Source organism: Prunus mume, linkage group LG5, assembly GCF_029339155.1.
Source record: "Prunus mume cultivar Tortuosa linkage group LG5, ASM2933915v1, whole genome shotgun sequence".
NCBI classification, from domain to species: domain Eukaryota; kingdom Viridiplantae; phylum Streptophyta; class Magnoliopsida; order Rosales; family Rosaceae; genus Prunus; species Prunus mume.
Genome location: NC_142702.1, coordinates 8761796 through 8827571, shown reverse-complemented (window position 1 = coordinate 8827571; position 65776 = coordinate 8761796). Strand labels below are relative to the sequence as shown.

General features: G+C 37.0%; 2 protein-coding genes, 1 long non-coding RNA gene and 1 pseudogene across 3 annotated transcripts in view; 2 read left to right on the top strand and 2 right to left on the bottom strand.

Annotated features, from left to right (window-relative positions):
* LOC148916827 (uncharacterized) overlaps positions 1 to 1952 on the top strand; it is a 2158-nt gene extending 206 nt beyond the window's left edge. Inside the window, exons 1-5 of the mRNA XM_089053163.1 lie at positions 1 to 221; positions 355 to 621; positions 706 to 991; positions 1082 to 1188; positions 1664 to 1952. The exon at positions 1 to 221 is cut by the window's left edge and continues 206 nt beyond it. Of these exons, the coding sequence (XP_088909289.1) occupies positions 1 to 221; positions 355 to 621; positions 706 to 991; positions 1082 to 1188; positions 1664 to 1679 (897 nt within the window). The 3' untranslated portion in view covers positions 1680 to 1952. The remainder of the gene's footprint in view (positions 222 to 354; positions 622 to 705; positions 992 to 1081; positions 1189 to 1663) is intronic.
* Positions 1953 to 14188: 12236 nt separating this feature from the next.
* Positions 14189 to 16971, top strand: LOC148916826 (uncharacterized). Its single transcript, XM_089053027.1, has 5 exons — positions 14189 to 14552; positions 14710 to 14976; positions 15062 to 15347; positions 15438 to 15544; positions 16020 to 16971. The coding sequence occupies exons 1-5, from the start codon at positions 14317 to 14319 to the stop codon at positions 16033 to 16035; spliced, it is 912 nt and encodes a 303-aa protein (XP_088909153.1). The 5' UTR covers positions 14189 to 14316; the 3' UTR covers positions 16036 to 16971.
* Positions 16972 to 18608: 1637 nt separating this feature from the next.
* Positions 18609 to 20538, bottom strand: LOC148916825 (uncharacterized; annotated as a pseudogene).
* Positions 20539 to 48061: 27523 nt separating this feature from the next.
* On the bottom strand, positions 48062 to 50027 carry LOC148916824 (uncharacterized). Its single transcript, XR_016127344.1, has 2 exons — positions 48831 to 50027; positions 48062 to 48659 (listed from the first exon to the last, which is right to left on the bottom strand). It is a non-coding gene; the product is annotated as an uncharacterized LOC148916824 (long non-coding RNA).
* Positions 50028 to 65776: the final 15749 nt, after the last annotated feature.

Genomic DNA, 65776 nt, shown 5'->3' with positions numbered 1-65776 from the left:
CAAAGTACAGTTGATATTCCCGATTTCTTAAAAAAATACAAAAAAGTTTCTACTTCAGGAGTCTCTAGCAACCAGGATGATACAACCGCAGTAGTAACTGAGCCTGCTACTAGAGAACCGTCATATTCCGATTATACCTTAGCTATGATGCTAGAGAGTCCTCGTGCGGATTCACCATGGGATGGTAATTATGTTGCAGAAAAATACCGCAATATTATTCGGTGAGTTTCATACAGTTTAACTTCTTTTTTTCTTATATATGTTTCCGAGATATATATATATATATATCAGGAAGCTCCACTATATATATGTATACATATATTTCTTAACATTTTTATTATATCCTTTTCAAAGGGACGTCATTGAGAAGCTTCGTGAATTGATGAAAAAAGGTGAAAGTTGTCGTGACGAATTGACACTTGATCACATATGCATCGATCGTAACTCTTATCGAGTAGTACATATCAAAGACATTCCAAATTCATCCAATACAGAGAATTTGAGGAGCAAATTTATATCTTTGGTTAAGAGCATACTTGAGAGGGATGATAATACAGGCGTAGAGGGGGGAAATACAAGAGTGGAGCTGACACACTTTTATTTCATGGTTGAAGAAAGGAAGTAAGGGAACTATTTAATAAAAAAATTCTCTCTTTTCTTTCCATTTCTATACTTTTTTATGGAATCATTTAATTTTATTTGTAGTGTGGGTTTCGATGATTTATGGCATCATCCTCTACTCATGTCGCCTAATGAGAGATATTATTTCCCCATTGATGCCACCATGACACTTCAAAATAAGAAAATGGGTGCTTGGAGGGATAAATACCGCCAAAGCGAGAGCATTGACATTGAAGCAACGATTGAAAAGTCCAAATGTGATAAGGATATTAAGCTCTTTTATGAGAAAGCTAAATATCAGGATAATGCACTGGGAGTGCTTGATTACTCAAAAAATATTAGCCTTCATTTCCAACGACAAAATAGTTTGGTATGCACATCACACTAACTACTTTTCTAAACTTCTTCATACAAATATATAAGAACACATCTTAACATATCAATTTTTTTTTTTTTGTAGACAAAGGATTTGGAAGAGGAGCTTACTTCATTGTTCCCCGAACGACTCACATATTTATATAATTTCTTATATGGCCTTGGTATTAACATGCGGTTCTTACTAAAGAGGTAATACCTTAACTAATGATATCTAATCCTTGTATATTCTCCTTAGTTTCGAACTCTCTTTTGCTTCTAAATTATCTTTGTGGTTATCATACTATAACGAACTCGTAACTTCGGGTTGGCGTAATGTAAATATTTTGTTGTAATTTATACTACCAATAACATTCTTATCCAACCCATTTTAACTAAACAAAAGGGTTTAACGAACTTCAGCAATACTAGGAGTATGTTGATGTGGCGATCATGCATTGTATTCTCGGGATTCTCGAGGCAAGTACTGTTGTCATGTGACCAAAGTTTCAGGGCGTCACAGAAAAGATGGCATCCCAATCGCCATATGTGATGCAAACTCAAATATTTAGGGAATTACTGTTTCCTGCTAATGTCTTTGTTTTCCCAACTAATTCAAATATTTTTTTTTTATGTAAAATATTTAACCCATCTCATGTACCTTGTTGTTTATAATTATCACCAATAGGAAAGCAGAATCTTGATGATCATCAAGTGCATCTGATCCTAGCTTAACGAGGCAGCACCAAAAAGAAGTTTCAAGCTTGTTGCAACTAAATTTGTGTAATGTATCGTTTGTGGTAGTATTTATAAATTGGATTTTAGTCGATTGTACGTACAAGGGGCAATTGATATTTGATGCTTATTTACATGTAGTAAAATGATTGGTGTGCATTGGAGACACAAATTTGAATGCATCATGTAAACCTTGTATTTTGGATTGGTTTGATAAGTGTGATACATGAGAGATTTATACACAGTTAAAAACCCTGGTAAAGATGTGCAAGGAAATTGAATCTGACACGACCTGCACCAGACTCTCGAAATTCTGTACAAATCCCGTAATAGTTCCGGGATCATTCCGATGCCGGGCCCACTTACTAATGACCGAGACTTTCTGCCGAAATCTCGGTAAAGTCTCCCCTGAAAATTGGACAATTCCCAAATTCTCAACCTGTGAAAAACACATTTATATTCACCAACTGGCAGCATGCATAAGATAATTTCAAAACAATGTCCACTCACAAGTAGTACCACGCTGCTTGACCCTGAGAAGGTCCCGCCTGCTACGTACGCGTGGTTGGAGTACCTATTTCAGAATACGAGTACGAGATTAATATAAAACATTTGGAACGAGAACTTTAAATTAAAATCCTAGTTTCTCGGGTTTCAAGTATGTGTAGGAACAAGACGTTCCTAAAGTTCAACTACGTGTTTTGGATGATGGGATAGCCTCGGAAGATGCTTGGTCAACCAGACGGTCAAACTTTCCAAATTGGGTCAAGTTGGCCCACGGGGCCCACGACCTCTAATTTCCAATCCAGAAGTTCCTATAGGTTCCGCAAGGTTTAGAATACACGTTTTGCAAGTTTGGTCTGGATCTAACGGTGGGATTGCTCGCAATCATACGATCGGACTGTTATCATTTAACACGAAATTTAAGCTATTGAATCGGAACATCCAGGGCCCCAATTCATGATCCGTGAATTCCTATACGATCCTAGGGATGCCTAGATCAACATATATTAAATTGAAGTCGATCGAACGGCCCGAACATATTGAACCTAGATATGGGGATTATTTTAGAACTGAGGGGGACATGTCATGTCATGTTGTTAGTTTGTCAATAGCCGAGTTGCAATTGATCATTCCATGAATTTGCGTTGTATTTCTAAGTCTTTTTAAGTTTGCCTTCTAATCCCATTTGACTAGTGATAGGGGTAATCATATATCATTGTATTGTTTTGGTCTGAAGGTATTTAGTTCCTCTTGGTTTTGACCCTTTTTACTTTACATGACTTGGTTGTCTGTCAAACTCTCATGGTTTCAGTAAGTCATTTTTGTGTAGCTGAAGTTGATGTTGTTGTCGTCAACAACTTCAATGATGGTTGTTTTGGTTACCTTCTCTTGTTTTGGACTGGTATGAGATTGGTTGATGACATCATATATCAATTCTCTTGTTTAGGGGAAGCTTGTCTTTTACGTGCCCTTGGAACACTTCGCTTCAGCTCTGTTTTGGACTGTTTGAGATACGTTGCTGCACGTCTGTGTCATTTCTCTTATTTAGGGGGAGTATCGCATTGCTCTATTTTAGTTTTAATTAACATCACTTGTTGGATTTCGTGCGTGAAGGTTGTTGGTCTTTTAATTCCATCTCAAATTTATGCGTGCTTGACTAGTCTATTTCACTAGTCAACTGCCTTCTTCTTAGGATTGTGTCAAGCTATGTGGACTCATTTAGACACCACCCCAATTTTGAGTACAAATTGAAGGTCATCTTACTTAGTGCTTTGTCTAAATTTAAAATGATTGATGCCTCAAATTTTGAAGTCTTGTCATATATTTTGACTTGTGCGATCAGTGAGTAAAGAGATACGTTTGTGGGTAAAACAAGTGAGAAATGCCATGTTACCATTTAAACACTTATTTTACTCCGCAAATGCAAGGATGGTGTAATGCACGTTTAAATGGTAACTTACCAAATGAACGACTCGATTACCATATAAACGCCACCGTGCAATCAGTGAGTAAAGAGACATGTTTGGGGTAAAGGTAGTGAGAAATACCATGTTTACCATTTAGATACAATATATATACGGTTATATTTGGTTATGGGATGATGATTGATGTATATATATGTATATATATATATATAGTCCCTTTGTAGAGATGATCTTTGAATGAGTATCTACAAAATAGACAGTTTGGATTAGTGAAATATAATATGGAGTGGGCTCTACAAGAATGTCTCTCAAATAAGCTTATTTGAGGGATCCTCAACTGAAGCTCCCTGTATATATATATGTGTGTGTGTGTGTGTTTGATAATTAATTATACTATACTATATACAAGTCTTCATATAGTTGTCGAGAGCATGTACCACAGTGGTGGCCTCCCCCTTCCTCCCAAGGGGTTTCTTTCCTCCCAATATGTAACCAAATAAAAAATAAAAAATAAAAGACTTCATATATAGTTAACAAGTACTAAAAGACAAAATCTAGTCTTTATACCGAACATATTTGTATTTAACTTTCTCAAATTGAAACATTAAAACTTATAAATTTGATTATATGAAGGTAGACTACATTTTTTCAGTATTTTCATGTAAGATTATCTGAAGGTCATAGTTTAAGTTTTGCACAGGGCCCTTGAAATCTTAGCGCTAACCCTGAAATCAAATTTACTAGATTAGTGTTAAAAATTGACTTTTTTTTTAATACTCAGAACAAAGTCAATTAACTTTGATTTGTTCTATTAATTATTTTGTGATTTGCTTCATCATCGTTAATATATTTATCGTAATAAAAAAAATTCACAAAATAATCCTCTATTTTCATAATTAAAAAGGTGACTTTTTAATACTTAAAATAATGTGAATTTACCTAACGAACAAAAATTGCGTTATTCGGTGAGTAAAATACCCTGTTCGTTAAGTGAATATATATATACACATTCAATTAGCCAATAAATGGAATTTACTGGAATTTAACAATAACATTCGATGAAACGGACATGCTTCAATATGAATCGTCCATTCATATATAAAAGGATCAATTCATTGAACCCTTTGCTCACTTTACTCAGTTTATATTTGATACCTATTGGAGACACAAATGTGAATGCAAGTTTTTGAAACCTAAGAAGTGTAGATGTAAATTATTATTATTGATTTGCTCACACTGATTTCTTGAAATAATGAAAGTTGTTAATAAAGAAGAATGAAGAAACGTTTGATATAGAATACTTTTGTATAGTATATATAGTGTAGGAAGATTCATTATTATACCCAAATAAGGGCCCAAAGTATAAAAATACCCTATATGAAATGGACTTTAGAAACACACCCAAAACCCATTTACAACATAACAAAGAGGCTTTTAACTTCTTATGAATTACAAAACTACCATCAATTTCTTAAAACAGGCTCAACCCCAAAACTTCATAAAAAACCCAAAACACTCAATAGGATATTAAAGTAATTTAATAATCAAACTTAAATTCAATAGGGCTAATTGTCATTTTTTGGGTTTTTATTGGGTTTGTTTATAGAAATTCAATAGTGTAGAGTTTAACTATATTATTAGTACTAAGAATGGGTATATGACTAAATATCTTATTATTTGAGATTCAAGGTCTCGCTTCTAGAAGAGTTTGAATGATAATTACATCTTTCGGCATGTAATACTTTCGAAATGTTTAGCAAAGCATGTTTGTACTTTGTAATTAATGAATTAATTAATTTGACTAATTGGCCATTTTGATGCATTATCATGCAAATGTGAATGACAACGACCTAATTACATCTTTTGGCAGGTAAGCTACTCTTGAAATTTTTAGCAAAGCGTGTTTCTACTTTGTAATTAATTAATTTACTAATTTGACTAATTTGCATGGACGAGTCACGACGACCTTTCTAATTGGCCATTTTGATGCATTGTCATTCATAAAAAAAGTACTTGGTACGCGTCCAATTATTTTTTGTAAAATGCTACCTAGAATGCATGACATGGGCCAGCACCAGCCAGAGGTGGATTGAAGATTATAAAACAAGCAGCGACTTCTAAGATAAGTACGCACTCAAAGGAGCAACTCCATTGGTTGCTTTATGATACTAGTTATTTAACTACTTTATATATAAACCTACGACGAATATATGAATCGGCAGTCTCTATTGGAGTCCCAATGATGCGTTGTGCCAGTCTCTGTCGCATGTTCTTGGCTTATTAATTGACTTATTCTTTTAGGAATACCTTTTAAAATGTTTCGTTTGCATAGTGTGGATTTAGGCAGTTGGTTATGGGGGACACCCTTATAGCAGTGGCAGTCTTACATTTTGGAGGTCCTATGCGGACATTCTAAATGGGAAATTGGCTTGTAGGGCCCATTATACATTGTTTTTCAATGTTCCGAACTGTCTAATTTTTAGATATTTCCTCAAGATCATCACTTTATAAAATTATTTGAGGCAATAAAACGAGACTGCATATATATATATATATATATATATATATATATATATATACACACCTACGGCAACTATATGAATCAGCCTATTGGAGTTCCCATGATGTGTTGTGCACGTCTCCGTCGTATGTTCTTGACTTATTAATTGGCTTATTCTTTTAGGAATACTTTTTAAAACATTTTGTTTGCACAGTGTGGATTAAGGCAGTTGGTTATGGTAGTTTGACCACCCCCTTTACTCAAAATTTAATTCCCTATTTTATTAATTAGATTAATTTAAAACAATTTAGACCAGTGCTTATATAAAAAAAAAACTAAAACCATATTTCTTTCATTTTTTCCTTATTTTGAGACTCTGTGGAATCTTTCTTCTTCATTTGTTTCTTCTCCTATGATGTTGCAAGGAATATTACGATTATGGCTCCACTTGCACTTAGAAGTCTCTCTTTGATTTCTTGTATGCCGTACATCACAAGACTAGGTCTATATATGTTTCTTGATTTCTTGTATGCACAGTCACTTGATTTCTTGTATGATTCTCTTTGATTTCTTGTGCCTTTTCTTTTTATTTGATAGGTCTATTTTACTTTCTCTTTCGATCATCACTAATCAAATATCTCATAAGTTGATAATTAATCTATTAGATATGTTTTTCTCACCCAAACTCGTCCTAACTGAATGCACCATATGATTAATGTGGATCATGTAACTAGGGTTATGATTAATTAATTATGACAAGTTGAATCAACCTAGCTAGAAGCTAGAATACATGACGTGCCAGCTGCCACGCATTGAATATTATAAAACAACACATGGCTTTCACCTATCTAATATAAGTAGAGTAATGCACTAGTAAAAAAAAGGGAGTTTTACTAAAACACCCAAAATAAGAGTTGAAATTATAAAAAAACCCAAGCACTATTTAAACATATAAACACACCCAAAACCCATCATTACACACACTCAAAACCCATTTATAAACACACCCAAAAAGTTGACTTTGGGGTTGATTTTGGGTGTGTTTCTATGTTTAAATAGTACTTGAGTTTTTTTATAAATACATGTCTAGGATTGGGTTTATTTATAAATTTGTATAAAAAAAACCCCTTGCGCAACCAAATTTTGCTCGACGAAAAACTATTCGTCGCTCAAAGTTACTTTGTACAACGAAACTCAAAACTTCATCACTCAAAGTCTTGCGCGACCAAATTTTGCACGACGAAAAACAATTCGTCGCTCCAAGTCACTTCGCGCGACAAACTTTTGCGCGACGACAATAAGTCGTTGCTCAAAGTCTTGCGCGACGAAAAATACTTTGTCACGCAAAGTGACTTTACGCGACGACAATACATCGTTGCTCAAAGTGACTTTGCACGACGAAACAATAAACTTCGTCGCGCAAAGTCCTTATAAAAATAAATAAAATTATTTTTTTAAATCTTTGCATGACGTAATCCAAACATTTCGTCGCCTAAACCAATTTATTTTTGTTTTTTATTTTGTATGCATAACACTTAAGAAATTAAACGGTATATATATTTATTAAATAGCTTTAAATTTATTATTTTAGATCGAATCGCATTTTTGTTAGAAAAATATATCATTGTTGTTCGGATTGGGTTTTTGTTAGAAAATATATATTTTAAATTGACGATCGAATTAGTTCATTGTATTCATATAGGGTCAAGGAGTGTAGCTGTAAAAAATAATCAAAATCGGAGTTAAAATAACCGTTAAATCGTGATTTTTCATTATAATCGTCTAAAAGTTTTGTCCCATTACTTGATCTTTGAATGTTTATTTTTTTCGATTTTTGGCGTATATGATCTCGAAGTATAAACAAACAAGTTTGACGGTTGGATCATTGAAACTAGTTTTGTTGAATGCATATGCCATCAAAACAATATATTCACTAACAATTAAGAGTTTATTTATACTTTCGTTAAATATAACATAAGATTTTGTGGTATCTACTAGTGTAAATATTTTAAATTGAAGATCAAATTCAGTCATTGTATTCATATAGGGTCAAGGAGTGTAGCTGTAAAAAATCATCAAAATCGGAGTTAAAATAACCATTAAATCATGATTTTTCATTTATAACCGTCGAAAAGTTTTGTCCCATTACTTGATCTCTAAATGTTTATTTTTTTTTATTTTTGGCGTATATAATCTCGAAGTATAAACAAACAAGTTTGACAGTTGGATCGTTGAATCTAGTTTCGTAGAATGCGTATGCCATCAAAACAATATATTCAGTAACAATTAAGAGTTTATTTATACTTTCGTTAAATATAATATAAGATTTTGTAGTATCCATAGTGTAAATATTTTAAATTGAAGATCAAATTCAGTCATTGTATTCATATAGGGTCAAGGAGTGTAGCTGTAAAAAAAATCATCAAAATCGGAGTTAAAATAACCGTTAAATCGTGATTTTTCATTTATAACCATCAAAAAGTTTTGTCCCATTACTAGATCTCTGAATGTTTATTTTTGCGATTTTTAGGGTATACGATCTTGAAGTATATACAAATAAGTCTGACGATTGGATCGTTGAATGGTGTGTGTGTGTGTATATATATATATATATATATATTTATTTATTCAGTAGCTTTAAATTTATTTATTTTGTACGTATAACACTTAAGAAATTGAATAGTATATATATTTATCAAGTAGCTTTAACCTTATTTATATTTTAAATCATAAAATAAAATTATTTTATTTTTTATTATTCATAACAATTATTTTTATAAATATTGTGCTATGAACCAATTTTTCGTCTCTCAAAAATTTGCGCAACCAACAATTCGTCGAGCAAAACTCTAAAAAGTTAGGCGGGTACCAAAAATGGGACACGAGATTTAAAAAAATTATTTTTAGACTTTGCGCGACCAATATTTTTTGTCGCTCAAAACTTTGCACGACCAATATATATTTTTCACACAAAAATTTGGGTACCAAAAATGGGACGCGGAATTTTTTAGACTTTGCGCGAACAATTTTTTGTCGTGCAAAAATTTAAAAATTTTGGCTGGTACCAAAAATGGGACGCAAGAATTTTTTATTTTTTTAAATATTTTTTTTTAGACTTTGCGCGACCAATATTCCTATATTCGTTGTGCAAAACTTTGTGTGACCAATATGTTTCGTCGCTCAAAAGTTTGCACGACCAATATTCCAATATTTTTCATTGTGCAAAACTTTGCGCGACCAACAATATTTTTCATCACACAAAGTGATACGGTTTTTAAAACTAAAATAACTCCTCCACCATTTTCTCAATGTCTTTCTCTACTCTTACCTCTCCTCTCTCTTTCCCTCTCCCCAAATCCCACCCTTTCTCTCACACTCACTCCTCTCACATAATCTCTCATCTTTCTCTTCACTATCTCTCACTCTCACTCACTCTCTCATCTCTCTATTACTATCTTCTCTAATTCTCTCACACTCACTTCTCCCTCTCATTCTCACTCACTCTCAATCTTGCCAAATGGTATATTCTTTCTAAATTTTAAATTTTTTCATTAATATGTGTTTTTGGAGTTAGTTTTGAGTTTGTGTGGGGTTTGGGGTTGAGTAAAGGGGAGGGATTGGAGTTTGGGTCGGATTTGTGGTATGACAATTTTAGGGGAGATTATGCCGCCTTCTTTTTTGTTTTTTGTTTTTTTTGTTTTGTTATTTGACCATATTTGTTTTTTTTTTTTTTGTAGGGAATCATCGAGACTTTGATGGCTAAAGTTGAGGATTATGAAGCTATCAAAACGTATCCTCCGCTTTAGGATTTTATTATTGTACTTTGTTAATTTATGTGTACATTTTGAATATTATATATATATTGGATAATTTGATCACTATTTTTCATATGTAATTTTATTTTGAATATGTCAATCAAAATTAAAATAATTAAAAAAAATCATACAATTAAATTAAATATAAAAAGTAAAAATTTGAATAAATTAATATAATTAAATTAATATCAATTTCAAGTAAAGTAATTAAAAAAAATCATACAATAAAATTAAATTTAAAAATAAAATTTTGAATAAATTAATATAATTAAATTAATATTAAAGAAATAATAAAACAAAAAGTTGAAAACCTTGCGCGACAAAATATTTCGTCTCGAAAACTATTAAATTAGTTTATTTTAATTAAAAAAATTTAAAACAACACAAAAAATATTTCGTCGCGCAAATATTTGCGCGATGTTAGTATTCGTCGCTAAAAACTCTAAAAATTTGGGCGGGTACCAAAAATGGGATGCGAGAATTTTTTATTATTTTTTATTTTTTTAAGACTTTGCACCTTTGTCGCGCAAACCTTTGCCCGACCAATGTATTTCGTCGCGCAAAACTTTGCGCGACCAATGTTTTTCGTCGTGCAAAACTTGCGCGACCAATATTTTTTCATTGCGCAAAGTCACTTTGTGCGACCAATGAAAAAACTTGGTAGCACAAAGTCTTTCTTAACGATCTTTGCACGACGGATTCTGTGCAACGAAGTTTCTGTTGCGCTGAAATTTGTAAAATGTAGTAGTGATGCTATTTAGACACAAAAAATTGATTACATTAGCCGACCATCTTATGTGACGGTAGATGTGGTCATGCCATGTTAATTAATGAACTCTACCATGTGCATTATATTTTTATTTATTTCATAAATCAATAATTTTGAAAAATTAAAAAAAATTAAATTAAATTAAAATTAACCCTAGTGTCCCTCTGACTGTAGCCTCTTGTTCCTTTAGTACTTCCTCACGTCTCCAGCCCTCCATTCCTCCATCAAAAGGAGTTGACATTTCCAATTATCTTTTTATTTACAATGGGAAAATAGAAGCCTTGAAATTGCTAGTTGTGTTTGTGAGGCCACCAAGATTGGCTTCAGGTACTCCTACGATGGCGAATGACTCATTCAAATGGGGTTTGTCTGTTCCCCTTGGAGGAGGAGGGGTGGCCTTGAAATTGGGTACAAATGATTCTATCAAATGGGGTTGTTCCTCTAGAATTAATTGTCTATGTACCTCCTATATCAAATGTTTTCCCTTTTCAATAATTAATTTCTTATTTTTTACTTTAATGGAGGAGAAGAGGGAGGAGTAGATTTAATGGAGGAAGCGAGGGTTGGAGACGTGAGGAAGAGTTCAGACTCAGGACACTAAGGGTTAATTTTAATTTTATTGTTTTGCATTTTCCAGATTATTGATATGAGAAATAATAAATGAAGAATAATTCGAGTCCACATTCCAGTATTCATTAATTGACATGGCATGATCCCATCAACTGTCACATAATGTGGTCGATTAATGTGATCTATCTTGTATGTCTAAATAGCATTGCTCATATAAGTATGTACTCAAATAGTTATAGAGCAGGGTGATGGTGATTAGGTTGAGGTAGAAGGTACCTAATGTGGTTTAAAACGACGTCAAACTCTATTAATTGGGCAAAACAAAAAACTAAGTGAAGGAAGTGTTTGAGCAAAATTTTCACGAGAGAATATTTACAAGAGATTCTTCACTCTTCGAGCTTCCTTCTTTCTCTTCTTCCTCAATCCCTGCGAAAAAGGTTGGAATAAATAGACCACATTTGGGGGGATTGGCCAAAGGCCCTCTAATGCCTTAGTCAATTAGATAATCTTGAGAAAGACACGAAAATAACATAAAAGGTCAGAGTTTTCTCAGCGGTACAAGAGAACTGGGTGGGCGGAGCCATGTGTAAGGGTGGCCAGAGCCGTGAAGGAGAGAGGAAAGAGAGTGGCATGAGAGAGATGGGGAAATATTAATAACAGTATAGAATTTATAAATGTACAAATATTCAAAGAAACAAGCCCATTGTAATTGGAGATTGAAGATCACTTGTAATAACTTATTATTCTTGTTTTGTTTTGTACCTTAAGATTGTAAAGTGCAAGTGATCAATAAATATGTAAGTGCCAACCTAGGTGAGTTAAAAGTTTGATAGAATACTTTTGTCTAGTATATTTAATTATTTGAGATCCAAGACCTCGCATCTAGAATGGTTTGAATGATATATGTGAATCCAACTACATCTTTTGGCAGGTAAGCTACTTTTGAAATTTTTAGCAAAGCGTGTATCTTTTATACTATGTAATTAATCACTTCAGTGCGTTTCTACTAAGGATTAAAATATCGAGGATATTATCATTTTTTCGGGTCTAGGATATTTTGGAATAGGTTCATACACATATCGTATAAGTATCGATAATATTGGAAATATCGATGTCGATAATTTCTCTAACACTTCAGCAATATTTGGCCAAAATGTCGCTATAATATTAGTCTAATATCAATAATATCAAGATGAAGAAGACAATGAAAAATTTGAAGAGTTATTTAAACTAACACCCCCTGAGGTTTCTTGTGTTTTCACAAAACCGTTTGGGTCTCAAAAATTAAACGAACACCCCCTGAGGTTTCAGTTTGTTTTCACAAAACTCCTTTTCGTTGATTGTTTAATAAAAAATTGATGATTTCATTGAAGAAAAAAAAAATTATGCAAATGACAAAATTAACCTCAATGAAGTATATGCAATCTAATCTCAAAGGCCAACTTTTTCATTTGGAGATTTTTTTTAAATTTTTTTTATAAAATCATCAATCTTTGGATGAAAAATCAAAGAAAATGAGTTCTGTTAAAACACTTTAAAACCTCAGAGAGTGTTCTTGTTATTTCTAAAACATCAAGGAGTTTTGAAAAAAAGCCGAAAACCTCAGGAGGTGTTAGTGTAAATAATTCAAATTTGAACCTTATAGGAATTCTATGTGGTACTAAGTCACTCATATACCTTACCATGCAATGTATAAAGTGTAAAATATTGTAGTAAATCATTATAAATGATGGTATGTTTAATCTTCTTTCATTAATTACTATATATTTTCTACATTCGCAATGTTTGTCAGCTCGCTATATAATTAACTTAAATTAGTTAAACCCATTATGCAATGGGTTTCCTTCCAATTTTTTGTGATAAAGTAATAGATAATTAACTAAATAAACATCCTCCAAAGTTTCAAGAAATTTTTTCAAGTTTTTCTTACAATTTCTGTGGTTTTTATTCAATTTTTATCAATATTGATAATATCTCGATATTTCCGTGCTTTTTGACTACCTATATTTTCGAAACTATTGATATTTTAAACCTCAGTTTTTTACTTTGTAAATAATTAATTTATTAATTTGACTAATTTGCATGAATGACCTTTCTAATTGGCCATTGTGAGTGATGCATGCATTATCATTCATAAAAAAGTACTCTGTACGCGTCCAATTATTTTGTATAAAATATTAGCTATTGAATATGGTTTTGTCACCAAAACTCGGCTTAACTGAACGCAGCATAATTAAGGTCGAACATGTTAGGATTGATTATGACAAGTTTCTTACCTAGAATACATGGCATGGGTTTGGGATTTAAAAACGACGAACGACTTGTAACTATCTCAGATAAGTACGCACTCACATTGGTTGCTTTATGATACTAGTTATTTAACTGTATATATGTACCTACCACGACTATATGAATCGGCCTATTCTTTTAATGGAGTTCCCATGATGCGTTGTGAAAGTCTATGTTCTTTGCTTATTAATTGACTTATTCTTTTGGGAATTTACTAAAACATTTCGTTCCATCAAAAAAAGAATCTAAAATATTTTATTTGCATAATGTGGGTTAAGGTAGTTGGTTATGGTAGTTTGACCATCCCCTTGCACTCAAATTTGAATCTCTTTTTTTCCGTTAATTAAATCAATTTAAAATAATTTAGACGAAAAAAATTAACTAAAACCATCTTTCTTTCTTCTGCTTTTTTCCCTTATTTTGACAGTCTCTGAAATGTCTTTCTTCATTTTTTTTCTTCCCTTATGCTTTTGCAAGGAAGGATAAAGAATCACCACACTCATTGGACTCAGTCTTTTTGGAAATAAAATATTTTAACTTTTAGACAAGAAGACGTGTTTTCTCAATACCATCACAACTACGTAAGAGTGCTTAGAAAGAGGCCAAAGCAAGCTTGTGAGCATACAAGGAGTTCTTTATAAGTGGGTGATTGATTGTTCTTCTTAGTTGCTTGTTTTCAAACCTCGTCAAGTTCTTGGTATTCTTACTTTGTTCATCTACACAAAAGCATCGAAAATGAATAATGCCACCCAAAGTACAGTTGATATTCCCGATTTCTTAAAAAAATACAAAAAAGTGTCTACTTCAGGAGTCTCTAGCAACCAGGATGATACAACCGCAGCAGTAACTGAGCCTGCTACTAGAGAACCGTCATATTCCGATTATACCTTAGCTATGATGCTAGAGAGTCCTCGTGCGGCTTCACCATGGGATGGTAATTATGTTGCAGAAAAATACCGCAATATTATTCGGTGAGTTTCATACAGTTTAACTTCTTTTTTTCTTATATATGTTTCTGAGATATATATATATATATATATATATATATATATCAGGAAACTCCACTATATATATATATACACATATATACATATATTTCTTAACATTTTTATTATATCCTTTTCAAAGGGACGTCATTGAGAAGCTTCGTGAATTGATGAAAAAAGGTGAAAGTTGTCGTGACGAATTGACACTTGATCACATATGCATCGATCGTAACTCTTCTCGAGCAGTACATATCAAAGACATTCCAAATTCATCCAATACAGAGAATTTGAGGAGCAAATTTATATCTTTGGTTAAGAGCATGTTTGAGAGGGATGATAATACACGTGTAGAGGGAGGAAATACAAGAGTGGAGCTGACACACTTTTATTTCATGGTTGAAGAAAGGCAGTAAGGGAACTATTTAATAAAAAAAATTCTCTCTTTTCTTTCCATTTCTATACTTTTTTATGGAATCATTTAATTTTATTTGTAGTGTGGGTTTCGATGATTTATGGCATCATCCTCTACTCATGTCGCCTAATGAGAGATATTATTTCCCCATTGATGCCACCATGACACTTCAAAATAAGAAAATGGGTGCTTGGAGGGATAAATACCGCCAAAGCGAGAGCATTGACATTAAAGCAACGATTGAAAAGTCCAAATGTGATAAGGATATTAAGCTCTTTTATGAGAAAGCTAAATATCAGGATAATGCACTGGGAGTGCTTGATTACTCAAAAAATATTAGCCTTCATTTCCAACGACAAAATAGTTTGGTATGCACATCACACTAACTACTTTTCTAAACTTCTTCATACAAATATATAAGAACATATCTTAACATATCAATTTTTTTTTTTTTGTAGACAAAGGATTTGGAAGAGGAGCTTACTTCATTGTTCCCCGAACGACTCACATATTTATATAATTTCTTATATGGCCTTGGTATTAACATGCGGTTCTTACTAAAGAGGTAATACCTTAACTAATGATATCTAATCCTTGTATATTCTCCTTAGTTTCGAACTCTCTTTTGCTTCTAAATTATCTTTGTGGTTATCATACTATAACGAACTCGTAACTTCGGGTTTGTGTAATGTAAATATTTTGTTGTAATTTATACTACCAATAACATTCTTATCCAACCCATTTTAACTAAACAAAAGGGTTTAACGAACTTCGGCAATACTAGGAGTATGTTGATGTGGCGATTATGCATTGTATTCTCGGGATTCTCGAGGCAAGTACTGTTGTCATGTGACCAAAGTTTCAGGGCATCACAGAAAAGATGGCATCCCAATCGCCATATGTGATGCAAACTCAAATATTAAGGGAATTACTGTTTCCTGCTAATGTCTTTGTTTTCCCAACTAATTCAAATATTTTTTTTTTATGTAAAATATTTAACCCATCTCATGTACCTTGTTGTTTACAATTATCACCAATAGGAAAGCAGAATCTTGATGATCATCAAGTGCATCTGATCCTAGCTTAACGAGGCAGCACCAAAAAGAAGTTTCAAGCTTGTTGCAACTAAATTTGTGTAATGTATCGTTTGTGGTAGTATTTATAAATTGGATTTTAGTCGATTGTACGTACAAGGGGCAATTGATATTTGATGCTTATTTACATGTAAAATGATTGGTGTGCATTGGAGACACAAATTTGAATGCATCATGTAAACCTTGTATTTTGGATTTATTTGATAAGTGTGATACATGAGAGACATACACAGTTAAAAACCCTAGTAAAGATGTGCAAGGAAACTGAATCAACAATACAAGGAAGGTAAATGAATATTAACACGTATGTGAATATGGAAGGATGATTCCTGTAATGGAGGAAGGGCCTAACAACCATGAGTTGATTGCGTGATACTCCCGCTCAAACTGGACGGCGGGTGTCGAAGGACGAGTATGTCATAGAGCTGGAGATGACAACTTTTGTGAAGACCTTTTGTGAGGAGGTCAGCAACTTGATCAGTGGAGGGAACAAACTGAACACGATGACTGCCATGGGCAACTTTCTCGAGAACAAAATGATAGTCCAATTCAATATGGCGGGTCTAGTTAAGGTGAGGTACTGCAAGGAGCCAACTAGATGGCGGAATTCTGTTGGGTTGTTGAGAGGTGGACCATCATGTGCGGTGAGGTGGTGCTTGGCGGCAAGTGGAGTGGAGGAGGGCTTGCATTCAGTCATGGAGTTGCGGCGTGTATTTGACTTGAGAGATGTGGAGTCCAGAATCATGGAGAAGAACTTCAAGGCCAAGAAAGTAACGCATGGAGTCCAAGTCCTTGACATCAAAGGAAGAAATAAAATCAGCACGTGTGCTAGTAAGAATAATATCATCAACATATAATAATACATAATTAATAGTATGAGGAGCGATAAATAAAGACAGCTGAATCCGTTTTTCTTTGAGTGAACCCAAATTATAGTAGAAAGATGCTGAAGCGACTAAACCATGCACGGAGGGCTTGTTTTAGTCCAAATAAGGCCTTTTGACATTTGCAAATGAAGTGAGGGTGTTGCGAGTCAGTGAAGCAAAGCGGCTGAGAAATAAAAAGGTCTTCTTGAAGAACACCATTTAAGAAAGCATTCTTGATGTCCAATTGGCAACGTGTCCAAGAGTTGGTGATAGCAAGAAAGAGAATCACAACTACAAAAAATTGAAATAGACGACGAGAATCCACGTCGTCTAGAAGGTTTTTAAATCGTCGTGAAATCGACCGCTATTTTTTTGATACATAAAATAGTCGCCATTGTTAAGATATACAACGTCATACCAAATTACAAACCGACGTCTAATTACTATATAAACAGCAAAAAATGAAAACTGCGACAACCGTAGACGACGGTTTTAGGAAAATAGAGACGTCTAAAGAGTGTTACATGTGAAGAACTACATACATGTTGATGTTAAAAAAGTTACCCATGTCTCTATTAGATAAAATACTGTCATGTATAACGTCGAAACGGTCGTGGTTAATATATACTACATTTAATAAATAAATAAACTGACATCTAAAATCTATAAAAAAAGCAACCAAAAATAAATAAATAAATAAAAAACTTCAACAATCTTGGACGACGCTTATAGAAAAGAACAGACGTCTAAAGGATATCACATGACAAGAATCATATCGTAACCGACGTAAAATGTGTTAATCACATCACAGGTGTAGAATGACTGACACTTATAACATCTTCCACGTCGCCACCCAAGAAAACACTGCCTTGTTAAAGGTATTACACGGCTGATTCTTGCGAGAACTGACGTTTAAATGACAAAAAAAGGCCACTTGGACAATGTTAGACGACGCCTTTAAAAAAAAATACTGACATCTGAATACTTTAACATGGCACAATTTTATTACACACCGACGTAGCAATTCCTAACCACGACCCAAGTGTTTACCAACAGTCATTAAAAATGATTTTAACGGCGCGAACATGAAATAAAACGCCCTGGATCAAAGTTTGAACAGCGGTTAATGTAAATTAACGGTCGTGGTTAATCTCCTCACTATGTCAGAGAATACAATTTGTCGAAGTCGTTAGGTCACCTACCACGTCGATATGTGTATAGGACTCTACGTGGTTGGCCTTTTAAAATACGCTTTTATAACCCTCATTGACGTGTGTATTCTTTGAGACGTCAATTGTTTTTGTCTAATCGACGTTCAGAAGAGTTTTCACGACAGTTAATATAACTGAGTTTCCTTTATTGCGATCTTTAGGCGACGATAATTATTTATCGGTAGAAGCAGTGTTTTCCTAAAATTCGTCGGTTGGAGCATTGTTCCATCGTTTTATTTTTAAATCTATGACATGCATTATTCTCATGACCATCGTTGTTAATATCTATTAGTTGTTGTGTAATTTAATTTTAATTAACCGACGTATATTTTTTTTTTCAAATGGCGGTTTTTGTTTCTTTACGGTCTTTTGCATTGTCATTCCATGTCGTTTGCATTGGTTATGTTTTAGACGTCTGTTTTTGCGATTTGTTAACTGGACCATCATATTTTACACCTTTAACCCAGTATTTTTAATTTTGGATTTGTCATGCCCAAAGCCTGCATAATGAAAATATGATCAGAATAATGTCAAACAGTGAAATTTATTGCAAAATTAATGTCATACAATTAACTGCATAACTAATGTCATACATTATAACAATCAATCAATCCATATATCTTCACACCCATCTCTAATATTTTCACTCCCAAACTCACCTATTAGGTCATCAAATGTGTCAACATTGGGTATCCCTCTAGTAATGGCTCAACTCAATTCTAATATCACCTAGCACATCATCACCAATAACATCATTATATTCTCTATTAGGCATTGATAACACTACCGACCAACCACGATGCAAAAAAAAAAATTTAATAATAATAAACAAACAAAAAATACTTGTTTGATTTGAGAAGCCATAACAAATTGGTCATTCCTATGTCTCATTTTACTCAGATCTACAAGGGTAAATCCAAGTTCATCAACTACAAGGCCCGAAGTGTTATCTATCCAATCACACCTGAAGACTGGGATTCTAAACTTTTGGTAGTCAAGGTCCAAAATTTCTTGAATGACACCATAAAAAACCCATATTGGAGACAAAAGGGTTTTTATCCTTGGCACTAGCAACTTGCATAGTATGTGAAAGTAAATAAACTCCACTATTTTGGACAGTTTGCACATCATCTTGTGTCTTGGTGTTAAATTTAACACCATTAATAAGATAGCTCCTATATGATGGTATTGACATGCTTGGACTAGCTGCTAGCCACCTCAAATTTTCTGATACGCCATTATTGTCTTCTCCATTCAGTTCACTTTGAACTTGCAAATTAATCATATATCTTAATTCAATCTAAGCTAGAAAAAAGAAAATTAAAAGTCCAATATGTTATTCAATAACATATACCTTAAAGTGTAGCCATTGAATGAAAGTGCTATTGTGCTTATCTTGTAGCCATTTTGTTGTCTTTCTAAATTTTGGATAAGTGGTCTTGATGTGGATCATTTGTTCCCTACATTGACACGAAAAAATCAAGCATTACAGTCCCTTGTATATAAGATAAACATGAGGAATAATTTAAAATGGCTACTTAAAGAATAAAACTTATACTCGATATAAGGTAGGACTTCCTCCGTATTATGCAAGACATATAGATGTACCTAGTTCAACACGTCTCAATCAACTAAGCTCACTGTGCATCCTGATAATGACTTTGAAACTCCCATATTCTGGCTTGATGGCACTCCAATTGTACTAACATCAGATAAATGCTCAGTGCAAAACTCTACAGCTTCTTCAACTATATACCGCTCAGCAATGCAACCTTCGGGATGAATATGGTTCTGAACATACCCCTTTAGCACTTTCATATATCTGTTAAATGGATACATCCATCAAAAACAAACTGGCCCACATAGACGAATTTCTTTGACAAGATGTACTACTAGATGAACCATGATATCAAAGAATGAAGGGGGAAAGTATTTCTCAAGCAAACACAAAGTAAGTACTACATCTTCTTCCAACTTATCTAACTTGGAAACATCTACCATCTTTGCACATATAGCATTGAAAAAGAAGCACAATCGAGTTATTGCATACCTTGTAAGCTTCTCCAAAACTGAACGAATTACCACAGGGAGCAATTGTTGCATCAAGATATGACAATCATGAGATTTAAGGTCAAGAAGTCTTGAATATTTTAAAGATACAAGATTTTTTATATTTGAAGAATAACCTTCAGGGACCTTCATACCATAGAAAGAATTGCAAGGCCTTGGAAGCAAGCGAGTACGTCTTTCTCCATACTCGAGTTGCAAATTAGTTTTGACTCCCATGTTCAATAAATCTAACCGAGCAGCAATCCCATCTTTATTTTTTCCAGGGATCTCCAGCAATGTACTAATTATACTATCGCAAACATTCTTCTCAATGCGCATAACATCTAGGACTTGCCTCACAAGAAGATATTTCCAATAATCGAGATCAAAGAATTTTGATTTCTTCTTCCAACAAACTTTGTTACCATCATTCTCACCAACACTTTCCCTATTTTTCGAGTCTCATTTACAATTAATTCCTTCAACCATTTGCAGCACTTCTTCTCTGGTTAATGGCTCGGGAGGCGTGTCATATTCAGGTTTCCCATTAAAAGCTACATGCTGCCTCTGATATGGATGATATGTTAGTAACCATTTTCTATGCCTGATGAAACAAATTTTGTGGCCATTTTCAACCTGTGACTAGGTATATCATCACCGCATATTGAACAAGCTTTATATCCTTTAACGACACAACCAGATAAGTTTCCATAGGCAGGAAAGTCATTAATCGTTCACAGTAATACACCTATGAGTGTAAAGTATTCTCATATGTGTGCATCATACACTCTTCTAATCTCATCCCACAGTAATTTTAAATCATCAATCAAAGGCTCTAAGTAGACGTCTATATACTTCCGAGTTATTTAGGACTGAAAATTAATAAGGTCAACATCATGAACTTCCATTTCATGCATAGCCATAGTGGGAGATTATATGTAACTAAGATAACTGGCCAACAACTGTACATGCTATATAAAAAACTGTGGGGATTGAATCCATCAGATGAGAGAGCCAATCTCAAGTTTCTCAGCTCTTTACCAAACTCGGGCCATTTATCATCAACAAGTTTCCAAGACGGGGAATCTGCTGGATGAGACATATGACCATCAACTAATTTTCTATCAGCATGTCAAGTCAAATTCTTAGTTGTCTTACATGATTGAAACATCTTTTTAAACCTTGGAATTGGCGAAAAATATCATACCACCTTCGCTGGCGCACCCTCTTTCAAGATTAAATCTTTGCCTTCTTTCCACCTTGAGATACCACAAGTAGGACAATTAGTTGAATCTTCATAATCTTTCCTATACAAGATGCAGCCATTGGGACATACGTGAATTTTCCCATAACTCATCCCCAAAGCAAACAAAGTCTTTTTTGCCTCCAACCTAGGTATTGTATTTCCTTTTGAGAGCAAATCTCCTTGAAGTGTCAATAATTATGTAAAACATATATCACTCATCCCATGTTTTGCTTCGAAATTATATAACTTCACCAAAGCCGACAACTTCGTGTACTTACTGTAACCAGGGTAAAAGGGTTGATCTCCATCCCCAATCACATCGGCAAACTCATTAGGATCAGATCCAATATTGCCTAAATCATTATCATCCATCCTTAATTACGCAGAAACAAAATTAAACCTACTTTGCTCATTTTCTTCCACATTTCTACTAGCATTATTAGTCCATTCCCAGGGATTTTCGTGCCATGTCCAAATCTTATAGCTTTGGTCAATTCCATTAAAGTATAAGTGGTCCCTTATAATTCCAACCCAAAACAATCGAATATTCCTACATCAATGAATATGAGTTGTATTTTCAAGATTTTCTACAGCAAAATTCAAAAATTCTTCAACCCCTAACTCATATGCCTTCAATCTTGTATTCGCATGCATCCATGGCTTATCCATCTCCCACACTATACAATCACATATATAATAAAGTGAAAAGACCAACAATAAAAGACCACTATATTCACATAGCAGAGAATAATTTGAAAAAACAAACAAAACAAGAATCAGACGGCGGTATTTACAAAATAATCGTCGTGTTATAGAAATTCGGATGATGGTATCTCAAATTACCATCGTCTTTAGGCTACCCAAACCCAAAAATTTGTATTGCTTTTTGAAGAACAATGTTCTGGGTTCATGTAGCCTAAAGACGACGGTTATTGGAGATACCGTCGTCTTTAGGCTACCTAAACCCAGAAATTTGTATTGCTTTTGATGAACAAGTTCTGGTTTAGGTAGCCTAAAGACAACGGTTAGTGTAGAAACAGTCATCCTAGGCTACCAAATACAAAAACATTTCAGATGACGGAAGTAATTGAACAACCGACATATAACGAAAATTTAGACGACGGTTTGGTCCATCTACCGTTGTTGTAGGTTACAACATAAATCTCCCATTCCCAATAATTTTTCAAGAACCTATGGCCAACCAAACATATAAGAACCCATAATAGAGAGTTATTATGACAAGCATGCAAATACCAAAACATATATTAAGAACCCATAGCTCCCAAAACATATATTAAGAATCCATAGATCCCAAAATAAATATTAAGAACCCATAGTTCGCAAAACATATATTAAGAACCCATAGCTACCAAAACCAACGAAATCATTTATTGATTTAAGAAGCCATAACAAAATATCATTAAATGAAGAGATTAGGGTTTGTACTTACATGTAGAAGAGCTCAAAGAATATAATCAATGCTTTGAGAGAGAGCTCAGAGAATATAATCAATGCTTTGAGAGAGAGCGAAAACTTTAAGATTAGAATTTGAGTTGAAGAGAGAGAGCGAAATATTTTGGGGTTAAGGGGAATTCTGAAAATTTTAGATCGCGGGCAAAAATTTCAAAGGACCACGTTTTTCAAATATGACGGAAAGTACATATATGACGTCGTTTAATATTGCTCTACGACGACGGTTTATTAAATATAACGACGTTGTAAATATATACTACATCGGTATCCTAAAGGAAACGCCGTAGTAAATGATTTTCACGTCGCTTCTTGACTAAACCGACATCTTAAATATTAAATAATTATGTGGGCTTTGGGTTTCCTGGAATTCGAACGTGCGTAATTGACCAAAAACAGTCGAGAGAAAACCGGCATCGTTTCAATATACCCTAAACCTTAAACCCTAAATTTTACAATAATTAAAAAAAAAAATACACAAGTATGAGAAAAATAAACCAAAAATTGCTACTGACTCCTTACAACAATGCCTTTTGTATTAGTAGGCTAAAATAAGGATTTCATATATTTGTATTTATGGCCACCCATGGATCACATAAACCTTAGGGTTATGTTATGAAAGTATAAGGACTATTATGCTTTGTCTATAAACAATTTTGACTTTTGTTATCACATGTAATTTTAAAATCTAAAATTACAATTTTCAAAGCTTTAGGGGAAAACAATCTGTCAATGAGTGCATATTTGTCGGTTTACTTTTCAGATTTTTTTTAAATTTATTATGAATATTAGGAATTAAATATAATAATAATTTTTTTTAAAAATTACATTTTTAAAAGCTTTAAGGGGAAGAGAATCTTTCAATGAGTGCATGATAGTTGTCGGTTTATTTTTCGGAATTTTTTTTGAATTTATTATGAATACTAGGAATTAAATACAATATAAAAGTCATATTAATATGAAATGACACGTGTATATGACCAACGTTGTATGCATTTACAACGACGTGAAACAAACACAAACGTCGCCCTACTTCCTTTAGATGTCGACAATTTAAGCACCGAAGTTTTTTAGATTTACAACTTTGCTTTTTATGAATCCACCGTCGTCTTTAATACTTAAAATGTCCATATGTTTTAATAACCGATGTGGATTAGTTTTACAACATCTATTTCCACGTAATTACTGACGTTGTTTATATCTAACAATGTCATTTTTTGTAAATTTACGGCCGTTGTAGTGATTTAAAACGTCCTTTTGTTGGTATTTACAGTTGTGGTTGTTAGGTGCAACATATTTTAGAATTTTTAAACTTGATTATTGCTTTCCTTTTGTTGGTACTTACGGTCCTTTTGTTGGTATATAAACCGTTATGTTTTTTTAAGTACATGTCATTTTTAAAATTTGTCATCAATGTTTTATTTCCATGTAGCATATGACGATGGTGGTTTATACTATTGAGACGTATTAACAAGAATGAGACGTCGGTTTTGGGAATTACAATCGTGTTCAAATAATAGTCATTCATATAAACTCACAAATATCCTTAATTGTTGATTGTTCAATAATAACAAAAAAAATTATGTACATTGTAAAAAAAAATTATGTCACTGATTATTCTGTATTTGCTTGGTGACAAATTCTACCCATTTCAGCCTGACTTCGTCAATATCTTCTTGTGCATACTTAATTGGTTTTTTATCTTGTCAAACTGAAAAATAAATGACAAAAACCGACGTGTTATTCAAATAGACCAATTAAAACCATCGTTATATAGATATACAAACGACGGTTTTTCAAAAACAGTCGTAGTAGTTAAAAAACAGAAATTAAATCTTAAATTTAATTTTTTTACCTTCTTCTCAAATGTTAGGTCTGGATCATGGATTATATCTCTCATGAAACGCATCACGTAGTAGCCAATTTACATTTGTTGGTTGTCGAGGAGTGCGTGTAGAGTTTTCTATATAGCTAATTTACGTGATTTTTTGTTTATGTGAGAGTTATAGATTTTGATTGCACTGTTTCAAGACAACAAAAAGTGTTAATGACAAATATTTTAGCCTACTAACACACATTAGAATGTAGTAAATCAACTTACGTATTCACTATATTTCTCATGTCCTCGTCAACTGAGCGGTTTGGCAATGAATCCATATAATATACCGTCTCCTTATCTGGTCTCACAATCTTCAACACCCAATGACCCCTACACAAAATGAGGATATGTAGGTTAAATAGTTAGGTTCCAAGAAAAATTACAAAGAAAATCTTGTTAAGGGGACTAACCCTAGATTATAAGGCACCTAGAAAAATTGGTCCCCATCTGCCTTGTACATGCGGTCTCGTTCAAAGCCTTCAACTTGGTCTCGCAAATTGGCATAGGGCTAACGAAGGAGGTGGCAAGTCTAGCTTTGAGAAATCCTGTTTCAAGAATTAAAGAAAGAAATATAAGATAGCTTGTAAAAAAGTAAAATAAATGACTCTAACTAAACCATCCCAACTGTTGTGGTATTAAAATATAAACGACGGTGCTTTGAAAAAACTGACGTAGTAAAGAAAGTAGACGACGGTAAACAGAAACCGTTGTTGAGTACTAGTTCTAACGTCGCAAAACTATAAAAAGTTCTTCTAAATAAAATGAAAAATGCAGGGAAGATGGCTTGTAAAACAGGTAAACCAAACGACGTAGTAAATAATGGAGACGACGACGTAGTAAATGACTGAGACGACATTCAACAAAAACCGTCGTTATTTACAAGTTCTAAATAAAATGCAAAATATTGTGAAGATAAAACAAGTAAAAGCGTCGTGGTATTTAACTCACAACGACGATTCTTTGACAAAACAGATGTATTATGGGATTTGAAATGGCGGTAAATATATACCGTCGTTGTTTGAAAATTCTAACGTCGAAGATGAAAAATAGTGACGTCTATTTAAAATTTAAAAAGCAGAAAATAAAAAAAATCAGAGATTTTACCGTTTCATCTCACTGTTTTTCAGCTGCATCAGCATCAAGCTTCGGATTTTCTTCCTCCAAAACAAGGGGTGTCACATTAATGGCTCCCAAGCAGCTTGCTTTGTCAGATATTAGATTTTTTGGGCTTTGCTCTTGAGGCAGTAAAGGAATTGGGGTAATTGGAATTTTGAGCATGTTGGGATCAAAATTGGGAATTAGTTGACTGAATTGTTTCAACATAATTTCCCTCTCTGCTCTGACTTCCTCCAAAACAGTTTCCTTTGCCCTAGCCTCAATCCTTAAGGTCTCTTCTCTGACTGCCTCCATAACACTTTCCTTCAATTTGTCAGCAAATTTTACTCTCTGATGTCTCAGCAAATTGAAGAATTGACTTGGGGAAATCCCAGCTCCAACACCTCTGACTCTCCCACCATGCTCGGAGGCTCCCAAAGCCAAAGTCAAAACATCATTGCTCCTAGAGACAATCAGAGTACCCTCGTAGGCTTGTTTTTTTAAATCATCCTGAGAGAGAGAGAGAGAGAGAGAGAGAGAGAGAGAGAGAATGTTAGTGAGTGAATAGATAAGATAAAACATCTAACTCAAAAATATAAATCGTCGTGGTAATTCAGTGCAGACGACTGTTTATTTATAAAACTTACGTCGCATGATATTTCAAATGGCGGTGAATTAATAACGTCGTTGTATAGAACTTATAACGTCGGTAGGAGAAAAAACAGTCGTATAATTCAAATACACAATTGAAAAAACTTTACAAATAAAATAAGACGACCCTAAATGAAAAATCTAAACCGTCGTGGTATTTAATGAAGATGAAGGATTCTTGAAAAAACTGATGTAGTATTTCATTTCTAACGTTGGCACGAAAGAAAACCGTCATATAATGAAAAGTTGTGTGTAAATGAAAGTTGTAAAATAGAAACAATAAAAGCGACCCAAAATCAAAAACCTATACCGTCGTGGTAGTACAACGTTTCAAACAGCGGTAAAAATTTTTCGTCAATGTGTATGCATTCGAACGTAGATATGAGAAAAACCAATCATATAATTCAAATGCAGAGAAATAAAAAAACTTAACAAAAATAAGCGTTCTTTACCAAAAATAGTGTAGAAACCAATTGCAGAGAAATAGAGAGAGAGAGAGAGAGAGAGAGAGAGAGAGTGTGTGTGTGTGTGTGAGTAAATGAAGATAGTTGTAAAACCTTTAAAATAAAACGTCTAACTCATAAATATAAACTATTGTGGTAATTCAATCCATACGTCTATTTCCTAAAAAAACCAACGTCCTATACATTTTGAAACGGCGGTAAATAAACATCGTCGTGGTGTTTCTTTTCTAATGATGGCTATTGAAACAAACAACGTCTAAATAAAATTAAAAATCTATATTTTTCAAATTTAGAACAGAATGAGTGAGACTTTCGATTAATTTTGCCTTCTCTGTAACCTTTGGATCGGGGACGTTTCTTTGTTTATCTTCTCTTGCCTTCTTCCATAACAAAGAACGATCAATTTCTACACCAGGCATGGTTTCTTCTAATTTGTCCTCCAAACCAACATACCCTTTTCGAGACAATCTATGGTTATACTCGCATTTTTCGCTTCTTTGTAACTACTTAGAATGCACAGCCTCAAATTCTGGGGATAACCTTGAAGCTACAAAGGCATCCAATTACGATTCCTCTATGAAGTTATATAGCTGAGAGGGTTCTTTTAACTTCTCCTTGTCATTTGTGAATGGAATGATAAACTGCCTTGTTAAGGTAGACTTGAAATCCTTCCATTTTCTGGCAGCAGATGATAGCACCATCTTCTTGCCCCCTTGCGCAACAACATAAGCCATTTCAATAGCTTCCTAAATATGCTCCTTCAGGTCCTTGGGGCAATTGAGTCCATTTCTTGTCCACAAGAGGGACTTTGGTGCGTGTCAAAACACTAATGTAAGATTGCATCTCAATAGCAACCTTTCCATGTGGTCTGCTCCTTTTATTGTGCTCAACAACAAGTTTAATCTTCTGGATTTTCCTCTTCACAACACAGCACATTGTGTTGATACTGCGAGTCGATTTTGGCTCCTCATCAAATGTCGTTGAGCTAGGGTCTTTCTCTGAGGTTGAAGTAAATCCCATATTCTTCCCGGGATTGCTTTGAACTGATTTGGTTTCATTCATTTGAGCCTTTGAAACTGCAAGGTCTTTGCTTTGACCTTTTGATACTTGAGCCTCCTTACTTTGAGATTTCAAAACCAAGTTTGGAGAGAAATAAAACCTGCAAGTCAAAAAACGCCGGTTAATTAAAAACATGACGTAATATTGTGTAGATGACGTCGGTAGAAAAACACAATTGTGGTAATATTTCTTATAGAATGACGATTGTAAACCACCGTCGTGGTACGAAAAATAAAATGACGTCACAAAGAAAAAACTGTCGTCTTATTATGAATGGATACAGAAAAAACTGCTCAGATTTCTCTCTCCCACAATCGTTTCTGTAACAAGACGACAATTGTATCTTGTTTACGTCGTATTAATTTTACACCACGGCGGTTATTAACTACAGTCATGCTATTTGCAATAGTATTAATTTAATTACCATCGTGGTGTGTCAATTAAAAAGTCGTAAACAAGACAAAACCATCGTCCTCACACGTCGTGAGAGTGAGGGACTAGTGAATTTATTCACACCAATGAAAGATTTCGTCATTTTGAAAACGGAGTCTTGTTTCTAGACTCGTTCTTTAAAAAAAAAAAAAACTTCAAATTACTTTGAAAAAAAAAAGAGTGAGAAAAACCTTTGGCGTGCAAAAAATCAGCAGTCTCTCAGTAAAACGAACATTTCCCAAGAACTTTCCACCTGTAAATATACAATTAATATTGAAAACCGAATCCCAAACATTCTGAAACGACTGACCCAAATTCCACTTTGGAATGCGGGTTGAAACTGCTTAAAATCGACACTGTAACCGTGGGTCGTAAAAGACCAAAATGTCTCAAAACAAGAATACAAACTCTAGGGGCCTAACTCGTGGCTGCGCCCGACAATCGAGGCTGCCTACGCATACCCTTCTTGAGGATCAAGCCACACGTAGTTCTTTCTCTGTTCTTGACACCGCAATCGTTCGTTATTTTGTAATGGTTTAATTATCCGTAAAACATACTCTAGGGCTGACATTTCTGGAGTATTCGGGACTCCGTTTTACGATCCGTCAAATCCTATGCGATCCTGGAAATACCTAGATCAACATACTTGAAATTGTCTACGATCCAACGGTTCAAACGTACAGAATCCGGAAATCGCATAGTAGGCGAGATCTGTTCGGGATTCAAACGTTATCCGAAATAAGATCCGCGAAATCCTACGCACTAGTGAGGACTAGGAGATTATTCTAGGACTGACTGTGGTCTCCACCCTCGCTCACGTGCGCCCACACGCGGCAGCGTGGTGCCTAAAGCGATAACGTTTCGCCGGAAAATCTCAACATCTCTGTTCAAGACTCCTATCCTAGGTAAAACACCCTATTTGGAACCACTTTTGTTCTTGGACCTACCCCGAAAAGTGGCAGGAAGTGGCTGAAACCGTGATCTCGAAACTGGCCGAACCCTAGGTTCGAAATTAACCCTCTCACGCTAGAAATTCCTCAAATCCTACTCAACCATCAGCTAGATCATGAAAAATAGCTAGAAATTCATACCTCACACGACTGGATTGGTGACTGAAGGAGGGAGAAACCGCCCAAAGTTCTGTCAAAACCGGTGAAACCATGGTTTTCCGACGATTCGAGGCGGCGGCGGCGTGGAAGATGATCCGGGCTAGGTCGGCGAGTGACGCCGGTGGTTCTGGGTCCGGTCCGGTGGGTCGGGGTGGTCTGTGGCGGTGGTGGGAGGAGAGGGCGGATCGGATCGAAACAGGGGGAATCGCGACGGGAGAGAGAGAAGCCGAGGGTTTTTAAAAAATCCTGATTTTCAAAATTACCATTTTGCCGTTGAGCGTATTTTCTTCGTTATAATTCCGATTTGAGCCTAATACGTGTCTACGGACTCGTTTCGTCGCGCTCTACGCAACGGTATAAGTGAAACAGTCAAATTCTTTCTCGGTCAAAAGGTCAACCTTTTCCTCAATAAATATTATAAGGGCATTTTAGTCTTTTCCCCCAATAAATTAATAATTAAATATTAATTTTAGGTTTGGGTTGTTACACATTCAGCAAGCATCAGACCAATAACTTTGAATGGCATCAGGCCTCTTTATACCAAATAAAACATTCTGCCATCGGAAACTAGTCTCAACTCTTAGAGCAACAAGAATACGTTACCAAGTTCTAATATAACTTAACTGAACAAATTTCAACACTTGATCTTGTGGCTGCGCCTAGTAACTCTAGGTTGCCTACGCACTTACTAAGGGATCAAGTCATACGTAGTTCTATCTACATAAATTGTAGGCTTATTTACTGTAGTACCATCCAAACTTCGGTGAAATCTCACTTTACCCCATCAAAGTTAAAATGACCCAGTTAACCCCCCTGACCATGGTTTTGTGTTCCACTTTTCCCCCCACTGTTAACTCTATTAAAAAGTTATGTTAAGACGCTGATGTGGCACAAATAGGACCCACTCTTGTATGCCATGTGTAAAAAATAATAAAATATTTTATTTTAATAAATATAATAAATAGAAAAAAAAAAGTTTAGAAAATTATTACTTATTTCTCCTCCCCTTCTCTCTTCTCTCCCTCTCTTTCTCTGTACCCGACCCCTCCCCAACAATTCCTCCCTATCTCTCTTTATCTCTCCCTTTTTCTTTCTCTGTTCCGAGCTTCACCACCTTCACGGCGGAGACCTTGAGATAGTACTTGATCCTAGAAACCATCCGCCTATGCTCCTCCACCACCTCCAAGGACTGAATCTCTTCGCCGACATTGCTCTGGTGTCTCTTTCGCTGGCTCTGAGTCTCTTGCTCCATCGAAAACCTCCCCAACTCCTGAACCTCCTTGTTCGTCTTCACGTCTTCAATCCGTCGCCTGCCTCCGACCTTGGTTCCTCCATACCCATTTGACAAAGCAAACAAGAGGCATATAAAAGGACCAAAATCAGATATTTCAGTACTTTTGGGTGCTGTTTATGGGGGAAATTGGTGAATTGAGTTTATGGGTTTTTGGGTTTGGGTGTGAAGAACTGAAAGATTTTGTTATTGTTGAGGATGGGGATTGAATTTGATGAGTTGTGATTTGAGTCGGTTATTATAGGGTGCTTGTTGAGAGAAGGGGAGTGTTTGGACACCCAAAGATAAGCCTTCAACTTTGAAAACATAATTTTGTGATTTCATATTCAATTTGGAAATTCACATATCCAAATTTTTTTTTCCATAGATTCTGTAGGATAGATATAAAAGGAAATAGAGGTAGAGAAATCGTTGAAGGGGAGAGGGAAAATGAAAGAGAACCAGATAGGGAGGGAGAAAGAAAGGAAGAAAGGGAAACAAAAAAATTACATTATTTTATTCTACTTTTTCGAATTTTTTTTTTATATATTCCACTTAAGGAAAAAAAAAAAAGGGGCTCTTTACATGACACATCAGCATTTATTGCAAAAAGACTAAAAGAGCCATGCCACATTATCAAACTAACAGAGTTATTAATAAAGATAACGGCGGGAGGTAAAGTGGAACACGAAACCATGGTCAAGGGGATTAAGTGAGTCATTTTAACTTTTTATTGGGGAGGGGGGATAAAGTGAGATTTGACTAATGTTTCAGGGAGTACTACAGTAAATAAGCCTAAATTGTAAGTAAACACAGGTTACTTAATCAAATAAAAGTGAGAAACCTTCATAAATAATTCAGATCAATCCACTGAGACTTAATCAAGGGCTATTGAGGTTAGAACAATCTGCTACTCATCCCACATGTGCATATATATATATATATGTATATATAAAATTAACTTATTACTTAAAAGTAGGAAAAGGAGAAAATTATTAAAATAGCATTGACCACGTGAAACCTTAATGTCAATATCAACAATTTAAATAAAATATGTTTCCCTCTTTCACATGTAAAAACAAATTCATCACTTAAGAAAATAATTATGAATTATATAAAATCCTTAAAACATAGAAAACTATCAATCCTTGTCCCATAAGTTGGAAAACATATATTAAAACCTTCACTAGTAAATACCAAAATAAAATCATCAATTTTAGTATAAACATCTCAAAACTCAAATACTCTCCACCTAAGCGTACCCCCATTCATGATTTGTCAATTCCACTACTATTTCATCAATTCCAATAACATTCCGTCAATTCCAAGTGTCACATAAGCGACACATCCTCCCAGGCCTCGGAAACACAAAGTCAACGTGAGCAGCATTCCTCGCAAGACTCAGGGGACACTTATTCAACTTGAGTCGCATTCCTTGCAAGACTTAGGGGACACTTAGTCAACCTGAGTCGTATTCCTTGAAAGACTCAGGGGACCCTTAGTTAACCAGAGCAGCATTCCTTGCAAAACTTGGGGGCCACGTAGTCAATCCGAGAACGCACATCCTTGCTGAACTCGGGGGACCTATTACTAGCCCGAAAATGCATATCCTCGCACCACACGGTTCAGGCATCCCCGAAACTCGTGGGGCACTGTCATAATTGACAAAACTATTTCAAAGGCAACTAGGGGGGGTACTCTTGTGGTGGTTTTGAAAACTATATTCCGAAACTTATCATAAACTTTCCCTTATTCCACAAATCCATGTTCCAAATCTTTTATCAACTTTCCAAAAATCAGTTCTCAACTACATTTAAATAATCCAATATCATTCAGTCATATACTTTAATAATAATAATAATAAATAATGTAAAATATTAACCCTTAGTGATCCCATACCCTTATTAACCCAATTTAAATAAATTTTTAATGAAAACTCACTTATGCAAGAAATTCCATAATAAAAGAGCGAAGTACACTTAAAAACAAACGTCCACTCATTCCCTAATAAATATGGCCGAAACCCACGGCTTACCATCACAACCCACCAATCAAGTATTCTATGCTCATCTATTCCATAACTTCAAATATCAAAGTAATATCCAAGAATTTCATTAGATGCTACAAAACAATCTGATAGTTCCAACATAAACAAAATAATTGAAATAACAGTCAAGACTTGTTTATGAGGTCGTTCTAGTACTTCCCGAAAGGTGGACATACCTCAGAAGACTCACAATCAACCAAGGGGTCAAACTGCCCAAACTTGGTCAACCAGGCCATGGGGCCCACAACGTTCGATTTCCAATCCGAGAGTTCCTACATGTTCAACAAGGTCTACAAAACATGTCCTTCAAGATTGGTTCGAAACGAACAGTCAAATTCTCACAATCGCACGATCAGACGGTTATCATTTAACATAAACTTAAGTCATTGAATCGGAGCATCTGGCACTCCGATTCATGAGGATCATTTTAGGACCAAGAGGGACACCTAAATAGTGCCCATGCGCTGCCACACACGCCGACAGCGTGTGGGTGTATTGAGAAATTCTGGTGACCGGAAAATCTCCAAACAGTCGGTCAAGACTTATACCTACATGATCAGGACAATGAGTGGAACAACTTTTGTTCTTAGACCATGGCTAAAAAGTGGTCAGAGATGGCCAGAATTATGAGCCGAAATCGGCCAAAATTTTAAGCTATAATTTTAGTTTCAAAACGTAAAAATCGATCCTAAACAACCCAACATTAGTTAGAACACATTGAGAGGATGAAAATGCATACATTGATCGAAGAAATTATTGGCCGGAATCGCCAGAATGAGCGTCGGAAATCTCACATAAAATCGGTCTGATTTTTCAATTTTTCTGCGGCTAGAACTCACTGCGGAGGAGGCAGAGGGGTGGGGTAGGGCGGGGAGACTGGCAGGTAATTTTGGGACCGATCCGGGCTCGAATGGTGGCTGCAGGTGGCAGGGACAGCCCAAAACCCGTGTGGATGGAGGAGATGGACGAAGGGAGGGAGGCTCGAGGAGAGAGAGCGAGAAAAGTCTATTTGGATTTGGATAAGTGTAATTTCCTAATCCACTTAGAAATAGGAATTCAATCAGCCTTGGGACATGTAAGCCAACTCTATATCTATAAATAGGGTGCGGCAAGGCTTATTTTAGGAGAGGAAAAACAGCCAGAGAAAGTTGAGAGTTTTGAGATTAGTTCTAGGGTTGCAAAAAGTTCTGTAATCTCTATTATTAATCAAAGGAGCAGTGATTTCTCTACCTAGAGAAATCACAACTGGACGTAGGCAAAAGTTATGCCGAACCAGTATAATTCTTGTGTGTTTCTATGTTTTTCTAATATTTGCTACTTTAGTCTATTGTCGTTGGTTACATTAAAGAACAAGATCTAGTGTACAGGTTATTTAACATTTTCTCACTTCTCCATGTTCTCTATCTCGTTGGTTTGATTGACATGCTTTTCTTCCTTACTGCTTCCAGCAGGCGAGAAAATTGACTAATATTGACATTCTCCAGATAGACTCTGTAGTCTGCTGCAATGTTACTTATGCAGATCTCTATAAGCACTTCTTCATCCTTCTCATCATAGCAGTCTAGAGCCAGATCCCAGAATCGGCACACGAAGTCCACAGGGTCCTCTCCATGCTTTTGGCGGGTGTTATTGAGCTGAGTCGTAGTGACTCTTTCCTCGTGCTAGAAGTACTTCTTACAAAACTTTCTTGCCAAATCCTGAGCAAATAGAGCCTGGTGTTAGTGTTGTGTACCATGTATAAGCAAGGTCAATAAACCGGTTGAGATGCTTTTTTGGGCTTCCTTTCCTTCCGTTAAAAAGGCTTGAGTAGGCATTGGGATACAGCTGCTAAAGTTGGTTTGATGGATATGGTGGTTGAGGGACATACTTCCAATCTTCTTGGCTTCAACTTAGTTTTTTTTCCAGCATGGCAATAACATCCTCTTGGGAGACAAAAGATGGCCCTTTTTGTTCAGAACCCTTTCCAGCAATAGCAGACTCTTCATGGGGGGTTCTCCCGTTTTCTTCGCTTGGCTTGGAGAGTGAACTTTTCAATTCTTTGATTGTGTCAACAATCTCCCTCTGGGTTTCCCTCATAGCATGGATGGCCACAACAAGGTCTGTGAGAGTGAAAGTTCCCTCACTTGCAAGTCTTTCCTCTCTTGGGGAGGCATTTTGCCTTTATTCCGAGTCACCATGGTCCGGCCCGTTTTGGGAAGCCATGGTAGTGCTTCTGGTCTTCTTTCTTGGAGGCATTGGTGAAGATAGCTGCCTGCTCCCCAGTGAAGTCGCCAATTTATGTAGGGGTCTTTTTGTTCCAGCAGCCTGAAGCATGTTCTTGAATTGATTTTGATGCCTTTGTTGCATGCTTGTTTTCTATGCTTGAATGCTTGAGTTCTTCTGTATTTGCCATAATTTGTGAACTAGAAATAGAATTCTCAAGTTGAGCTTCTGGTTTAGGATTCTAGCTTGGTGATAAACAGATAGGAGTCATACAAGCTCACTTGGGTAATGCATGCCAAGTGTCTGTCAAAATATCTCAAAGTAGCTTGTGGGCTGTTCTTTGAACTTTAGAAATGTTTCTCTTGGAATATGAGTTGGACATGAAAACAGACTTCTCAATGGCTATGTTGGAACTGGTCTTGTGCCATTTGAAGGAAAAATGAATTTTTGGTGCAATTTCAAAGGGCTAAGCCACTGGATTTGTGCAATTTCTGCTGCATAGCATGTTTTGAGATTCTGTTTGACATGCTTCCTTATCTTTAAATGCAACGAAATTTTGGAAAAATGAAGCTTGATATGTCTAGTTCTAATCTGGAAAGTTTGGGATTTGTTGGTTGTAAGCTTGATTTCTAGTGATTTTCCAAATGTGGGATGTTCCAGCTAGGATGGTTCGAAAGCTTGTGTATAAGTTTTGTTTGGCATGTCGCTTTTGTTTGAGATTTAGCATGTCCTTTATCTTGGTATTGAGTGCTGATCTGGGCATTGCTAGAGCATGATCTCGAGCAATATTGTCGTGAGAGCGTGATGTTGTATGGTATTGTTGCAAAAGCATGGGTTCTTCAATTAGCTTGAAAAGCCTGAATTGCTTGGAATACTTGAATGAAATGAAATTTCTTGGCATGTGGATTGGTTTTATGCCATGTGAATTTATCAAATGCTTAGTTGATGAGTTTGCTTGCTGCTTATGCATCATCTTCCTACTTTGTAGGAGTTTTTTTTTTTTTTTTTGGGAAGAAAATGAGCGCAATGATGCAAGTCCAGGTGCTCAGGCAATCATCTTCATAAAAACAAGCATCACAAGTTTGCCTAAGAAGAATGATGACGATGAGGAGGTTATATTTTACAAGGGAAGTGATAGATTTCAAAGATGAGAAAATATGAGGAATTGCATGAGGAGCGATAGTTGTTGGATGTTGCAGGTGGAGAATAGATGAATGTAGGAAAATTTGCTTCCAGCATCTCTTTTGTTTTGTTTTTTTTTTTTTTCACAAGTACCTTTCCAGCTCAGATCTTTTTAGACATGAAGCACAGTATAATCGGCAGGATGTTTGAAATCGGGCATGTGCTGAAAGGATGTTTGAAATCGGGCATGTGCTGAAAGGATGTTTGAAATCGGGCTTGTGCTGGAAGGATGTTTGAAACCGGGAATGTGCTAGAAGGATGTTTGAAATAGGGCGTGTGCTGGAAGGATGTTTGCAATAGGGCAGGTGTTGGAAATTCTTTGCTTGCGGAGTAGGTGCTGGAAGAATGTAACTTGGCTTGGAATGATATAGCTTAGACTTGCTCTCAGGATGTAGATAATGTAATCAAGATTTAGCTTTGTTTGGCATGAGAATGGAATAAAGTTGAGTCATACAATTCCTTGGAATCAAGGTATGGCCTGGCATGACATGAGAAAATTTGAAGTTTCCTGAAATTTATGTGCTAGATGCTTGACTTGTGCTTGAGTTGGTTTTTTTCTTTTCTTTTCATGTAAATTTGGCTTGATTGATTTGCTTGGCATTTTGTAATTTCCTTCTTGGCATGTTGCAGAGGTCCTGTTTGATCACTTACAGCACTAGGTTGCATGAGTCTGAGTGGTAGCATGTTTTAACATGGGTAAGCCCCCAAGAGGTTGAGGTCTCGAAAAGGCATAATGTTTGGCAGTGAATTGCAAAATTGATTTTTGACAAAGGTTAGGTGTGCTAATTACTAGTGGAAACTCAGAGGTACATGGCTTGTTGTGTTAGCAGTACTTGTCTTATTTCAAAAAGGGGAAGTAGAAAATTGTTTGGATGGCATGGTGTCCTTTGAATTTTCTTGGAATGAAGCCCCCAAGTTAGCTTGTTGGGGTCAGCAATTGGTTACAGAGTTGGGTTATGTTCTCTTTGGCTTACTCGGGGTCGAGAAACAGAGTAAAAGCTTGCTATTTTTTTTTTTGTTCTCCTGCAACTTGCATCAAAGAAGAAATTTGGAAGAAGCAAACTAAAGATGAGAAGGAAGAGGCGAAGCGAGTGGCTAGAAGAAATACATACAGCTTGTCTTCCTCTAGATAAGTAACAAACAGTTTGCTTTCCTCCAGGAGGAAAACTGAAATTTATAGCAGCTTTTGGATTCTTGTCTCTCTCTTTTGCTTGCACAAAGCCCCCAAGTCATTTGGAGTTTGCATGTGCAGTTTGCTATGATGGATTCGTCTAAGCCCCCATAGGCCGTTCGCAAGATGTTTTGTCTGAGAAGGTATATCTACAACATAAGAGAAAATATTAGAAATGTTTTTGCATCCTTTTTTTAAAAAAAAAAAAAAGAACCACAGAACAAAGCAAAATCAAAGTGAATGCTCTTATCTTTAAATTTTGTTGTAGTGCAGTTGCATGAATACTAATTTTAAAGTTTATGATTCTTCAGGAGCCACTGCAAGACTAATGGCCTAGTCTCCAGCAGAGTCACCATTTATGTTGTGGTCTTTTTCCGTTGGAAAGCCGTCCGGGCTTATTGATTCTTGGACCGCCATAGAGTGATGAATCAAGCCTTTGTTGGCCCTTTTTCTGAGTTAGCGAGAACTAGACCCAGAGCATCCCGAGGGAGAACAAGTCCCAGGGGAGTACTTTGTTCTTCTTCCAGTGGTTGCGTGTTTTGTGCTGATGTTTCCTGTAGCTTGACGAAGAGTTGGAGATGGTGCATTGATGTTGCACAGGCTTGGCATGAGAGTTTTCTTTGGTGAATTAAGATACTACTAGGCTTGGCATGAGAGGCTTGTAGCGTGGGAGCTAAGAGAAAATGAATGTAAAGAAAAGTTTAATGCCTGAGATTTTGGGTGTTTTCGGCAGCTAGACAAAGATCTTGCGATGTCTGTGTTTTCTTACCAAAAAGGTAATGACTGTGGTTTCAACTTAGCTTGAGAGTATAGGTGTTCCAAATCTGGGATGGAGCTTTTGAGAGAGAGAGAGAGAGAGAGAGAGAGAGAGAGAGAGAGAGAGAGAGAGAGAGAGAGAGAGAGATGGGTATGAATGGATAATTGGCTTGAATATATTTTCCAATAGCTTGACGAATGTTTGGTCGTGCTTTTGGAATAGTTGAAGATGACTTGCTGATGTTGAACTGAGATTGTATGAGCTCGGCATGAGAGCTTGGAGTGTGGGAGCTAAAGACCCACAAGTTTAGGAAATGAGAATGCATGTCCTTGGCTTGGTGTTGGATATGCTTGAGTTTGGGTATTGGTAATTTGTTGTTTGTGGCTATGGCTATGGGGATTTTAAGAGTTTTAAGAGAATGAGGATGGGGGGAAAAGCTTGAGGTTTGAAGGGTATGGTGTTTATAGCTTGGAAGAAAGGAAAAGCTTGGAGTTATGCTTGGTGAGACTTTATGGATTTAGGAGTTTCAAGAGAAGGAGGATGGGAGGAAAAGCTTGAGGAATGGCTGGGATGGCTGCTGGAATGCTTGCGGCAGCCGAAGGGAGGAAGGAAAGTGGTCTGACGGTTGCTGGGGTGCTTGAGCAACCAAGAGATGTTGGTCGATGGTTGCTGGGATGCTTGCAGCAACCAAAGGATGGAGGGGATGGCTCAGGAATGACTATGATGGTTGCTGAAATGCTTGCAGCAGCTGAAGAAAGGTGAGTTCTCATGGTTGCTGAGAGGCTTGCAGTAACCAAGAGGGGTTGGTTTTGGCTGAGCAATGCCTCCCAATTTATAGAAGGTGAAGGCTCTCTTTGGTTTCCAATAGGTAAAAGGAAGTGTTGGAGCTAGTCTATTTCCAACAGGTGAAAGGGGGCATTGGGACATTCTTATTTCCAACAGGTAAAGCTAGGTATTGGAAAATGACTATTTCCTACGGGTTCAGGGAAGTGTTGGAATTGGCTTGTTTCCATCGGGTGAAAGGGAGCATTAGGACATTCTTATTTCTAGCAGGTAAAGCTAGGCATTGGAAAATGACTATTTCCTATGGGTAAAAAGAAGTGCTTGAAAAATATCTCATTTGCTCACCCACATTGGAGAACTCCAAGTAATGGGCTTGGACTTTGGTGTTCCCAAGTAACTAGCCCAAAGTCTCCATTATCCAAGAGCTTCCATGGGCCTTGTAGACCTCTGTAACCTTCCACACCACAATCCCTCGTGCAAGCCTCGTAAACCACATGACTTGGGTTCATGTGAGCTTGGTAGGTGATTGACGTATGAAAAATGTATTATTGGCTTTGCATGCATGCATACTATTTCTATATTTATTTAATGAATTAATTCACAAAATACATCTAGGATTAACACATGACCAACATTATATGTTATATTGGGTTTTAAATGTCTTTGGGTTTCTCGTGACTTTTTTGGGCCTCAACACTTTTTTTGTTTTATTTTGAGTGGGTGAAAACATACACTACAAATTTTTTTGGTTGATTGGAGAAAGCTTGTATATATTGTTTTCCTCTTCTTAGGCGTGTTTCTTTTTTTTTTTTGCTTTTTAACGTTTTTCGTTTTTTTTCTTATGTTGTTAACAAAAAGAGAAGAAATGTAAATACAACTACTGAATGATACAATACTAACTCAAATCCAACTTCCCTACTAAAATCAATGCGCTGAATTCCAACTCAACCAAATACTCGCTTGTGTTATTGTCTTGCACAATCAAGTATATATATATATATATATATATATATATATATATATAATATACACGTAAAAAAATTTTGGGGCCCTGTGTGGTGGCATCACTTGCAAACATCCTCAGGGCCGCCCCTGCATTCAATGCATTTCCTTCCAATTTTTTATGGTAAAGTAATAGATAATTGACTTAGGGTATTCAATTAAGAGTTTAAAATAGTTTAAAAGAGTTTAAAAGTTTGGGTGTATTCAATTTAGATTTTAAAAGAGTTTGTAAAAGTTTGGGTGCATTCAATTCAGATTTCAATTGATATTAAAAAAATACATCGAAATCTAGGTGTATTCAATTATGACTTTTTAAAAGTCAAACAAAATTTAGGTGTATTCAAAAAGTAATTTATTTTGAAGGAATTAATAAGTTGCCCGATTTCGTTAGAAATTAAAGTGGTAAGTATAAATACAAAAGGCCCTGACAAATCTTATGTCAACCATAGAAACTTTGAACGTGCTCTATGCTTTCCAGTCCTCGAACATGTGTGCTTGTGAAGTGAAGGCAAAAAATCTCCTCTTTTTCACATTGTCATATATGTATGGTCCTTCATCGTGTGTTTAAATATTTGTTGTTGCTGTACATCACCATATATCAATGAACAGTAGCATATATATATCATATAACGTGTGTGCTTGTCAATCTGTTAGACCAAAGCCCTCTTCATCAATCTATAGTCATCGAACAGTAGCATATATCATATAATGTGTGTGTTTGTCAAGGGTTGCTGTTATTATTATTATTTTTGGTTGCTATTATTGTTAATTCTTTTTTTTTAGTTGCTGTTATTTTTTTATTTTTTTGTTTCTATGCATCATATCATATATAGATGACAGCCCTCTTCATCGATCTATAGTCATATATATATATATATATATATATATATATATTTGTACAATATCTATGTATATCTAGTCCATGCCAAAACAAAAAGGAAAAAATTATCTTCATATATTATTATTTTTTTCTTATGAACTAATTAAAGATTGCATGTATTATCTAGTAACATTATAAATGGGAGATTCACAACAAGGAAAATGAAAAACACCTTATAACCCATGGACCTCGAAAGATAGCAATATGATGTTAGAACTAATGGTTGATGCTGTCATTATAGATTATGTTGAAACTTTGGTTTAAACTATTTTTATCATGTTGGCTTAAAATATTTTTAAGACTTTGGTTTGGAAGTATTTACAATTTGGAGAAGTGTTAAGACTTTATTAGTTTGGAATTTGTTGAACTTTGGTTTAGAATTAATTATGTGGGTAATGTTTATGTGTGTTACTTATGAGCGTTGCTTGTGTTTTATGCGCCTTTATGCTTTTTCAGTTTTGTCTTTTCATTAATGGTATTTTATTTTAATCTATATAGTTATTTACAATTTTATATGTGCACTTCTGATTTTTTTTGTTATTAATGGAGATGGAAGAAGTAGATGCAGTACTATGGAATGAAGAAATCGATGAAGAAAAAGAAGAAGAGGAAATGGACGACGAAGAATTAGAGAGATACGATTCTGAAACCATTAAGATATTGTTGATAGCAACAGAAGCAATAGCTCAAGTGCTCAGTGCTTTAATGGCTCTCATACATGATGGTAATATTGAACGTTCGTTAGCTCGACGCCCAATTTCTACAATTGGGTACAATTATATAAATAAGGTACTGAATGAGGATCCTCAACACTTTCGACAGTTATATAGGATGTACCCTGATGTGTTTCTGAAGCTATGTGGTATCATCAGAAAGAAAACGCATTTGCATGATACAAGATTTATTTGTATTGAAGAAATGCTTGCAACATTTTTACTCAGTGTTTGTCAAAATTCTTGATATTGTCAAACTCGTGACACATTTGAGCAATCAAATTTCACAAGAAGCAAAAATTTCAACAAAGTTTTGAAGGCCTTAAACACAATAGCCCCAGAGATGATGGTCAAACCTGGATCCACAGTGCCAGCTAAAATAAGAGAAAGTACAAGGTTTTACCCTTATTTTAAGGTAAGTAATGACTACTTCATTCGTTATAGTAAATATTATTATTATTTTGTAGTTTTTGTATTAGTCTTAGTACTATCATTATTCAAAATACATAATATGTAATGCCTTATAATTTATTTTAGGGTTGCATTGGACCTATTGATAGGACACATATACTAGCAATGGTGACAAAGCACGAAGTAAGTAGTTATCGTGATCGTCACTTGTCTTACATGATTGTGGTCTTCTAATCCTATAAGGATTTGGCAATTCACACTGATCTAGGAGTGCAGACTCAAACATTATATGCGGTTCTTTTTTCTAAACAGTGTTTTAATAGGAAACAAGAACTTAGAGAATTCCTAATTCCATATGGATTGAAACACACTATCCTAATGCAAACTGGATTACTTATGTATTTCTTAATGGGTAGAAAGCTTAAGTAAATGCATATAAATAGAGGTCCCTTCTCTAGCAGTTAATCACTCACTCATACAGAAATCTCACCCCATAAGAGAAAGAGCTTAAGGACTGCATAAAAGAAGAAGATCTCTATCTTACCTATTGAAGCTATGTCTGATCAAGGTTAGTATTATTTGAATAAAGACATGAAATAACTTACATGTGGTATCAGAGCACTAGGTCTTGTTCTATAATCTAATCTTTCGAATTTTATCAAGTCTGCATACAAGTTTACAGTTTCTAGTTGATCATTAGTCATGAAGCATGTATTTTTAAAACAAATTGCATATCTTATTGTGATCTAGAGCATCAAGTTTTCTACTTGATTATGCTTATAAGACTTTTGATCAAAGACTCAAAATTACAGATGCAACAGTTAAACGAGCCACATCAGTTTAACTGTTACAGCAGCAGTTTTCAATTAATAGATTAAGTTGCAGGAATTGAAACCAGTAGCCTGTCAGCATGAATTGAAAATGAATGTGGATCGACATAGGGACTAAGTTGCAGGAATTGAAAATGAATGTGGATGAGGATATGATGGTGCACTTTCCTTTGAATTCATTGCCTAAGGAGTTTAAGTCTCTCAAAGATACATATATAGCTCAGAAGGAAAATTGGACACTGAATGACCTCATAACCATAAGTGTTCAGCAGGAAATCAATATAATAAAAGAAAGAGGTGCTAAGATGGTGAATCTGGTTCAATACAAACAAAATCTGGAATTTAAGAACAAAGGAACTACTGTTGAAAGAGAAAAGGAAAAGGAGAATAACAGTTTAAAGGCCTTGAAACTAGGGGGACTAAAGTGCTTTTTCTGCAAGAAAAATGGACATATGAAGAAGGAATGCAAGAAATACAAGAAATGGTGGGACAAGCAAAAGGCTAAAGGTAAGAATGATCAAGTTCTAGTTTGCTTTAAATCTAATCTAGTTAATATCCCAGATAATTCATGGTGGTTAGACAGTGGGGCAAGCATTCATGTGACTAATTCTTTGCAGGGGTTGATAAGAAGGAGGCTGCCAAGCAATGATGAAGTGAAGGCGTTCGTAGGCAATGGAGTCAGAGTTAAAGTAGATTTCATTGGAGTAGTTAGGCTTGAATTAGATTTTGGTTTTATTTTGGAATTGGAAGATGTGGTTTACATTCCTACTATAAGGAAAAACTTGATCTCTGTTACTAGGCTTGTAAAGTCAAAGTTCACTTCGAACTTTGATGATTTTGGTTGTTCTATTTTCAGAAATAAAGAGATAGTTGGAAAAGCAAGCATTGTTGATAACTTGTTTCAATTGAATTGCAAAACAGCAAAAATGGAAATCAATGTCATCCAATCCAATCCAATCAAAACAGAAACTTTTAAAACATGGCATAAAAGGCTTCGACATATATCGAAGGAAAGAATGAAAACCTTGTGCAAAGAATTAGTTCTACCACCATTGAATTTTGACACAGATGAAGTCTGCATTGAATGTGTAAAAGGGAAATTAACTAACTTGAGAAAGAAAGGAGCTGTGAGAAGTCAAAGTGTTCTAGAATTAATCCATATAGACATATGTGGTCCATTCCCAACTCCAACTCATGAAGGGTTCAACTATTTCATCACCTTTACAGATGATTACTCAAGGTATGGACATGTTTTTCTTATCAAAGAAAAATCCAGCTCTTTGGACATGTTCAAAATCTATAAGGCTGAAGTAGAAAACCAACTAGACCTAAAAATTAAGGTTGTAAGGTCTAATAGTGGAAGGGAGTTGTATGGGAAATTCAATGAGAGTTGGAGAAATCTTGGACCATTTGCAAGATTTCTGCAACAAGAATGGATAATTGCTCAGTATACAAATCCAGAAACTCCACAGCACAATGGCATTGCAGAGAGAAGAAACAAAACATTGAAGGATATGATTAGGAGTATGATGTGCTGCACAAATCTACCTATGTTTATGTGGAGAAGCACTGAAAACAGCTAATTATATACATAATCGGGTTCCAACCAAAAGTGTGAACAAAATGTCCTATGAAGTCTGGAACAAAAGGAAACCAAGCCTAAGCCATTTGAAAGTATGGGGATGCAAAGCAGAAGCCAAGCTTTATAACCCTATGGAAAAGAAGTTGGACTCAAGAACCACAAGTGGTTATTTTATTGGATATCCAGATAAAACAAAGGGATACAGATTTTACTGTCCCAAAAACACAACCAGGTTTGTTGAAACACAAAGAGCAGTGTTCATAGAATCTGTTGATGAAAGAATTGAAGATAACAGTTTCGAGTTTGATGAAGTGATAATAGAAGTTGAGAATTCTGTTGAAATAAACACACAAAGTGAAATTGTGATCCTACCAAGTTTAAACCTGAGTGACAACCAAAATAATGCAGAAGAACAGATAGCAGCAAATCAAGTTCAAGAACAGCAAATCCTGCAACCAGAAACTGGAACTGCAGAGAAGGAGACAATGCACAGTTGAATTTGGAACTGAGAAGATCACAAAGACAAACGAAAAGAGCCTTGCATGATGACTATCATGTCTATCTCCAAGAATCTGGAAATGATGTGAATGGCATAGAAGATCCCATTAATTTTAAGCAAGCAATGATGAGTGAAAAATGTGAAAACTGGTGGGCTGCTATGAAGTCAGAATTAAGCTCTATGGAAAAGAATAAAGTTTGGGAATTAGTGCCTTTACCAAAGGGATGCAAACCAATAGGTTGCAAGTGGGTTTTGAAAACCAAAAGAGACTCAAAGGGACAGATTGATAGATTTAAGGCAAGACTAGTTGCCAAAGGATTCACACAACAAGAGGGAATCGACTACAATGAGACGTACTCACCAGTCTCAACCAAAGACTCATTTCGAGTCATAATGGCACTTGTAGCTGACTTTGATACACTTACACCAGATGGATGTAAAGACTTTCTTGAATGGAAACCTAGAGGAGGAAATCTACATGCAACAGCCAGAAGGTTTTATTCAAGAGAAGGGAGAAAATTTGGTTTGCAGGCTGTGTAAATCGATTTATGGCCTAAAACAAGCATCAAGACAGTGGTATATAAGGTTCAATGAAGTTGTTAAGCAATATGGTTTCATAGAAAATATCTTGGATGAATGCATTTACATGAAGAGGAGTAAGAGTCATTTCATAATCCTAGTTCTCTATGTTGATGACATATTATTAGCCTGCACTAATATGTCAATGTTGCATGATTGCAAAGCATTCCTCGCTAAGCATTTTGACATGACTGACTTGGGAGAAGCCTCTTATGTATTGGGAATTGAGATAAGTAGAGATAGAAGCAAGGGCCTACTTGGTCTTTCATAGAAAGCTTACATAGAAACAGGTTTAATATGCAAGACTGTGCAGGCACAGATGTGCCTATTTCGAAGGGAGACAAGTTCAGTAGAGACCAGGCACCTAAAATTGACCAAGAAAAATTGGAAATGGCTGACAAACCTTATGCCTCTCTGGAGTTTAATGTATGCACAGGTCTGCACAAGACCAGACATAGCATTTCCTATCAGTGTATTGGGAGATTCCAGTCGAATCCTGGACAAGCTCACTGGATTGCAGGTAAGAGAGTGATACGATATCTGCAGTGGACAAAGGGTTATAAGTTGGATTTTAGAAGAAGTGACAGACTGGAATTGGAAGGTTTTGCAGATGCAAATTTTGCAGGATGCAAAGATGATCTAAAATCAACATCAGGTTTTGTTTTTCGATTTGCAGGAGCTGCAGTATCATGGAGAAGCATTAAACAACCTCTTATAGTTGCATCAACTATGCTGGCTGAATTTCTAGCCTGTTATGAAGCAACCTCTCAAGCTATGTGGTTAAAGAATTTTATCTCTAGCCTAAATGCGGTTGAATCAATTGACAGACCTATACAATTATGGAATGTTAACAGTGCAACAGTCCTTTTTGCAAAAGGGAACAAGAGAACCAAAGCGTCAAGAATCCTAGAAGTCAAGTTCTTTACTGTCAAGGAGAAAATCAGAGATGGATACACTACATTGGATCATATCAGCACAAACGACGTGATTGCTGATCCACTCACTAAAGGATTGCCTAATAGTGTGTTCCACAGACATGTGATTAGTATGGGATTAACAACTGAAATGAGTGGCTAAAACAGTGGGAGCATCAATGGGAGTTTGGTTTTTCATTCAGCATTTTGTCAATTAGCTTTTGATTCTGTTTTAATTTGCTTAACTAGTAGATTTTCATTGGATGATTTCATACTTGAGGTTAATAAAGTTTTATATTTAGTTTAATTACTGGAATTGTTTTGTGATTGCTTGAACACATATTTATGGCAGCATTGCTAGCATAAAGAGAAGCTGTACAGGTTTTTGTGTTCATGACAATTGTGTCTTTGCTTGTTCAAAGATAAGACCTTGGTAGTCATTTACAGGGACAAAAGAATAGTCATGATATAAATAAGCACTTCCAGGTTTTGTCACGATTATTCTGAAGTTTTAATCTTGATCGAAGCTTCATATAGTTTTGGAAAATTTTAAGTGTGATTATAAAGGTTTAGATGATTGTATGTTCTATAAGCCTCGATTATTGCTTATAGTTTTCCAAAATTGACAGTTGCATAGTGGGAATTTTGTTTAGTTAAAACTCCACAAGGCCTTAAAGTGATCAGTGGAATTTGCTTTGTGATTATTGACCAAGTGGGAGACTGTAAGACAATAACTTGTCTTACATGATTGTGGTCTTCTAATCCTATAAGGATTTGGCAATTCACACTGATCTAGGAGTGCAGACTCAAACATTATCTGCGGTTCTTTTTTCTAAACAGTGTTTTAATAGGAAACAAGAACTTAGAGAATTCCTAATTCCATATGGATTGAAACACACTATCCTAATGCAAACTGGATTACTTAAGTATTTCTTAATGGGAAGAAAGCTTAAGTAAATGCATATAAATAGAGGTCCCTTCTCTAGCAGCTAATCACTCACTCATACAGAAATCTCACCCCATAAGAGAAAGAGCTTAAGGACTGCATAGAAGAAGAAGATCTCTATCTTACCTACTGAAGCTATGTCTGATCAAGGTTAGTATTATTTGAATAAAGACAAGAAATAACTTACAATCAATTGAAATATTTTCAACTCTATAAACTTTATAACTCCAGTTAACTCTTTTAAAATCTTAGTTGAATACAACACCACCCCCGCGCCCCCCCAAATAAACATCCTCCCAAGTTTCAAGTAATTTTTTCAAGTTTTTCTTACAATTTCCGTGATTTTTATTCAATTTTTACTGATATCAATAATTTCTCGATATTTCCATAAAAATTAAACATAATATTTCCGAAACCATCGATATATTAGACCTTGGGGAAAACTCATCATAAAGGAAAAACAGTTGTGTTTTTGGTCTCAGGAAAAACAGTAATTTGTTAATTATGTTTAAGATTTCCCTACGTCCCAAAAATTGAAGAGGAAAAACATCATCGTCTTGTCTTTTTCTACGACTATCTTGCAAACCAAATTTTTTATACCAACATTGTTCCTCTACTGGACTTCCACCAAAGTCGGCAGGACAGATATGTTAGGTACCAAAAGCCAGAAAGAGAAATAAACAGAGAGAGAACTAAAAGAGACAATTCTTCGTTCATATCCAAAATGGCCAAAGGCATGAGACTAGAATACAATCAGAGTGAGAAGGAACATCTAAGGAGATCGTTACACGTGTCTATGGGCTACTATCAATAGGCCAATAGCAAGAGATCCAAAGGCCCAGTAGCAAGGGATCGTAACAAGATACCTCAACATCTTTCTGAACCAACTTTTCCAAGAATGGAGCACTTTTCGCATTTTTCAGACTCTCTGCTGCCAAGTGAGATTGCCTAATGGTTCTCAGGCATGGTCTCGACATAATCATCTAAGCTTATCAGTTCTTCCTCACTTTTAGAACAGTAGAACCGCAACAAAGGTGTTATGCTTTTCTGATTTCCAGAGTCCTCGATGCATCCCAACTTTAGAATCCTACCAAAGTTCTCCAATAATTTCTTGTAATCCAGGGATCAAGTAATACCATTTTCCAAGGTAACAACAATTTTCAGCCTTTCAAGTGGAATCGAAGAAGAAATCACAAGCTTAATTGCTGCTATAGTATTTTCACTCTCAGAGACCTCTTGAATCATGTCAAATGTTTTCCGTATGAGTTTCTTTCTCATAATCCTTACCTGAAAATAGCAGATAGATGGACATTAAGAAGTAATACAATACGACCTGATACAAATATCTAAGCACATAACAAGAACAAAGAACAAAATATTAACTGCTACAGAGATGTCCAAAGAGTAATCGGATTCCCTTCACAAAACGCACAAAGATAGTGGAGAACTAGGGCTTACAATTCGACTTTCTTGAATAACCTCTTGAGAAACATTAAGAGGAAGATCATTCGAATCCACCGCACCCTTAACAAAGCTCAGGTATCAAGTAAACTGCAAAAGAATAATTCAATGTTGTTTACACCATAATCAATCCAGCATATCCAGCCCCAAAGCAACTAGAACCAAGGCAGACACGCCTTCTCCCCTGCCGAAGGAAGACACTCTTCCAAGGTGCCAGACACCTGCTGAAGCTCCCAACTGCTGAACCTAATCTTTAGAACACATGTCACCACCATAGCGACTTACACAAAGTCCCACATCGAAACTTTGTGCAAACCTCTCACCTTCACTTCCCTATAAATAGAGAATAATATCCAAGTAAAAAGGATAACTTCTCTCTCACTTTTAATGTTACTTTGCCAATTTTACCACTCACAGCTGACTTAAGCATCAAAGAGCCTTCCAAAAAGAGCATCAACAAATGCACTGTTACTGTTCCTTCTCCTACTTTGTCTTCTGCAGGCTCCTCCCTTGTTGAAGGTCCTCACCTTCTCCCCTGTTGAAGACTATCCACTTCTCTCTAAGTTGACCTCCCAAAAAGAGCATCAACAAATGTATTACAGCCACAAACCATATTTTCAAGCAAATAAGCATCAACCCCAAAATGTATTTTCAACATTCCAGATGGCACATCACAATTGTAGCTGACGCCATTGACTATAACATCTAAACAACTCCATTGATGATGAATAAAAAACTCTTGTTTTGTTTAAAACACGTAATAACTAAAAGAATATTAAGGGATACTTCATTTTCTAATTTAAATACAGAATAAACAGTCAACACCAGCATTGTTATATAAGTTATTTTCCGCATAAAGTAAATCACAAAGGAAACTTAATGTGCAACGGTATCTGCAACAAAGAAGATCACCACTGACATGAAACCAAAACAACGAACTAAATGGAAGCTCAAATTCACATGGTTTCCAATATACCAAAACTTAGCAGTTCACCATTAAAATCATCTGAGATACATATCCGTTTCACATACAAATGTATATTCTTTGTTCTTGCATTCACTACATCCTCATTGTTAAGAGACCCATTCCAGGAATATAAAGAACACTGCTGAACTCCACCTCACACTGCGCAGATTTTAAAGTTAAACTCCAAATCTGCTACATTTTCTACCTCAACCAAACAACTGCCAACAAGAGAGAGAGGGAGAGAGAGAGAGAGAGAGAGAGAGAGAGAGACCATTCTAGTACCTCAGTGGTGAAGTGAGTTTATGCAACTCTATCCAAGAACTCACTGAAAGTTTTCTTGTAAAATTCATGGTACTCATCTTTTTCAACTTCCTTTGGATTCCACATCTGCACAAGAACAAAAGCAGAATTAATTTAAAAAAAGGCTAACAAAATATATAACAAGAAAATACAAGCACATTAGGCAAACAGACCATGCAGAATCTAAAATACACGTAAGAACAACAGATTCTCTAAAACTTATAACTGCAAGGTATAGAAGAAACATAGCGTCAAGGACTAGTTTGCAACACTTTCTGATTTTGATAAAAGTTTCTACTTAGAGAGTCATGCAGATATCCATACTTTCTTATAACAATACTTTTTATTATCACCTACAATGTACACTTGACATGCACCTTCAACTAATAAAGAAGTAACAGTCCAACCATTAAGGAAAACATGACTCACATGCAGATATCCAATTCTACGAATCCCTTCAAAACTTGCCACATAGAGTGAAAGGGTTTGACAGAGCAGAAAATGAAGTCCTCACCTCAACAGTCCTTCATTTTTCTCTCCATGTATAGATGGGGAAGGAAACAAACTGCAAGTAATTCTTCACAAAACCCTGGATCTGGGCCGGCTATGAGAATTCATACTTGTCATCCTGTTGAAAGGAGAAATATAACTTTAAGATAGTTCTCCATAAGACATCAGAGGTCTCGAAATGGGATGAAACTTAATTTAAGAAGAAGAAAAAGAGGTCTGAAAAAGCATAAAATGTCCTCTGAAAAACAGTATTATGTTATTATGAAAGAACTAGGAAAGGCTCATAAAAAAAAAGAACTAGGAAAGGAATCCTAAGTGCTGTTTTGACTTGGTCATCTCTGGAAATATTTATTTTTTATGAGAGAAGGAGACATGAATATTATGTTATACCTCATGAACTGAATTTTTCTACTAAGCCGGTGAACAAGTTTTCCCCATGGTCAGATGCCAAAAGATATTCACTTCCCCATGGATTACTCATGAAGAAAGCCAAGTTTGAACATCTCAGCTAGAAGCTCAGCCACTGAATTGAAATCACCAACACGACGAAAAGTATTCAGCATCACCTCACACAGTTCTTGATCAGGACAAATCCCATTGGACAGCATCATACAGAAAAAATATTTGGCATCAGTTATTAGACATCTTTTGCACAATCTATTAATAACAGCACTATAATCCCGAATGGAGATTTCAAATCCTTTCTTCACCATTTGATGGAAGAGCCCCACTGCCCTATGCACATCACCCTTTGCACAATGTGCTTTGATCAATGTGGTATAAGCTACTTTTGTCAAATTGATATTGTAGTCGCAAAGAGAAACCAGTAGCCTGTCAGCATCCATTAGGTCGCCATATACACAAAAACCATTGATGAGAACATTATATGTAACAGGAGTAGGCTCAAGATTATGACCAACATCTCATTATGCAACTGAAAAGCTTTCAAGAAGTCTCGAGCTCTGCAGAAACATTTGATCAGAATATTATACGTGATCTGGTCTGGGGTTAGGCCCTTAGCATACATATCCTCAACTAAGTGAACATCCTCCTGCAGCTTCCCCAGTTTGAACTTTAATTACTACCGTGTAAGATACATACACATCAAAATCCAAAAAATTTGCCTCTAAAATTTGACGACGATAGCCACACATCAACATGCAAAACATTTGCATTCAGAAAGACAATTTTTTAGAAGTTGATGATGTGTGTGTGTTTGTGTCTTTTAGATACACAAACACGCACACACATCAACATCCAAACTATTGCCTCCAAAGAGGTGAGATAGAGCCAAAGGCAAGAAGAAGTTGGAACCCTAATTGACAACTGAAACTGAAAGAACGCATGAAAAGAAACCCTATTTATACAAATAAACATCACTATCCACATCAGTTCTCTTACAAGTAGCGACGTCTAATTAGAATAATCCACGTCAATGCGTAATACATTATCGTTGTATAAATAGATATAACCACGTTGGTCTGGTAAACTAAATTCAAATACTTTAAAACAAACAACGTCAGTTATTCATAAAAAGACGACATGGTAACTTATAATATCACTTCTTCAAAAATAAACTTTTGATGTTTAATGCCCAGAGAACCACGTGGTTTTCTGAATACCAAAAGTCAACAGACTTTATTACCAACCATGTCGGTTTCTACTAATATAACGTCGGGGTAAGAACATACTAGGGTGGTTTGTCAGAATCGTCTTCGTATTGATCTTTGGGACAATATAAAAACTTTTTCGTCACCTGACCTAAACTTTTATGTTCTCTCTAAAAATTTCAGTTTCCTCTCAGTCTCCTTCTCATTTCCCAAAAGCTGCGTGTTTGATTCTCATCTCTTCCTCGTCTTCGTCTCCAAAACTCCAAAGTTTACTTCCGAAGAAAATTTTATTTGCAAGCCAAAGGTATTCTCTCACTCCCTTTTTCTTTTTTCAATATCATTTGAAGTTTTTTTTTAAAACAACGAGTCCCACTGACGTTCAAAACAAGACTCAGGTTTGAAAAGGACGAAATCTTTCATTGGTTTGAACAAAAATCACTAGTCCCACTCTCAGGTCGTGTGAGGACAACGGTTTTGTCTTGTATTTGACGTTTTTATACACACCACGATGGTAATTAAATTCACGGCTGTTCTTAATAACCGACGTGGTGTGAGATTAAATACAACGTTTTAAAGATAAAAACGTCGTCTTATTTGAAAACGAACGTGGGAGAGTGAAATCTGGGCGGTTTTTTATGTATCAACTCATAAGAAGACAATGGTTTGATCTAATTTGCGTCATTTTAATTCTCTTACCACGACGTGTTTGCACATCTATGTTTCTATAGATTATCACGATGGTTTTGGTTGTTTGCCGATGTCTGAACTGTGTTATTACGTCATTCCTTTTGCTTAACAGTCGTTGTTTTGCTTGTAGTTTTTATTTCTCTCCAAGCATGGTTTCGAAATCTGAAAGTAAGGTGGCTCAAGTACCAAAAGGTCAAAGCAAGGACCTTGCAGTTTCAAAGGCACCAAGGAGTGAAGCCAAATTTGTTCAAAGCAATCACGCAAAGAAGATGAGATTTACGTCAACCTCCGAGAAAGACCCAAGCTCTGTGACATTTGATGAGGAGACAAAATCAACTCGCGGTATCAACACAATGAGTCGTGTTGTGAAGAGGAAGATCCAGAAGATTAAGCCTGTGGTTGAGTACAATAAAAGTGGCAGACCACATGGCAAGGCTGCTATTGAGATGCAGAGTTACATTGGTGTTTTGGCACGTACCAGAGTCCCTCTTGTGGACAAGAAATGGACTCAATTGCCCAAGGACCTGAAGGAGCAGATTTGGGAAGCTATTCAAATAGCTTATGGTGTTGGGGAAGGGGACAAGAAGATGGTGCTATTGTCTGCCGCCAAAAACTAGAAGAATTTCAAGTCTACCTTAACTAGGCAGTTTATCCTTCCATTTGCAAATGAGAAGGAGAAGTTAAAAGAACCCCCTCAGGTTTATAACTTCAAAGAAAAATTGCAATGGGATTCCTTTGTAGCTTTAAGGTTATCCCCAGATTTTGAGGCTGTGTATTCTGAGCAGTCACAGAGAAGGGAAAAATGCGACTACAACCATAGGTTGTCTCAACAATGGTATGTTGGTTTCGAGGACCAATTGGAAGAAACCATACCCGGTGAAGAAATTGATCATTCTTTGCTATGGAAGAAGGCAAGAGAAGATAAATAAGGAAACATCACTAATCCAAAGGTTGCAGAGAAGGCAAAATTAATCATCTCACTGACTTTGTTCTAAACTTGTAAAACATAGGTTTTTATTTTTTATTTAGGCATCTTTCGTTTTAGTAACTATCTTTAGACATGAAACATCGCGACGGTCATTATTTATCGCCATTTAAAAATGATATAACGTCATAATTTTTTTTAAAACTGACGTCTGTATTAAATTACCACGACGGTTTATGTTTCTGAGTTAACATTTTAAATTAAACTTTTGAACTTTATTCATATTCATTTAGACGTCATTCGTTTTGGTAACCGTCGTTAGACATGAAATACCACTACGATTTGTGTTTACCGCCATTTACAAGACTATATGACGTCGGTATTTTCTGAACCCGACGTCTGTATTGAATTACCACGACAGTTTATGTTTCTGGGTTAGACGTTTTAAATTAAAGTTTTAAACTTTCTTCATATTCACATGTGCACACACACACACACACACACACTCTCTCTCTCTCTCTGCAATCGGTTTGTACAATGTTTCTGGAAACCATGAATATTTTGGTTAAGATTGTTTTTCTCTGGATGTCAAATATACGACGGTTTGTTCATGCACCGATGTTAGAATGCATACACAACAACGATATTTTTGTACCGACGTGTTAAATTTATTACTGCACCATTTTTTTTAAAAACCATCATCTTCATTGATTTACCACGTCAGTTAATACTTTTTATTTAGTTGTTTATTTTATCTGTTTGGCTATCTGTTCACTCACTAACATTCTCTATCTCTCTCTCTCTCTTTTAGGATGATTTATAAAAACAAGTCTCTGAGGGCACTATGACTATCTTTGGGAGCAACGATATTTTGACCTTGGCTTTGGGAACCCCTGAGCATGGTGGAGGAGTCAGAGGTGTTGGAGCTGGGGTTTTCCCAACTCAATTATTCAATTTGCAAACAAGCACAGAGTAAAATTTGCTGACAAATTGAAGGAAAGTGTTATAGAGGCAGTGAGAGAAGAAACCAAAAGGATAGAGGGTAGGGCAAAGGAAACGGTTTTGGAGGCAGTTAGAGCGGAGAGAGAAATTTATTGAAATAATTCAGTCAACTAATTCCCAACTTTGATCCCAACTTGCTTGATAAAACTCCAATTACTCCAATTCCTTTACTACCTCAAGAGTAAAGCCCAAAAAATCCAATGTCTGACAAAGCAAGCTGCTCTAATGTGAGAGCCCTTGTTTTGGAGGAAGAAAATCTCACGAATGATGCTGATGTTGTTGAAAAACGGCAAGATGTAACGGTAAAATCTCTGACATTTGATTTTTTATTTTTTATTTTAAATTTTCAATAGACGTTGCTTTTAACCATCGTCAAAGTATTTTACTACATCGGTTTTTCGTTTATAAACTGTCGTCTATTTTATTGGACGACCTTTCTATTGTGTAGCGACATTAGAACAGTTTAATTAGACGACCTTTCTATTGTACAGCGACGTTGGAACATTTACACAACGACGGTTATGTCTTTACCGTCGTCTATAAGTTTTACTCTGTCAGTATGTTCTAGAAACCATCGTTTATATTATATACCACGTCGACTTTGTTGGTTTGTTAGAGTCGTTTATTTTACTTGATGTACAAACCAACTTATATTTCTTTATTTATTTCTTGTAACAGGATCTCTCAAAGCTAGACATGCCACCTCCTCTATTAGCCCTATGCCAATTTGTCCAAACCAAGTTGAAGCCTACTAACAAGACTGTGAGAGTTCACATTCCAGAGGAAGTGCTTGGCACTGACCATAATACCTTCCTCTTGTGTGAAGATATTTTACAGTTTGCTTCCATGACTGAGATCAGATCCATAGTGATGGTAGTATACATGAGGTAATTCTAGAAACGACGCCGGTTTTCTTTCGCTCTTTTTGTACAATTATGTGTGTTCGAATCCCAGAAAATGCAAACTCATCTAATTATTTAATATTTAAGACGTCGGTTTTTTGAGGGGTGACATAAAAAAAAATTACAACGTCGGGTGTGCCCTTTGTCCGTTGCATTTGGTTACCTAAAGACGACTGTTTCTCCATTAACCATCATCTTTAGGCTACCAGAACCCATAACCTTGTTCTTCAAAAAGCAATACAAATTTCTGGGTTTGGGTAGCTTAAAGACAATATTAACTAGATATGCCGTCGTCTGATCTCTGTTACACGACGTTTATTTTGTAAAAATCGTCTTCAGATTCTTGTTTTTTTCCTTTTTAATATATTCTCTGCTATGTGAATATAGTAGTGTTTCATTGCTAGTCTTTTCACTTTATTATATATATGATTTTATAGTGTGTGAGATGGATAAGTCATGGATGCATGCGGATGGAAGATCGAATGCATATGAGTTAGGGGTGGAAGGATTTTTGAATTTTGCTGTAGAAAATCTTGGAAATACAACTCATATTCATTGTCCATGTGTTAAATGTGGGAATATTCGATTGTTTGGGGTTGGAATTATGAAGGACCACTTATACTTTAATGGAATCGACTTAAGATTTGGACATGGCACGGAGAACCTTGGGAATGGACTATTAATGCCAGTAGAAATGTGGAAGAAGATGAGCAAAGTAGGTTTAGTTTTGTTTCTGAAGAATTAGGGATAGATGATAATGATTTAGGCGATATTGGATTTGATCCTTATGAGTTTGCCAATGTGATTGGGGATGGAGATCAACCCTTGTACCTTGGTTGCAGTAAGTACACGAAGTTGTCGGCTTTGGTGAAGTTTAGGGTAATGATGTTATTGGTGATGATATGCTAGGTGATATTAGAATTGAGTGTGAGCCATTTACTAGAGGGATACCAAATGTTAACACATTTGATGACCTAGTGGGTGAGTTTGGGAGTGAAAATATTAGAGATGGGTGTGAAGATATATGGATTGATTGATTGTTGTAATGTATGACATTAGTTATTCAGTTAATTGTATGACATTAATTAATAGCTCTGTACTTCATTTTAGTTCTGATCACATTATCATTATACAGGCTTTGGGCACGACAAATCAAAAATTAAAAATATTGGATTAAAGGTGTAAAATACAATGGTCCAGTAAAAAAAAAAGGGAAAAACATACGTCTAAAATAAAACCAACATCGAATTTTCACAAACATCGTGGAAAGAAAATTGAAAAGACCGCCATATGAAACTTTTAGGTTCCAAACTTCGGGGACTACTGACGATGTCTACAATGCCGAACCCCTCGGTTTGATTACTCAACAATTTACAAGTTCCCAACCTAGAAGCCACTCCTTGGTCAACAACTTGGGGGACTATTGTTTACACTATAATCAACCGAGCATATTTGACATTAGGTAATTGGCACGCACGTCAACTACCGAAGGAAAGACACTTGGAAGATTCCTAAAATACTTATGACATCATCATCTTCCTGACCTGCCGAAAGAATACCTCCTTTCGAAGCGGTGGTCGCCTCTGAAGATGCCTGTCGATGCTCTCAACTACAGAACCTAGAGCCATAGAGACGTATCACCACCACGAAAATTTGCACAAAGTCCCACATCGAAACTTTGTGAAAACTCTCACCTTCACTTCCCTATAAAAGATGAATAGTGCCCAGCTAAAAGGGGTAACTACTTTTCACCTTTACTGTTACTCTGCCACAATTACTATTACTATACATTCCACCTTGCTTGATGATTGATTCTTCCTTATTTCTTCTGTAGGATATCTCCTTGCCAAGGGTCGACAACCATATTATCCTGCTGAATACTCCACACTTCTTCCACCTAAGTTGACCCCCAATTTTTGGCTTCAACATGTGCAATTGCATGGCCATACCTGTAAATACTCCATGGTGATTAGAAAATGCATGTCGCGGGTTCGAAAATAGCATATTTAGCATGCACTTGCATATTCGTGTATGCAGTTGCACCTTGACCATCACTTCATATTGTCCGCCTACATGCAATTTCCCATAATTGCATACAAGGGGTCAATTTTTGCATATCCTATATGAAATTGCATATACTATTTCTTGAAATGACCTCAACATATAAAACTTGATCGCAACAATAGTATTAGAATTGCGAAGATTCTAATGTGTTCATTGAGAATGAAATAGCTCATATGTCACTTTTAAATCCTTTATATTTGGAGTTCGCAATAATTATAGAATTGTTTTAAATTTTATTCGATCCAAATAATAAAGAGACACATTTGTGGGTAAAAGTAGTGAAAAGGGCAATTTTACCATTTAAACGTGCACTTTACTCAGCGAATGCAAGGATGGTGTTTTGAATGTAAAAATCATGTTTAAATGGTAAATTACCAAACAAACGCCTACCATATAAACGCCACCCTCGTGTTCAATGAGTAAAGAGACATGTTTGTGGGTAAAGGTAGTGAAAAAGGAAATTTGACCATTTAAACGTGCATTTTACTCAGTGAATGCAAGGATGGTCTTTGGAAGATAAAAATCACTTCTAAATGGTAAATGACCAAACAAATGCCTCGATTACCATATAAATGCCACCTTTGGGTTTGCTGAGTAAAGAGCCACATTTGTGGGTAAAGGTAGTGGACAATTTTACCTTATGAACGCACACTTTACTCATCGAATGCAAGGATGGTGTTTGGAAGGTAAAAATCACATTTAAATCGTAAATTACCAAATGAAAGCCTCTATTACCATATAAATGCCACCGTTGCATTGGCTGAGTAAAGAGACACATTTGTCGGTAAAGGTAGTGAAAAAGAAAATTTTACCATTTAAATGTGCATTTTACTCATCGAATGCAATGATGTGTTTGAATGGTAAATTACCAAATGAACGCCTCCATTATGTATATATACATATATATATATATATAGTCCCTTTTTATTGATGGATCCTTCCAATAATTTCATTTGAGGGACACCCTTTTGGGGCCTTTACGAATTTTGTTTCAACGATCCAAACCATCTATTTTTTAAGTCTACATTCATAGATCATCCTTAGAAAAAATTTCAATGAACACGGTGCTTCAAGGATGTCCCTCAAATAAGGTTATTTGAGGGATCCCTCAAGTCTTCATATAGTTATCGAGAGCAGGTACCACAGTGGTGGCCTTCCCCTTCTCCACTACTTGGCACCCAAGTTTTCCTCCCAATGTAACCCAAAAATAAAAATAAAAATGTCTTCATGTAGTTAACAAGACTAAAAGAAAAAATCTAGTCTTTATACCGAACATATTTGTATTTAACTTTCTCAAATTGAAACATGAAAACTTATAAATTGGATTATATGAAGGTAGACTACATTTTTTTTCAGTATTTTCATGTAAGATTATTTGAAGGTCACAATTTAAGTTTCGCATAGGGTCCTTCAAATCTCAATGCTAACCCTGAAATCAAATTTACTAGATTAGTATTAAAAATTGAATTGACTTTTTTTAATACTCAAAATAAAGTCAATTAACTTTGATTTGTTCTACTAATTATTTTGTGATTTGCTTCATCACTGTTAATATATTTATCGTAATAAAAATTTCATAAAATAATCCAATTTTTTTATAATTAAAAAAGTGACTTTTTAATACTCAAAATAATGTGAATTTACCTAACGAACAAAAATTGCGTCGTTCGGTGAGTTAAATACTCCATTCGTTAAGTGAATATATATATATATATATATATTTATTTATTTATTTAATTATCCAATAAATGGAATTTACTGGAATTTAACAATAAGGATTCGATAAAATAGACATGCTTTAATCTGAATCGTCCATTCATGTATGAAAGGATCAAATCATTTTCACCCTTTATTCACTCTATCCATTACAAACTATGAGTTCCTCATTTTTACTTTAATGTTATATTTGCCTCATACCCCCATGAACAATCACGCTAGTTGAAATCTACAGGTCTGAATTAATTTTTCAACCAATTTAGCACTTGTGGGAACCGAATTAAATCATACCGTAGGTCAAATAATTCCTTCCATTTGGGGATTATTTGACCTAATTGGGAGTTACTCAACCTAATTGGGAGTTACTCAATTTAATTGGGAGTTACCCAATTAAATTGAGAATTACCTAATTAAGTTGGGAATTGATTTGATTCATACCTCAATTCCCAATTAAATGAGGAGTTACCTAATTAAATTAGGAATTGATCTGATACCTACCACGATTAGGGATTTGATTTACCCTAATAAATCAAATCCCTAATTAATCAAATCAATTCCAAATAGGGGAGGAATAATTCCTTTCCATCTATGGAATTATTCCTCTGAAACCCTAATCTCCGAGACCATTATAAATACTTGGCTACGCACAAATGTCAAGGTAAGTCTAAATTCCTACGAAAACTCTGCAGAAACTATTTCTCACAAACCCTAGCCACCACTTTCTTTCTCTCTCTGACACAAGGCTCCGGCCACCCGGTTTTCCTTGAAATACCCTACCTAACTTAGGCATCGGAGGGCCTTTGGCCAACACCCTGTGTGGTCCTTTTACCCCGATTTGTTTTGCAGAGAGAAAGAGAAGTGGAGAAGACGAAGGAATCTTAGGCGAATATTCTAGTGGGACGAAATTTGCTCCCACAAATTGGTGCTTTCATTGAGAGCACGAGATATATTCAAAGCGTGCTCCAAATCCATCTTTCACACATTTTTTCAAACAACCATGGTTGATACAAGACGTTCAAAGAGTAACGCCACCACGATGGGCCAATCTCATGGTTTTGTGATGGAAACCTCAATGCAACCGCACGGAATCATGGCTGCCAACGCCTTGCAGCCGTCTTCTAGTGCTTTGCAGCCGCCTTCAACTCGGAATTGCGAACAGCCGCCACATGACCCTAGGACCTCGACAGCCTTGCGACGCCGGCGCCGACATCGAGTTGCTCGCCTCGCCGCTTGGAGCACGGCGGCCACACCACTTAACTACGGACCACCGCACGGCTACTCCGACGTCGTCCGGTCTTGGAGCAGATCCATTCTCTCCCTCCTCTGCGTGATCACACTTGACATATGCACTGTACGCGTCTAATGGAGCCCTAGCCCACATGCCGTTGGGCCCGATGCACACCACTCTACTTGACCCGGCAATGGTAGACCTTAACTCGCGGGTTGATCAACTCACACGAAGGTCGATGATCAAAACAACCTGATTGGCGGCTACTCAGGCAGATCAACTTGAATCAAGGCCCCAATCTTGGACCCCATGACTAGGAGAGGAGGGCACACGAGCATCTTGGCGGCGATTCGAGAGGTCTCAGCTAGTCGACAAGGGCAAACCGGCAGGGAGAGAGCGAGATCGTGCAGGGCGAGACGCAGACAGTGAGCCGTACTCTAAGCCGTTCGAGGTTAGGACCCAAGACAAATGTGCTCGAGAGGCTAGGCCCACAATCCAATGTTCGTGCTCGCTTAGGTCCACAAGGAGCTCGAGTTCGTGAGTGTCGCGCGACAAGCTGTGGAGGGATCTTTCCAAACTCAACCTTCTCTCTGCCTCACGGCAGGGCAACCAAGGGATCGACCCTTGGGAGCTGGAGAAGAAGTTAGCCAATCACGCTCGAGGCACCGAAGACGTCGACCTGAACGACCTTCCTTGCAAGCAAAGGATGACGATCAACACTCACCAGCCCGCTCGAGGTCCAACATGAGACCACAAGCTGTGGAGGATCCTCCCAAACTCAACCTCCTCTCCTGCCCCACCAGCAGGGCAACCAAGGGATCGACCCTTGGGAGCTGGAGAAGAAGTTAGCCAATTACGCTCGAGGCACCAAGACGCGTCGACTGAACGACCTTCCTTGCAAGCGGAGGATGACGATCAACGCTCACCAGCCCGCTCGAGGTCCAACATGCGGCGACAAGGCGTGGAGGATCCTCCCAAACTCAACCTTCTCTCCTACCCCACCGGCGCAACCAAGGGATCGACTCTTGGGAGCTGGAGAAGAAGTTAGCCGCGCTAGAGGCACCGAAGACGTCGGCCCGAGACTCCAACCCTGTGAGCAGAGGATGTCGTGAAGCTAGTAAATGACCAACTCCGAGGTCTCCGACTCAAAGGAAGCACGGAGGAGGCCCTGCAAGGAAATTGATCGAGTTGATCGCTCGCCCTTTACCGACGAGGTGGAACGAGCTCTGCCGCTGAAGCGGTTTACAACGCCATCCATCACTCCATTCAAGGGGACTCGACCCCAAGAGCCATTTGAGGCACTTCAAGAGCGTCATGATCCCGCATAAGGCGACGACGCCGATGTGCAAAGTGTTCGCGATGACTCTGCGAGGAGCACCAGATTGGTTCCACACCCTACCGTCTGCGTCAATAGGCAACTTCAAGGAGTTCGCCATCATTTTCACAAAGGAGTACACCTCCTACAAGACGGTCCGAAAGCATGCGACCACCCGCTCAACTGCGCAAGAAGCTGAGTCTCTACGAGACTACCTCGAGACGGTTTAAGGCCGAGAAGGCTAACATCATAGGATGCAACCACCAAGTTGCATCCTCGCCTTCAAGAAGGGCTTGCCAATCGAGCACGAGCTATACCGGGAGCCGGCCATAACTCCAAGTCAAACCTTGGCGAAGTGTTCGCGACGGCAGAGCGCCACGATTTTGGGACGATGATCGTATCGCCGCAAAGAAAGCTAGCAAGCAAGTTGACCACCCGACGAAGCAGGCAAGCCAAAATAGCAACAAGTTCGAGCAAAAAGCCCGAGATAAGCGCAGATCGCGGCCCAAGAGGGAAGCTCGAAACGAGGACACCGAGTTCACTATCCCAATCCACCAGATCCTAGCTCAAGTGAAGGACAAACCGTGGATAAGGAGACCACCATCCATGAAGGGAGACCCCTCTAAAAGAGACACCAGTAAATCTGCGCATTCCACGGGAGTGCGGTCATTACACCAACAAGCAGCGGTTGGAAAAGGCACCTTGAGGAGTCGGGTTAGAGAAGGCCATTGCCGAGTTCGTTGCAAAGAAGGCTATCCAGCAGATCGAGGATCGTGATGCAGCTGCCAGGAACCTCCCAAAGGTCATTCGAATCAACACCATTCTAGCCGACTCCCAAGAGTCCGGGCTGACCACCAAGGAGTGCAAGAGAAAGATCGCTCAGGCAACTTATGTCTCCCAAGTCACAACGGGAGTACCAGCCATTGTGGATACACCTATCATCGGCTTCCAGAAAAATGACTTGATCGGGCTTGACTCGCCACATAATGACGCCCTAGTCATCTGCATCCAAATTGAACAAGCTGTGATCGAGCGAGTTCATGTAGATGAGGGCAGGCAGCCAACATCCTGCAACTATCTGTTATCCAACAGATGGGGTTCGAGCCCAAGATTAGCAAACTTGCCAGATCGCTCATCGGCTTCAATGGGGCCACATCAATCACTCGTTGGAACGATCGACCGGATGTCCACTCACCCCCAGTGGTCCGCTCGCAAACCTTCATGGTCATCGACGAGGTTTCCCCCTACAATGGAATCTTGGGCCGACCGTGGATCAGCAAGATCGAGGCCATCACATCTGCTCTACATCGAAGATCCGTTATCCCATCCACGAGGCGGGATCGGGCGAGATCAACGATGACCAAGCCATGGCAGGAGATGCACGCCAAGGGCTCAAGAAGAGCAAGCACCGCAGCTTCACACCGAATGCAAGGCCAACGAGGCGAAGCGCTCTAGCGGACAAGCAAACCCGAAAGGGAAGGAAGTTGATGCCTCACAATGGCGATTAAGGAACCAGGATCAATGAGAGGAAATCCGCCGGAAGACTCACGAAAGGGTTGGAAGCTGAGGATGACGTTGAGTTAGTACCCACGATCACGGCCAGCGGACAAAGAGGCGCAGATCGGCTCGTGCGAATCAAACAAGAAGGATCGAGGCGAGGAATCCGCCGGAAGGCTCCCTTAAAGAAGGTTGGAAGCCCGAGGAAGGCGTTGAGTTAGTACCCCGATCTGATCGGCCAGAGAAGGAGGCAAAGATCGGCTCGCGCCAGAGTTCAAACAAGAAGGATCGAGATGAGGGAATCACCTGGAAGGCTCCCTTGAAGAAGGTTGGAAGCCTGAGGAAGACGTTGAGTTAGTACCCCTCGATCCTCACCAGCATAAGAAAGCGCGGATCGGCTCGCGCCTAAGCCTGCAGACGAGAAGATGGAGTGACCATCTTCCTCCAGAACAACAAAGACATGTTCGCGTGGTCACCATCGACATGCCCGGCATTGACCCAAACATCATCGCCACCGGCTCCATGTCAACCCCGCTAGCAAGCCGTAGTGCGTAAGAGACGCAACTTTGCTCCCGAGCGGTCGCGATCATTGGCCGAGATCGACAAGCTCCTAGCTGCTGAATTCATTGAAGAGGTCTCCACTCGGAATGGCTGGCCAATGTTGTTCTGGTGGCGAAACAAGAAAAGGGAAAATGGAGAGTATGCGTTGATTACACCGACCTCAACAAAGCATGCCCTAAAGACAACTTCCCATTGCCGAGAATCGACCAGCTCGTGGATTCAACTTCCGGCAACCAACTTCATGGATGCTTACTCGGCTATAATCAAATTATGATGTACGATGATGACAAGGCGAAGACCTCTTTCATCATCGAAAGAGGGACCTACTGCTACAAGGTCATGCCTTTTGGGTGAAGAACGCCGAGCAACCTACCAAAGGCTCGTGAATAAAATTTTCAAGGAGCGGTCGGCGAACCATGGAGGTGTCGTGGGCGATATCTTTGGTTAAAGCCCTGCCGGGCGACCACCTCAAAACCTCACCGAGGCGTTCAACCTACTCCGCCAATATCGCAGAAGTCGAATCCAAGTAAATGCACATTCGGTGTATCGTCGGCCGGTTCCTGGGGTACTTAGTGACGCAACGAGGTATCGAGGCACACCCGCGCCAAATCAAAGCCATTCTTGAGATGAAGTCGCCTTCCACAGTGAAGGAAATACAAAGCCTGACGGCAGAGCAATGCGGCTCTTAACAAATTCCTCTCAAAGTCTACCGACAAGTGCAGACCATTCTTCAAAGCATTGAAGAAAGGACAAAAAGACAAATGGGACGAAGAGTGCAAAGTAGCTTTCCAGAATCTAAAGACTTACCTTACTTCACCTCCCCTGCTCTCAAAGCCAGTTCCTGGTGAAGACTTGTTCGTACTGCAGGTGTCCAACTCGGCCGTCACTCACTCTCATCCGAGAAGAACTTGGGGCCCAACATCCGATATTCTACACGTCAAAAGCTCTCCTCGATGTAGAGACTCGCTATCCGAAATTGGAGAAGCTCATTTTGGCCCTTATGGTTTCTGCGAGAAAGCTGCGACCTTATTACCAAGCTCACCGACTCATCGTCATGACCGACTTTCCTTTGAGATCAATCCTCCACAGCCCTGATGCTTCTCAGCGACTCATGAAGTGGGCTATAGAGCTAAGCCAATACAACCTCCTCTACCGGCCGAAGACTGCAATAAAAGCTCAAGTCTTAATAGACTTTGTTGTAGAATTCACACCATCAGCCGAATAAGAGAAGCTGGTCACAAAAGAAGGAAAGTTCGAGAGCGAGATAAGACCTCTCGAACTCGACCAACCCGAGACATGTGGCGATTGCGCGTGAGAGCGGGCGTCGAACGAAAGGAGTGGGAGCAAAGGCGTCGTCATCATCACCCGTATGGAACCCGGCTAGAGCAAGCTATCACGCTTGGCTTCCGGCTTCAAACAACGAGGCGAGTACGAGGCATTGCTCACGACTTGCGCAGGCAAAGGAGCTATCGGTAAAAAGTTGGTTATCTACTCGATTCCCGGTGATCACAAGTCAAGCCTTAGGAGTACGTGGCGAAGCACCCGAGGATGATCTTGTACCTTGACAAAGTCCAAGAGTTGTTGAAGCGTTTCCCACCTTCACCATCTAGCAAGTGCCCCGAGCAGAGAACGCGCCGCAGATGCACTGGTAAGCTTAGG

Bases quoted from the DNA above. Each gene is read 5' to 3' on its own strand.
- LOC148916826 (XM_089053027.1), top strand. From the start codon at position 14,317: ATGAATAATGCCACCCAAAGTACAGTTGATATTCCCGATTTCTTAAAA. The intron at 14,977-15,061 runs GTAAGGGAACTA...TTTTATTTGTAG, and splicing joins TTCATGGTTGAAGAAAGGCA to TGTGGGTTTCGATGATTTAT. The intron at 15,348-15,437 runs GTATGCACATCA...TTTTTTTTGTAG, and splicing joins TCCAACGACAAAATAGTTTG to ACAAAGGATTTGGAAGAGGA.